This window comes from Lagenorhynchus albirostris, chromosome 4 (assembly GCF_949774975.1).
Source record: "Lagenorhynchus albirostris chromosome 4, mLagAlb1.1, whole genome shotgun sequence".
NCBI lineage: Eukaryota > Metazoa > Chordata > Mammalia > Artiodactyla > Delphinidae > Lagenorhynchus > Lagenorhynchus albirostris.
The window spans coordinates 89,351,531-89,423,619 of NC_083098.1; positions in this window are offsets into that span (position 1 = coordinate 89,351,531).

Genomic DNA, 72,089 nt, shown 5'->3' on the forward strand with positions numbered 1-72,089 from the left:
CCCATGTGGTGCTGAAATGATAACCTGAGGATTGCTTTCCTTTGATTTTGCTTTATTAGCTAGAAACACATTGGCCATGACTTCCCAGATTCTGGTTGCAAGTTGTTCGATAATTCCAAAGGTTAACACAAAAGCACAAACATGGAACACTGAAGAGAAAGGTCAGGAAAGTAAGAAAAGAGGCAATAGCAACACTTTCTGGGAAGAAGAGTGACTGGGGAGAGGAAAATGTCAACCTATTGGCTAGATGACTCTACCCAGGTGAAGCTGTCACCATGAAGCTCAATTCTGCCATGGATTTAATTGTCTAATTACCACTGAATTATTTTCATGTTATATTATGAAATTTTACAGGGATTAATGAATTAAATGGTTTTATTTTCAAAAAAAAATAAAGCCATAAACAATAGGTAAATACATGGGTGTAGGCCATGGTTTTGCCCACCCCTGCTATAGCAGAAAGAAATTATTCATTTATTTATTTATTTATTTATTTATTTTGTGGTACGCAGGCCTCTCACTGTTGTGGCCCCTCCCATTGCGGAGCACAGGCTCTTGGACGCGCAGGCTCAGCGGCCATGGCTCATGGGCCTAGCCACTCCGCGGCATGTGGGATCTTCCCAGACTGGGGCACAAACCCATGTGCCCTGCATCGGCAGGTGGACTCTCAACCACTGTGCCACCAGGGAAGCCCAGAAAGAAATTATTTTATAACTTAATAGGGTAAAATTTTTAAAATACCAAGGAAAATCTGTTCACTGAAAGCATTGTCCACAATTCTTCAAAACTCTGTCCTTATTCTTAATGCTACTTCAAGACCTAGAAAGCAAAATGCATCTTAAAAATCAAACTCATAGAAAGAGACAAAGAATCTTAAATTGTAAAATGTGAATGTGGGGGTGACTTTTAAAGTTCAGACATGTGGCCTTTCTGAGTGCCAGGCTTTGTGCAACTTCACAGATTGTATCTCCTTGAAGCTAACTCTGTCTGAAAGTATTTTTGATATTTCATACTCTCAGTACACTCAGTCTTACCAAATGAGATTTTTAAAAACTCACTAAAAATAACTCACAAATGAATTAAATGCATAATATATTACTGAAAGTGCCTAATACAGCATTTTGGACATTGAATGATGTCCCAATATTGAGAATTTTAGATGAATTTACTAGCATCCTTAATATTAACATTGAGTGGTGAGTGCTGCCAAATAAAGGTAATTTTAAATGCAATTTATTATATAATAAATATTAATAATAATATTCTTCTAGTTTTAGTATGATTGTAGTCAAATATCAATAAATAAGTTGTTACTGAGGTATATGATTTTTTTTTACATCTTTACTGGAGTATAATTGCTTTACAATGGTGTGTTAGTTTCTGCTTTATAACAAAGTGAATCAGCTATACATATACATATATTCCCATATCCTCTCCCTCTTGCGTCTCCCTCCCACCCTCCCTATCCCACCCCCCTAGGTGGACACAAAGCACTGAGCTGATTTCCCTGTGCTATGCGGCTGCTTCTCAGTAGCTATCTATTTTATATTTGATAGTGTATATATGCATGACTCTTTTTGAATTATGGTTTTCTCAGGGTATATGCCCAGTAGTGGGATTGCTGGATCATATGGTAGTTCTACTTTTAGTTTTTTAGGGAACATATGTACTGCTCTCCATAGTGGCTGTATCAGTTTACATTCCCAACAATAGTGCAAGAGGGTTTAATAAAGTTTTAGCTATGAATGCTGTAAAATCAACATTCAGTGAACATTTTGAATCACTGAAAAAAAATCAATATTGTAGAAATGTTGCAAATCTCATCCATTTAAGTTTGATTGACAAAAGTTAAATTCCAAATACCATAAATTTTTGCCATTTTTTTAACATGAGAACTTGCTCTAGGAATGAAATTAACATCATCCACTTATTTCAAATATTGGGTTGGCCAAAAAGTTCGTTCAGGTTTTTCCATAAGATGTTGCAGAAAAATACGAACAAACTTTTTGGCCAACCCAGTACATAGCTATCGCCACAAAGAAGGATATCCTGAAACTTGCACACAAAAAAACAGATTATACCAGAAGAGTCACAGATCCTTTGAGTCAGTACCTCATGGCCTGAACAAATTTTACCTGTGAATTATATTGGACTTCTTCCTCTGAACGGCATGCATCACCCTGTCACATCTATGAAGTCACCAAATCTCGTTGCATCTGTTCAACATTTTTTGTTAGATTGTTTTGACTCGAACCAGCTTCTCCATTCCTAACATGCTGCCTTAATTTGGGCTTCTAGATATTTCCTTCTAAAATAGTAAATATTTCTATTTCTCTTTCTTATATCAGTCTGTACCCTTTCCAAACTATTCTCTGCATTCTTCTCTAGGATACTTTTAAAAATGGAAATCTTATCACAAAACTCCCCACTTTAAGTCCTTCAAAGACTGTCTTTAGAATAAATTTCAAACTTTTCTGTAGACAGCTTTATTGAGGTATAATTGATGAGAAACTGCACATATTTAAACTACACAGTTTGTTGAGTTTTGACATATGCATACACCCATGAAACCATCACTACAATAAAGGTAATAAGCATATCCATCACCTCCAAAGGTTTCCTTTTTCCCTTTTGTGCTTTTGTTTGTTTGTTTTCATTTTTTGTGTCTTTTGTGATAAGAACACTTAACATGAGATTCCATCTAACAAATGCACAACACAGTACTGCTAACTAAGGGCACAATGTTGTACAATAGATTCTAGAACTTATTAATCTTGTATAACTGAAACTTTACATGTTTTGAATGACTCTTCATCTATGTGATATACCACATTAGCAGAATGAATGATAAAAATCACATAATTATCTCAACAGAGGCAGAAATAAAATAGCATTTGACAAAATTCAACACACTTTCCTTTTAAAAACCCTCAAGAAACTAGGTATAGAATTTACCTCAACATACTAAATATCATATATTGACAAGCCCACAGCTAACACCATACTCAAATTGTGAAAAACTGGAAAGTTTTCTTCTAAGATAGGGAACAAGGTAAAGATGCACACTCATACCACTTTTATTCAACATAGTACTGGAAGTCCTAGCCAGAGAAACCTGGTAAGAAAAAGAAATAAAAGGCATCCAAATTGGAAAGGAAGAAGTAAAATTACCTCTGTTTGCAGATGACATGATCTTATATATAGAAAATCCTAAAGACTCCTCAAACTTCCTACATTAACACAAAATGTTCTTTAAGAACTTGGTCATATATATAATATATATGAAGCCTCCTATGTGTGTGCATATATAGCCTCAGCCCCTACTATGGCCATGCTGTCCATTATACAAAGCATTCGCTTTACCTAAAATCATATTCCACCTTACCTTTTTTAATTTAGCTAGATTCTAACTGTCCCTTAGGAGCCCTCAGCTCAGCTTTAGCCCTATGAATCCATTCTTGATTCTCCCAATCTGATTTACATTATAATCTTCTTTGACTTTAACACAACCCATGTTTAATAGGTACACAGCATACACTCTATTGCAATTATAAATGATATGATTTTTATCATCCAATAGAAAAGAAAGCTTACTGAAAGCAAGCAATATGTAGTGTGTACAGAAGGTAGAAAGTTGAGAAATGTTGCAGAGGCAAGTTGAGGCCACATAATAAAGGTCCTGGCATACCAGGGATAGAAAATTTTCATTGTCTGTGTAAGTGCTGGAGTACAACTGATGTGTTTTTTTTTTTTAAAAAACAGAATTATGGATTAGGAAGATCAATCAGGCAATAATGACTAAAATGAAATGGAGAAGAGAAAAAATGTAAAAGAGAGCAGTCAGGAAATAGCAGCGTTAGTCTATTCTAGCTGAAACACACTAAACTGGAAAAATGGCAGTTGGGAAGGTGATCAGTTGAGGTGATTTGTTTGTTTTGCTTTGCTTTCCCTCGCACGGGTTAATTCTTCTTCTCACCAGCCCTTTATACCCTGGGACCTTTGAAAATTGTTCTAATAACCTCTACTTCTGAAGAGTTAAGAACTCTTTTCTCTATATAGTAAAATTGGTTTTTAGATCCTTCTCAAAAGATGTTTTCTATTTCCTTTTCCTGGTCCTAGTCCCTTACATATTTATCTGATGAACATATTTTCAGATTCTTGAGCCTAAATCTTTTCATTAATGTTGTAGGACTTCAACATTTAACTAGAATTTCCAAATTGCAGGCACTGGAAGATTTTATAACCCCAGAGTTTACTATACCAGTGATCTAATTATAATTTTTACTAATATTTATTTAAGGCTTACTATGAGCCAACTATTAAGCTAAGCACTTTAACTGTAGTATCTCTTTCATTTATCCTCACAGCACTGAATTATAAGTCTTATTTTCAAAAATAAGAAAATTGATGCTTCAATAAGTGATGCAAGTTGCCAAGGCCACATGAATAACAAATGCTTAAGGAGGAATTCAAACTTAAGTCAAACAATAAATCCTGTGGTCTTAATTACAAAAAAACTACCAACTTATAACTCCCCATATTCCAGAGCCAAGATATATATGTGTGTGTGTGTGTGTGTGTGTGTGTGTGTGTGTGTGTGTGTGTGTGTGTGTGTGTGTTATGTGTTCAAGTGAATTGTGAGAAGTAGAAGAGGGTTTGTAAAAGGAAGGCTGGAGTTTTACATATGTCATGGTAGAGATCATAACAATATGACTGATTTTAAAATCTGTACATTGAAGTGGATCTAATGAATTTTATATGGAGGCAGATAAATAGAGTATGGAAAACAACAACCACATTAGCATAATGGGAATATGGTTCTGCCTAAGTGGCTAGAGGAAATTATTTTTTAACCATTAATGCAAATATGTAGTGTTTCATTTTCTCTCTTCTGATCATTTTAAATAATGTGCCTGTGTAGTAAACAGAGGGCTTTTTTCTATAAAAGATCATTGTAATATTTGTTTTTTCCAAATTCAGCAAAACATCCCAAATGAGCTCATTTGTTGAGGTCTTATAGACAAAACAGACATTTAATTCTTCAGATTTTCACTGTTTGTGTAATTATTTTTGTATTTTGATATTTAAACAATGTAAAATATTATTATATAACAGTTAATTAGTAAATATTGATAAGATAATCCAGAATTCTGATAGACAACACAATAAAACTAGAACATTTTCTCTATATTTTAAATTTTAAAAATAGAAGGGCTATTTTTAAACTCAAAAATTGTACTCTCTGACATTACATAACTACAAAATACCATCATATTCCTCATAACAAGAAGAGCATAATTTTTTAGGATTAAAGAAATTCAAGATGAAGTTTATTAGTGAAATAATTTACAATAGCTCAGTGGGGATGCTGAATAAGAGGGTGTGTGAAGAAAGACAGTTCCCTTGGTTCAAACACATGGATACAAAGCTTTGTAAAAGTTACTTTGAAATATCTGGCTCCTAAAGTTTATTTTAATCCTTTATTCTGTGTATAATGAATTGATTATATTTTACAATTTTATTTTATAAATATTTTTCTAAGTGTATGTACGACCCTTCACATATTCTCTAGAAAATGTAGAAGTATACTTATAGATTAAATTTTTAGACTCATTTTTTGAAGCTATGGAAAATAGACTCTATCCCTAGCCCCTCTTTGCATTTTTTTTAGTCCAGGCCTATATTCTCTGTTCAAACCTATGAAAATATTAAGGAAATGGTATTAACTAATGTTAAGCGAGATTTCTCTTTCTTAGAGAAGCACTTAACTTCATTATGCTCATTTTTTTGACCATCTATTTTGCTATATATGAAATGGCTATTGGGTTACTTGATAAACTTCTGGTTTCTACAGATATAAATTTAATTGTTCTATATTTCCATACTTTATGTTCCTGAAATTATACTTCATATTCATATTTTACCTGCTCTATCCAAACAATTTTTTGAAAATAAATATACAGATACTGCAGAGTTATCCTATTATTTCAAAATAAATAATAATGTTAAGGCATGTTGAATATCTAAACAACAGTAATTGTTCACTTTGAAAAAAAAATTTCTTTTTTGTATCTTATTCACTAAGTAAACCATTCAACATTTTTAAAGCACTTATTATATTTCATGCAGTATAGTAAGTTGTGAAGGGATATAAAAATGATGCAAGTTTCTACCAGTAAAGACATGAGGAATATGGTCATTACTGATAACTCATGAATCAAAGAAGAATGAAAATATTCTCAGAGTGTAAGGGTGGAAAAGTAGTCAAAATGGTGGTGAGTGATATTTGAGTTAGGCCACAAAGATTAATAGAATTTTGTTAGGCATATATAAGGAGATCAAAGAGAAATCTGGGTAAAGAGAATAGTATGAAAATAAAGGCATAGAAGATAAAAGCATTACAAAGGTATGAGACTTTGAAATTTAGGAAGTCCTTAATAACCAGACTAGAAAACAACCTGAGATTCTTCCTTCTCCCTAAGTTCATATACTCAGTCATTAATCTCATTGCATCTTCCTCCAAGATGCTTTTATTACTTCTCCATTTTCACTGCTGTGGTCCTAATATAGATCTTTATCATCTTGATCAGTGGTTCTCAACTAAGGGTGGTTTTGCCCCCAAGGGGATATTTGGCAGTGTCTAGATATATTTATGATACAACTAGAAGCAGGGTACTAATGAGATCTGGTGGATAGAGGCCAAGGGACGATAGTAAATATCCTACAATCCCACAACAAAGAATTATCTGATCCAAAATGTCAGCAGTGCCAAGGTAGAGAAACCCTAATCTAGATTATGCGAAAATCTCCCTAACCTTATCCCTGCTTCAAGGATTGCCCAAGGAGTGCAAAGAAATCATCTAGTCATGTCATACCACTTACTGAGTTTGAGTTGTCTATGTATTATTCAAGAAAATATATTTATTAGATTTATGAGTTGAAACACCTAATTTTGGGGTCAATAGAGAAATAATATCTGGAGATACTAATTAGATATGAATGAAGTAAAACGGATATAGATCAAAATACAGAGAAGGCTAAATCTTCTTGAGAAAATCTTTAAAAGGAAAGGAGGAAGTAAAAACTTTTATATTTAAATGTGAATGAAGATAGGCCAGCCAATAAAAAACCATATAAACACAAAACCAAGACAAAACTATCAGGAAGGTGGAAGGAGAAGAAGAGCTCTTAATAAAGCACAGGTCTTTAGTCACTCTCCACCTTTGTGAACTTGGCCACCATCCCCAATATGCCCTTGCTTCCTATTAGGATGAGTAGCAATTCCATTTATCCCAAACATGCATTTGTTATTTATCTTCCTAATACTTTTAAGCTCTCTGTTCATTCTCATTCTTAGGAAAATCTTTAAAGCAATAGAACCAAAGGAAAAGCAACCAAGTTCTTTCAAAATGTGAAAATTAGGGGGTTACAGAATATAAGGAAGAAGAAATATCAGTGGACACAAAATCCCAGTTGACTACAAACCCTCTCTTAACTATCAGCTCTTTCAATCCATGTCTTGATGTACCAAGGATGATCAGGGAAGTGAAATGGCACTCTTTCATCAATCAATTCCAGGACATCTTTAAAGTGCTGTCTAGTTCAGGACAGAGGCCATCTTTTCTTACAGAAAAACAAAATTCCCTTGGCAGAAGTTGGGCTGAAACATTTTGCCCAACACAGTAATTTTGGCATTTTAAAATTACCAGGTGGTCACATTACACATGCTTATAATTAGTTGGATTTTAAAAAGTCTTGAAGTGGCTGTGTTGAGTGAACAACCTATTTCAATATTTGACCCAACTTTTCCCAAGTGTGAGGTAAAAGCCTTTATTTGTATTAGATTCTACCTGCATTAAAACACCACTTAAATATTTTGATTTCATTGATTTGTTAAAACTATCAAATGGTTTACTTAGTAAAATAAATATTCACTTCAGAAAATAAAATAAACCAATTACTGTACATAGTTTCATCCACATAATTAGAAGGCATTAGACCATTCACTTAACTGCTCAAACAGAAGTAAAGACTCTCTTTTTCACTCTTGTGATCACATCTTTTTTGTATTCCTGAGGCTGTGCACCATAAATATAGGCATTGAGAGGAAGGAAAAAAAAAAAGTGAGATGCTAGCAAATTTAAAAATTGTAAGAAACAAAAAACCTAAAAGTGAGAAAACATTACTCTTCTATTTGTTTGTTTCTCTTGTCTACATACCTCAATGCATTTATTTGAGGAATAATAAATTACACTATACAGGTTTATAGCAGAAAATGTGAAATGAGAATAAATTAAATATTATACTATATATTTATTTATTTTTCATATATTTATTGACCACCTACTATGTGCAAGGTGCTAACCTTACCACTGTTTACATAGCTGCATTTGTATAGATGCATTTACAGTTATAACAAGACAAGAAAGCACTTTTTTGAGCTTGAAGTTTAGAATAAGAGACAGAAATTGAAGAACCAATTACACAATTATTTTATTAAAATGCCAATAAATATTATATTTATTTTAATAACATAAGGACTTAAGTCATAATATAAGGACTTAAGTCTAGAGGTTTGAATAAAGTTTTCTCAATGAGATCATGAATGAATTGAACTTTGAAGATTTGTGGCAATAAGGTAGATGAGAAAGAGAGAAAAATTCATTCCGGGAAGAGGAAAAGTCATGGCAGAATGTTTTTAGGTAGAAGGGAGAATGAATCATTTGAGGAACAGTGAAATATGTCACGAAGAATACAGGGTGGAAAAGGAGCTGTGTTGGAGACTCTGTAAAGAATAAAATGAGCAAGGATCAAATCATGTATATTCTGCTAATTCATGTTAAGATGGCAGTTTTTATCCCACACCAATGGAAACTGTTAAAATTTTGAAACAGGGTCCTGGTGGGGGGAGTTAGTATTTCCATTGTGTACATGCTTTGGCTGCAGTATGAAAAGCAAATTAAAGGAGGGAAGAATGCACTCAGGGAAACAACTAAGAAAGAATACATTTCCTTAGGTAGAGACTAGGTAGAAAGGTCTAGGCTGGTATTGGTGGAGATACAGAAAAGCAAAGAGATTTGAATTATTTAAGGGTTAAAATAGGCAGAACTAGATAATTCATAACTTGTAGGCTGTGATGAAAGAAAGGTGGGGGAATTGGGACTTCAGGTTTATAGTTTGAAAAACTAGGTGTTTGGAAGTATCTTTCTATAAAATGGGGACAATATTTCACTTTAAAAATTAATGTTAGAGAAGGATCAATTTTGGTATAAATTTTGAAATGCCAATTAGATATCCAAAGAGGTGAGAAAGTATGCAGGACAACATGTGGCATTTAATATGCATTTAGTATGTAGTAGCTTAAAAATGAATTTGTGAATGAATGAATGAAGAAAACAGCATGATATTTGTTTGTTATAAAGTATAAATACTTAGCATAAAAAAGTGGAAAATTGAATTACTTGCGAAAGGTCATCTGGAAACATAAAGGAAATAATTAAAATAAAATGGAAAAGAAGTACAAGCTTATATTAAATTATGCTGAGACCAGTACCTATTTATTTTTTAAATTGAAACACTTTTCTCTGAACTTATGATACATTGAAATTCATTGAAAATATTATTCATACACATATCTAAGTCAAATACATAATCTACCAAATAGTTTCTGGCATATATTTTCATTTTAGTATTTCTTCAGAACATACTATGAAAATACATGAGATAAATGGGATTTATAAGGAGCGACTTAGCAATTTTTTGGATAAATAAATAAGAAATGAAAATCTAATTTAAAAACATATCACAAGACTAACTTACTTGTTATATACATAAATTACATTTTATTAGATCATATACAGAATGTTTCTTTTACATTTCAATTGCATTATGTAAGCAATGTTGTCCATCATCCAATATTATTTCTTAATAGTTGTGTCTTACCTTTGTTCAGTTTTTACTATTGAATTTGCTATAGGAGATTATGTTTGGTAATAAGATTTTAAGTATAACAACATTATATTGGGATATATATACATATATATATTTTTTAATTCAAACGAAATCTTTTTTCCAAGTTTACAATCAACCATTTCCCTCCATAACTTAATTTACTGGAAATAAGGAGCATACAGGTAATACATTTCAGTGATTCAAAATTCTTTAATAGAGGAAAAATTACGTCTTAGCTTTGAGAAAAGTTATTTTCATGAATAAAACGATTCTTATATTCACAGATCGTAAGGTAGTCATTCTGCGGTACATTTTTAGATTTGTAACTATTTTTGAGTGGAAGATCATGATTAAATCTAAATCCCCAATTTCAGTGATGGGGTGAACATCAGAATTGTTACTTTGATATCCTTTGATATTTAGGTTGAGTTGAGGAAATATAATTAAAAACAGAATCTTCCAACCTTAAAAGCCTCTCCACAAAGATAGAAGAGAAAGAAAACTATAAACCAGAATGTGATATATATCACAGGTAATCCAGCAAAGAGACTGCAGAAAGAAAGAAACAATATCTTTTTATACAGCTAATCAGATACTCCCCATTACATAAATGTTCTCAAGATAAACAATAACTAGTCCTCAGGTAAGAGACTTGACAACAGCATCTGTTCTACCAAGTTCATCCTAAACTCACTTGGCAATGGGGTGACCATGTGTGTTAGCTAACTGGCATTATCCAGTGGAAACATAAACATCTTGTATCCTTATGACAAGAGCTAGCTTCCCAACTTGGAGTGAGGCACCCACTGATGTTAGGTTCCTACCCTCCCACAAAACTCAGAGATACAGCTGCTGTCTTCCTTGATGATTACATGTCAAAGATGTTCCCCAGGTCTTGAGAAAGACACTCCTGGGTCTTAAAGCTGGCAAGAAGCTTAATTAGCTTTAAAACAACTTACATACATTTCAAAGTGACAAAGAAGAAGCTTATAATTACAAGTTTTCTCAAGCAAATGATCTAAGAAGAGAGAAGTCGTGGTCAGAGGAGTCTCTTAGCTATGTTCAACATGAAGAATTAAGTATCTTATTTTTAATTCTTATTTATATGCCTTTTCCAACTCCTGCCTGTGTTACTATTAAATAGTAACAATTTTATAATTATGTCCATTGTTATTTCTACCATTCTCTGGGAAAACTGCAGCTATCTAAATATCCAGTAAATACACAGTGAAATATAAAGCAAAGCAATTATCAAAATTGTGATGGAATAGCAGAATTACTGATTCTTTAAAAGCTCAGTACATTATTTGCCTTTGGGAAATAAACTTTGACTATATCATATCAATGGTAAAAGGTTAAATGAAATTCTTAGTTAGCAATGAATAACAATTTTTCCTAGTCATACATGAATTTTACAAATTGTTGTGATATCTTTGTTGCCTGGGTTTTCAATGAATAACTATCTAAATATTGTGTGGTGGATCCTTATGAAGTCTTTCCCCACCTTAGCATAAGGAGTAGCTTAACTCTGTATCCTAATAGTCTAAATTTTTAATTAAGTTTTTCTTGCAAGGCCTAATAAATTTCTCCTGCGTTTTAGAGAATTACATAAGTACCATCACATTTATATGATTCTAGGCCCTTTACTAATTGTTCTATCTTTACAAATAATTTCCCCAGATATGAAACATAATGATATCCATGGCCATCATCTAGTATAAAAGTCTTATTATGAGGCACCCATTGAAAGGTACAGATTGAAATTCTAGTGTGTAATGTATATGGCTCTAACTGTTTTAAGTCTTTAGGACAAACCCACCCTGTGGGTGTTTTTGTTTTGTTTTGCTTACTTTGGGTCTAAATCAATAGTTATACTATTATAACAGTTAACAAAATCTCCCTGAATAACAGGCATTAATATTTATTTATCGACCTATATTGGGACTAGAGAGAAATTGCACCCTGAAATTAACCAAGTAACATTAGCCCTGTCTTTTGCAGTCTCTATATTACAATTCCAAATTTCTGTTTTTCTATTAATTAGAATTTTTACATCATCTTTCCAATCAAACCAGTTAAAATATTCGTGTTTCACATTTCAGGATTGAGTAGCTGGAGGCATGTTAGTCACTTTTACTTTGTTATTATCAAAAATTACTAATGAAGATGATCTCTCTTTTACTCTCTCATTAATCAGATTGTTGGACTTATAAGTCCAGACCCTGCTTATACTGGCGGGACAGTTTAGAGCTGATGGGAAATGAAACTGTGGGAGCCATTACTGGGAGGACAGAAAGAAAACAAAAAATAACAAGTAATTTCTGTTTTCTAGTAAACTATGATTCTTAAAGTAATCAAAATAACCTCACTGTGATTATGACACCAAGACAGTCTACGAGAAAAGTAATATGTTTTCTAGAACACTTGTTTTCATTTGAGTTCAGTACTAGTATCAGTTAGTCTTGAAAAGTTAAGTTTCAAATCCTTTGTGGGAACCACAGTCCAGTCCTGTTGTGCTGGCATTACATGGGGAAGCATGAATTCTTGTGAGTTTTTGTTAACTCTGAGAGCTGAACGGATGATCAGTAATACTTGAAAGGCTCTTCTCAGCAGGGTAACAGTCTATCTTTCTTACAGAACACCTACGTGTAGATGAAATATCCCTGTCCATAGGGACAGGTCCTTCCAGATCCTTATGGCTTTAAGTCTCAGGGTTTTTACGGAAGAAAGAAGCCCTTTTAAGTATTGAAAATGATTGTGATTATGAGAAGATTCACTGAAGTCCAATAGAGGGCATGATCTCAGACTCTAATTCATACATTCAAGGCCTGCCAAACATATATTCAAAGGGAGAGATTCTGTGTTTGTGTGCAGGGGTCATTCTAGCAAGGCTAACGGTAGAACTCTGGGCCATTTCAACCAGTTAGATAGATGAATCTTAGCCAATGAGTTTTTTAAGAGTTTGATTCAATCATTCTACTTGATTGTAGTCTAACAGACGACCATACTGTTACCTCAACACCAACTGATCAGAGGAGGGTTACATACCCTTCAGCCCTCCTCTGAAATTCCAAATTTGAGGAAGGGTGTATGATAATGTATAGGAATCTGCAAACATTTGCATAATTCCTGGACAACAGTAGAGATAACACAACTTTCATTATTGTATTCAAATGCTCTGGTATTGAAACTATGCAGAACCCTGTTGGGCCCTCCCGGGCACAAAAGCCTTTCAGTGTCCCCTGTTCCCCCTGTTTCTTATTTGTATGAAAAAGGCTTTCAGCCTCCTAGACCTTCCAAAAGGCAGATTCAAACAGCTACTAATTAAGAGAGTGAGGGAATGCAGAAAGAAACAATAGTGCAGTGATGGGGAACCTGGTCCTGGTTCATCCTCAGGGGAGGTACATAACAATTTGATACATATCTCTGGGTTCTTCTATGGGAACTAAGCAGCCCCCCAACCCCACCCCAGATGGAGGATGATAACTTCAGGCTGAACACAAGCACCTGACTCCAGACTGGTTGGAACAAGAAGGTTGATGATTGACATTCCAGGAACACCATACTATTATCTCACCACCAACCAATCAGATGAGGGTTTCACACCTTGCAGCCCTGCCCCCAAATTTGGTCTATTAAAACTTCTTCCCTGAAACCCATTGGAGAGTTCGAGTCTTTTGAGCATAAGCCACCCGTTCTCCTTACAATAAACCTTTTTTAATCAGATGATTGTGTTTATGACACAACATCTAATCAAGCTGTGATATAGGAATTGTTTTTTTAGTTAATTCCCATGATCCAGTCAAATTTCTTCTAGCCCCTTTTATAATCCATTTGCCTATTTTTTCTATGAAGCATGTTTTTGGAAATGGAAAAAATCTTTCTTATTGTATTAAAAGTAAAACTTCTAAATTTGGAGTCTGTCATGTTTTAATAACAGCTTCCACAGCTCTCTATGCAAAATGAATTATTGATATTTTAGCATGCAATTGTAAAGCCCCCCCACAAATTTCTATGAGATTATTCAGTTCCCATTGAAGTAAAAATCTTTTTAAAAAATTTGCTTTATAGCATGACAGATATCAAACATATAGTTATTAGTTATATGCATATATATAGTTATATATATAACAAATTCATGAAAATTCATAACTATTCATGGAAAGTGAATATATATAAATATATAAATGAATATATTCACTTTAAATCTAGAACCAAGAATTATAGCTCTACTACCTGCTATTAACTTGTCTGTTTGTGCAGATTTAATTCCAGACAACACTTCAGCTTCCAGAATTTTGTAAGTTACCAGAGCATAGGAAGTTATAAGGGAGCCACTTTTATCCTGAGTACAAGACTCTTGAGTAAGCATTGTTAAATATGCAAAGTGAGTCAGAGCATCAGATAAATCAGGTCAAAATCTGGAATATCCAAATGTTAAAATTCCCCAAATTTGGAATCCCCAAACCTGGGAGAAAGGTGATAGCCAATTTCAGGTTTCAAAAGCCTCTTCATATTCTAGGGGCCAAAGCAGAAATTTGGAGAATTATCATGTAAATCAGCGGGTTTTCCTACTCCGCAAAAACTAGAATCCACTGTATAATATTGTACTTGTCCCCAAATTGTCTAAATTTTTTAACTGTTAGTAGTCGATTATATCTGCAAAGTGAGTTAACGTCTAGATTGTAACATTCTGTGGCCTGTAGCTGACAACAGATGCCCTCAGTTAAGCAATATTGCAATTTGCCTAATGGGCCTCTTTGCTACTGTGAAGCAAAGAAATGTCACAAAGCTAAAGTGTCAATTTTGCATTTTTCTCTAATTTCTGAGGCTACCAAAAAGTTTCTAAATTTGAATAATTATAGATCCCCCTGAGGAAAACATTTCTCTAGGTTTTTGTGTGTTTGTTTGTAAACGACTAGAGAAAATAAGAGTTCCTAAATCTTTGAGAGATCCTGTATCATAAATATTGGACTCTTCACAAGAAAAAGGAAACAAGATTCATATCCTAGAGGAAGAGAAAAAAAGAAGGAAGGAAAGAAGGAAGGGAAGGAGGGAGGGAGGAAGAAAAAAATGCAGAACATAGATCAATTACAGAGAAAAACTTTGTAGACAATAGTACTGAAGTCAGAAGAAAAGAATTGCAGAATTAGAAACTATATGAATTAATGGAACTACAAATTATTTACTTCTCTAAAATCTTGTACAAATCTATATAAGGGTCATCTTTATCAAATTTCTCTTTCTTCTTTATTGGAAGTATGGGAGTATTACAGAATGAGTGCCCTTTTAAAAAGTATCCTTTGTTTTTCTAAATTTTTTATTACTGATTTTATTATTTTTAATTGAACCCCTAACAAAGGATATTGTTTTACATATGGCCATGACTTATCCTTTTGGTAAATGGTTTTTACTGATTCTATATCTCAAATGAAATCAGTATCATTATTCCTTAGGGCCCAAGTGATACACATCAATTGGTTTCAGCTCAGGGTGCTCTTCCAGCATGGATGACTACCACTCTCTCCAGTTCCTTTTTCTTTCAGAAGGCATATGGTAACTACGTAAAATGCCTTTTCTTAAGATGCTCCACTGTTGGGCCTTCAAAATACAGAAAATGGTAGCCCTTCTAACAGCAGGTCTCTCCCCAGTAGATTTACAGGAGAATCAGATGCATGTTCCTCAGTCCAGGTATCAATCTGTATGGAAACCAAGGAGGACCCAGTAGATTTACAGGAGAATCAGAAGAAAGTAATGATGCATGTTCCTCAGTCTGGGTACCAATCTGTATGGGAACCAAGGAGGAAATGGAACAAGAATGAAAAGGAACATGACTAACAACGTGACAGCTTCATTGGTCCTTTCTTCACCAAATGGAAAGTGAGAAATTCCTGAGAAAATTTCATATTAAGTAGAACCAGTATCACCAGTTCCCACCTATGAGATACCTTAAATCTGTTTCCTTTTAGTAGTTTGCCAATTATTCCCTAGCCTTCTGGGCTTCCCTGATTCCCTTGCTCCTGCATCCTTCAGCGTCTCTTTCTACAATCCGTCTTCCAATATTCTGGTTTCTTGTAAAAATGGCATTCATTCTCCATTCTTCCTTTATTCCCTTCGTAGGTTGGCCAGAGCAGGGATTATTCTATTTGCTTTAGGAAAGAGTTCTGAGCAGCCAACCCAGCAATCTTTGATGTGTTCCTTGTCTTTCTCTAGATTATCCCAAAACTGAGTAGTTGCTGCTAAAATCTGAGTACCAGTCTGCCTTTGCCATCCTATCACATTTTCCTTAACTTGGTTTTGGAGAGTCTGCATGAAAGCCAAGATAAAGGTGGCTAGGGTTAGTGGGCTATTTTGATCTGATCTTGGATCCATGCCAATAAATTTTGTGAAAGCCTCAACAAACTACTAACGGAAATCAGCTGAGAATAGACCCATTTTCTGGGTATAATGCTACAACTTCTTCCAGTTCATAACAATAAGACTTCAAGTACTGCTTTTAGCCACCCCTTTCACTGGGTCTCTAACACCTTCAGATCTTCCATACTTGTGTGGGTGACAGATAATTGTCTTCCCCTGGTCACAATAACTCCTTGATTTGGTGATCTTTGGAACCCCAAAGTTCTTGCTCTATAAAAAGAGCAAAATTGGCTGATTGCAGACTTCCATAAGGTAGCCAGTATACATCTCCACATGTGGGGCAGTAAACTGAAAACAGGCTTTGAAGTAATTCAAACTTCTGGGGCACAAGGGAAAGAAGGCTTTAAGTGAGTAACATCAGCTGATAAGGAAGGCATGGGAATGACTCAGGAGTCCTTGGGTAGCTTTTCAACAGCATCATCTTTGTTGGTGGTCCAAATAGGAAGGGATTTTTGAGACAAGAAAAATGTAAATTATATGGCACTTTGGCTTCCATTCCTGTGTTGACATTCATCTGATTAACATCTGGTTTGTTTGTCTTTTTTTCAAGTGACTAGTGCTGCTATTCTTCATCCTGTTGCCTTTATAGGGGACAGTTGTTTATCCAAGTTCACAATTTCTTCCTGATCAGGTCTCCTTATCACATTTGCTCTCCTAGCTATTTGGTGTAGGTATGATAAGGAGGTGGAATCTGGGCTAAGCCAGTGGGTAATCACCTCTGTGTCCTCAAACAGAACAAATTATCAGCTAACAAAGTTGTGTCCTCATCACTCTTTTTAGGAAATGCCTTAATGAAGGGAACCATCTATCTAAAAGGTCATCACTTCCCCCTTCTCCAGAATCATTCTGAGGCCATAAGGGATAAAGACAAACGAAGAAGAGGGAGCTGATAGAGCAGAGAAAGGAGGAGAAGCCTTCTGTAAAAAGGAAGGTGTCTTTAATTCTTGCATTTCCTCTTCCATTCCTCTCGATATTTTCTTCTAGCTATCCAAATTATTTTTACTTTTATTTTCTTGGAATGATATTCTAAAATACCAGTAATTCACTTGTTTGAGATGAGGGCTGTATTAATTTTCTAGGGATGCCATAATGAAATATCACAGACTGTGTGGCTTAAACAACATCACTTCCCCATTGCCAGAATTGTTGGAGAAATTAATTTAAAACAAAATATCCCCCCAAGGCTGAAAATTTCTACACAAAGTGAAAGAGAAAATTTTAAAAATGTATGATTGGGTAAGCATTAACCCAGAATGTGATGCTATCACAGGCAATCTACTAAAAGGATTGCAAGTGGAAAGATACCTCACCCTTTTATATAGTCAACCAGTATAACCCATCACGTGCATCTTCTCAAGATAAACAATAACTAGTCCTCAACTAAGATGACGTGACAGCACCATTTATCACAGAATTAATTCTAAATTCATTTGGTAATTGGGGTGACAATCTGTGTTAGTTAACTGGCTTTATCCAAAGGAAAAATAAAATTCTCATGTCCTTATGGCAAGAGGTAGTTTTACAACTTAGAGTGAGGCACACCACCCAGGTTATGCTGTCCACAGGGAGTTTCGATAGCGGTGCTATCTTCCTTATGACTACCTTTCAGAGAGATGGTTCTGGGGTCTCTGAAAAAGATATTTCTGGGTTTTAGATCATATGCACCTAGTAATACTAGTAAATATTTACTTATACAATGAATAGTTCTTTACTACTACTTTACTAGACAATATAGTAGGCACTGATTCATCATTATCATCTTCATCATCATCATCTTATAATTTCTGAGCAGAAGGTACATTTTGTGGCTTTCCCTCATGCCTGGAATCTTTTGTGGCTTTGCATCTATGGGAATGATAATAAATACACTATTACTCTCATTATAAAGATGAAGAAACAGGAACACTCTTTAAATTATTTACCCAATATCACAGACCAGTTCTTGATAGGGTAGAGTTGATAATTTTTCTAGGTCTAAGACACAGACATCATTGGGATATACATATTTTGTTCACAGATTTTTTCTGTGTATAGATTTTCATGTGGTATTAAAACTCATTCATGCCTTGACATACTTAAAGTGATGAAAGGGAAGAACCTACAACCAACACTACTCTACCTGGCAAGGATCTCATTCAGATTTGATGGAGAAATCAAAAGCTTTACAGACAAGTAAAAGCTAAGAGAATTCAGCATCACCAAACCAGCTCTACAACGAATGCTAAAGGACCATCTCTAAGTGGGAAACACAACAGAAGAAAAGGACCTACGAAAACAAATCCAAAACAATTAAGAAAATGGTCATAGGAACATACATAGCGATAATTATCTTAAACGTGAATGGATTAACTACTCCAACCAAAACACACAGGCTTGCTGAGTGGATACAAAAACAAGACCCATATATATGCTGTCTACAAGAGACCAACTTCAGACCTAGGGACACATATAGACTGAAAGTGAGGGGATGGAAAAAGATATTCCATGCAAATGGAAATCAAAAGAAAACTGGAGTAGCAATACTCATATCAGATAAAATAGATTTTAAAATAAAGAATGTTACAAGAGACAAGGAAGGACACTACATAATGATCAAGGGATCAATCCAAGAAGAAGATATAACAATTATAAATATATATGCACCCAACATAGGAGCACCTCAATATATAAGGCAACTGCTAACAGATATAAAAGAGGAAATCGACAGTAGCACAATAATAGTGGGGACTTTAACACCTCACTTACACCAATGGACAGATCATCCAAAATAAAAATAAATAAGGAAAGAGAAGTTTACATGACACAATAGACCAGGTAGATTTAATTGATATTTATAGGACATTCCATCCAAAAACAACAGATTACACTTTCTTCTCAAGTACACATGGAACATTCTCCAGGATAGATCACATACTGGGTCACAAATCAAGCCTCAGTAAATTTAAGAAAATTGAAATCAAATCAAACCATCTTTTCTGACCCCAACCCTATGAGATTAGAAATGAATTACTGGGGAAAAAAATGTAAAAAACACAAACATATGGAGGCTAAACAATACATTACTAAATAACCAAGATATCACTGAAGAAATCAAAGAAGAAATCAAAAAATACCTAGAGACAAATGACAATGAAAACACGATGATCCAAAACCTATGAGATGCAGCAAAAGCAGTTCTAAGAGGGAAGTTTATAGCTATACAAGCCTACCTCAAGAAACAAGAAAAATCTCAAATAAACAATCTAACCTTACACCTAAAGGAACTAGAGAAAGAAGAACAAACAAAACCCAAAGTTAGCAGAAGGAAAGAAATCATAAAGATCAGATCAGAAATAAATGAAACAGAAACAAAGAAAACAAGAGCAAAGATCAATAAAACTAAAAGCTGGTTCTTTGAGAAGATAAAAAAGTTGATAAACCATTAGCCAGACTCATCCAGAAAGAGAGGGAGAGGACTCAAATCAATAAAATTAGAAATGAAAAAGGAGAAGTTACAACAGGTACCACAGAAATACAGAGTATCCTATGAGACTACTGCAAGCAACTCTATGCCAATAAAATGGACAACCTGGAAGAAATGGACAAATTCTTAGAAAGGTATAACCTTCCAAGACTGAACCAGGAAGAAATAGAAGATATGAACAGACCAATCACAAGTAATAAAATTGAAACTGTGATTTAAAATCTTCCAACAAACAAAAGTCCAGGACCAGATGGCTTCATGGATGAATTCTATCAAACATTTAGAGAAGAGTTAACACCCATCCTTCTCAAACTCTTCCAAAAAAATTGCAGAGGAAGGAACATGCCCAAACTCATTCTATGAGGCCACCATCACCCTGATACCAAAACCAGACAAAGATGTCACAAAAAAAGAAAATTACAGACCCATATCACTGATGAATATACATGCAAAAATCCTCAACAAAATACTAGCAAACAGAATCCAACAACACATTAAAAGGATCATACACCATGATCAAGTGGGATTTATCCCAGGGATGCAAGGATTCTTCAATATACACAAATCAATCAATGTGATACACCATACTAACAAACTGAAGAAGAAAAACCATATGATCATCTCAATAGATGAATAAAAAGCTTTTGACAAAATTCAACACCCATTTATGATAAAACTCTTCAGAAAGTGGGCATAGAGGGAACCTATCTCAAAATAATAAAGGCCATATATGACAAAACCACAGCCAACATCATCCTCAATGGTGAAAAACTGAAAGCATTTCCTCTAAGATCAGGAACGAAACAAGGATGTCCACTCTCACCACTATTATTCAACATAGTTTTGGAAGTCCTAACCACGACAATCAGAGAAGGAAAAGAAATAAAAGGAATACTAACTGGAAAAGAAGAAGTAAAACTGTCACTGTTTGCAGATGACATGACATTATACATAGAGAATCCTAAAAATGCCACCAGAAAATTACTAGAACTAATCAATGAATTTGGTAAAGTGGCAGGATACAAAATTAATGCACAGAAATCTCTGGCATTCCTACACACTAATGCTGAAAAATCTGAAAGAGAAATTAAGGAAACACTCCCATTTATTACTGCAACAAAAAGAATAAAATACCTAGGAATAAACCTACCTAGGGAGACAAAAGACCTGTATGCAGAAAACTATAAGACACTGATGAAAGAAATTAAAGATGATACCAACAGATGGAGAGATATACCATGTTCTTGGATTGGAAGAATCAATATTGTGAAAATGACTATACTACCCAAAGCAATCTACAGATTCAATGCAACCCCTATCAAATTACCAATGGCATTTTTTACAGAACTAGAACAAAACATCTTAAAATTTGTATGGAGACACAAAATACCCCGAATAGCCAAAACAGTCTTGAGGGAAAAAAACAGAGTGCGAGGAATCAGACTCCCTGACTTCATACTATACTACAAAGCTACAGTAATCAGGACAATATGGTTCTGACATAAAAACAGAAATATAGATCAATGAACAAGATAGAAATCCCAGAGATAAACCCACGCGCCTACGGTCAACTAACCTATGACAAAGGAGGCAAGGATATACAATGGAGAAAAGACAGTCTTTTCAATAAGTGGTGCTGGGAAAACTGGACAGCTACATGTAAAAGAATGAAATTAGAACACTCCTTAACACCATACACAAAAATGATCTCAAAATGGATTAGAGACCTAAATGTAAGACTGGATACTATAAAACTCTTACAGCAAAACATAGGAAGAATACTCTTTGACATAAATCACAGCAAGATCTTTTTTGATCCACCTCCTACAGTAATGGAAATAAAAACAAAAATAAACAAATGGGACCTAATGAAACTTCAAAGCTTTTGCACAGCAAAGGAAACCATAAACAAGATGAAAAGACAACCCTCAGGATGGGAGAAAATATTTGCAAAAGCATCATTGGATAAAGGATTAATCTCCAAAATATGCAAACAGCTCATGTAGCTCAATATAAAGAAACAAACAACCCAATCCAAAAATGGGCAGAAGACCTAAATAGACATTTCTCCAAAGAAGACATACAGATGGCCAAGAAACATATGAAACCTGCTTGACATCACTAATTATTAGAGAAATGCAAATCCAAACTACAATGAGGTATCACCTCACACCAGTTAGATAGAGCATCATCAGAAAATCTACAAACAACAAATGCTGGAGAGGGTGAGGAGAAAAGGGAACCCTCTTGCACTGTTGGCGGGAATGTAAATTGATACAGTCACTATGGAGAACAGTACGGAGGTTCCTTAAAAAACTAAAAATAGAATTACCATATGATTCAGCAATCCACTACTGGGCATATACCCAGAGAAAACCGTAATTCAAAAAGACACATGCACCCCAATGTTCATTGCAGTACTACTTACAATAGCCAGGTCATGGAAGCAACCTAAATGCCCATCGACAGTTGAATGGATAAAGAAGATGTGGTACATATATACAATGTAATATCACTCAGACATAAAAAGGAACAAAATTGGGTCATTTGTTGAGACGTGGATGGATCTAGAGACTGCTATACACAGTGAAGTAAGCCAGAAAGAGAAAAGCAAATATCATATATTAATGCATGTATGTGGAGCCCAGAAAAATTATACAGATAAACCGGTTTTCAGGGCAGAAATTGAGACACCGATGTAGAGAACAAACGTATGGACGCCAAGGGGAGAACGACACGGGGTGGTGAAGATGGTGGTGTGATGAATTGGGTGATTGGGATTGACATGTATACACTGATGTGTATAAAATTGATGCCTAATAAGAACCTACTTATAAAAAAGTAAATAAAGTTAAATTAAAAAATTAAAACTCATTCATGCCAAAAAATTAACTTTTCCAAGTATTTTATTTGAGCAACTCTCATTTCTTACTTTAACTTCAAGGATTTGATAGAACATTTTCTCTTACTAAAAAAATTTTAAAGGGAAAAACAACACACAAATTAGAAAATATTTTTCAATAATTGAAACTTCTTCCTTCTTATTGCCCTAAATTCTGAGATAGATGAGTCCCTCTCTGGGCTTGCTCTTTAGAAGTTTCCACAAGTTACAACCCTCAAATTATTTGAGTACATCAGCATCTTTTTATTTTTTTAACATCTTTATTGGAGTATAATTGTTTTACAATGGTGTGTTAGTTTCTGCTGTATAACAAAGTGAATCAGCTGTACATATACATATATCCCCATATCTCCTCCCTCTTGTGTCTCCCTCCCACCCTCCCTATCCCACCCCTCCAGGTGGTCACAACGCACCGACCTGATCTCCCTGTGCTATGCAGCTCCTTCCCACTAGCTAGCTATTTCACATTTGGTAGTGTATATATGTCCATGCCACTCTCTCACTTCATCCCAGCTTACCCTTCTCACTCCCCGTGTCCTCAAGTCCATTCTCTATGTCTGCGTCTTTTTTCCTGTGCTGCCCCTACGTTCTTCAGAACAATATTTTTTTTAATTCCATATATATGTGTGAGCATACGGTATGCGTTTTTCTCTTTCTGACTTACTTCATTCTGTATGACAGTTCTTTCTGACTTACCTCACTCTGTATGACAGTCTCTAAGTACATCCACCTCACTACAAATAACTCAATTTCGTTTCTTTTTATGGCTGAGTAACATTCCATTGTATATATGTGCCACATCTTCTCAGTACCTTTTCTTTCAGGATTTGGTGCTCAGTGCTGAAAAAGGACCTCTCTAGTGACTAAAATACTTTATGCTCCAGAGAAGCCCTTCCTCACAAGTTTCACCCTATGTTCCCAAAACAGGGACAATTGCATCTGAAGGTTATGAAGGTTGTGGATTGCACTCCTTCTAATGTGTGTCTAAGCAGTGTCAGAAAAGGACACTGCTTTTCAAAGAGTTCTACTTAAAAGGAAAATACAAATTTGAGATCTGATTTACAGCTTTGTAATTATAGTTAACCATACTGTATTATATAGTTGAAAGTTGCTAAGTGACTAGGTCGTAAATGTTCTTACAAGGGAGAAATGATAATTATGTGATCTGATGGAGGAGTTAGCTAATTCTGCAGTGGTAATCATGTGGCAATATATATATTCTACCAAATCAACACATTGTACACTTTCAATTTATGCAATGTTACATTTCAATTATATCCAAGGGGAAAAAAAAGAGAAAAATATCCCAAAGGATAAATAGACAAAAAAGGAAGAAAGAAAGAAAAAGATACCCATGATGTACTATAGGTTTTGGATTAGTTGCACCTGGTCACTATTAAATATTTTTAATATTAAATAATTTATACAACCACTATATTTATATATCTATAGGGCTTGTGTGCATAAATGATTACTTTTTTTTTTAACTTTGGCACATTGACCATTAGAATTGTGAATGGTTTTATTCTTATAATATGTAATGACATAATTTATGTTTTAAAAAATTAAATCAAATTTTCAACTCAATTATCATATTTAATTTTAATAATTTGTTATAATGTATACTTTGTTTTAACTTAGATAATCTTAGTGTTTTAGAGGAAAATAGTTATACATAAAAATACTTTCATTTTCATATTAATTTAATTTACATTGTTGAAAATGTTTTCAAATTTTGTTTGTTTGAATACAATTGCATTTCAGTGAGAAGAACACTTAGTATGAAATCTACCCTCTTAACAAATTGTGAAATGTGTAATATAGTATTACTAATAAGAAAAAATTGAAATTATAATGGAGTAATCATAGTTCAGGCATACAGAAATGAAGTCAGGTAGCCATTGAGGTTCTGGTCTCAGACACATCCCTGCAACACTGAGAACATGAATTTTCTCTTAACTATATCAAACTCAAGGACACCACCAGCTGTTTCAAAACAATATCTGCTGGCAGATGCTAGCTGCAACCTTGTAGTTTCAAAGTTTTCCCCCTCTTCACAACTACATAATCATTTCAAATCCCTACCAATTCTTGCTTAACAAGTGCCCTTACTTCTTGCCAGCTCCAATCGTAATTCTTGACAATTTATGTAACCTTGTGTTCTTTTGCCTTTACAAGCTTCCCCTATTACGTAGTCCAGTGGAACACAATTCAAGAGCTTCTTGAATCTGTGTCTCGTAAGCTGCAGTCCTAACAAACCTCAAATAAACGCCTTTTTATTTCAACCAGGTCTCTGTTCTTGGAATTCTTGGTTAACATTAACTATAAGCATTATGTACATCAGCCCTTTAGAAATTTTTCATCTAGCATACTGAAATTTTGTACCTTTTCAACCATCATTTCCCCATTTCTTTCACCCTGCAGCCTCTGACAATCACAATTCTACTTACTGTTTCTATCAGTTTGACTATTTTAGATACCTCATATTATTGCAATCACACAGAATTTGTCCTTCTCTGACTAGCTCACTTCATTTAGCACAAGTCTGCCAGGTTCCCCTTTAAATTCTATGGATAGTTGGGACCAAGTATGAGAGAAGTATGACATTTACATGTATCATATTTAAGTGTTCTATTTACATTCTAAAATTTGGAAACAATAAAAGTGAGTTGAATTGTATCAAATATAACCCTTAAAATACATAACCAGAAAATTACAAATTTTCATGATGTAATTAATAATGCAAGCCATACAAATGAGTTAAGAAAGTTATCTTTACCAAATCTCTAACTTCAAGGCATCAGAAAATTCCTGCAACTTCATATTTTTCTCAAAGAGATTATTTAAAGAATTATTGCAAAAGCAATTAAAGTGAGAAAGATAATCTTTCATATTATATTCATAACTCAGAACTAGTGATTGCAATTGTGGCCTATTAGTTAGAAGACACAGAATATCATATTCATTAAATTGACAAATTGGTTAAGAAAGATGGAAGCTGAAACTTTGCTATGTTCATTGTTCCTAATTACTCAGTGTTTATACAAAAGGGGATTAACATCTAAAAACCAAGGAAGCCTCCGCTGGTATTCTTTATATTAGTTTTGGAGTATTTCAATGGAAGGGTAAGTTTTGAGAAATGGGAAACAGCATGATTAACTAAGTCCCAGCTGAAGGGCATGGTTATTGGAAAACCTAATTTGCACGGCAGGAAAAAAACTGTAAAAATTACTCATATTACCATTCTCTGGTATAGTCTTGGGTCTCATTCAAGTCCTATGTTGCTTTTATTGTTGAGTCACTTTTGTCCAGAGCCTATGTGCTGTGGCAATTATTTTACCAATTGTTTTAATTCACACCCATTTTCTATTTTTGAGTTATGATCATGTGATCTTGGCTGCTCGGGAACTACTGCCTTCAGTGTATGAATAGATTTATAACTACAGAATTGTTAAAAAGAAAACACTTTTAAGTTGTGATATTCAGGAGAATTAACAAACAAATTTAATCACTGTGTGATCTGATGTGCATTTTTTTATGTTGTTTAAATATTTGAGTTACTAAATTCATCTCTGAGTTAACATATTTGTTCTTATAGGCTTAGTAAGATTCTGGCTTTTAAATGAGTAACTTTGCTTCTTAGGTGCTTAAGATTTATGATAAAAACGCTCCAGAAAGTGGGCATAGAGGGAACCTACCTCAACAAAGTAAAGACCATATATGACAAACCCACAGCAAACATCATTCTCAATGGTGAAAAACTGAAAGCATTTCCTCTAAGATCAGGAACAAGACAAGGGTGTCCACTCTCACCACTATTATTCAAAATAGTTTTGGAAGTCCTAGCCATGGCAATCAGAAAAGAAAAAGAAATAAAAGGAATACAAATTGGAAAAGAAGTAAAACTGTCACTGTTGGCAGATGACATGGTACTATACATAGAACATCCTAAAGATGCGACCAGAAAACTACTAGAGCTAGTCGATGAACTTGGTAAAGTGGCAGAATACAAAATTAATGCACAGAAATCTCTTGCATTGCTACACACTAAAAACAAAAGATCAGAAAGAGACATTAATGAAACACTCCCATTTACCACTGCAACAAAAAGAATAAAATACCTAGGAATAAATCTACCTAAGGAGGTGAAACTCCTGTACTCAGAAAACTATAAGACACTGATGAAAGAAATCAAAGATAACACAAACAGATGGAGAGATATACCATGTTCTTGAATTAGAAGAATCAATATTGTGAAAATGACCATACTACCCAAAGCAATCTACAGATTCAATGCAATCCCTGACAAATTACCAATGGCATTTTTCACAGAACTAGAACAAAAAATTTTACAATTTGTATGGAAACACAAAAGACCCAGAATAGCCAAAGCAATCTTGAGAAAGAAAAATGGAGCTGGAGGAATCAGCTGACTTCAGACTCTACTGTAATGCTACAGTAATCAAGACAGTATGGTAATGGCACAAAAACAGAAATATAGATTGATGGAACAGGATAGAAAGTCCAGAGATAAACCCATGCACCTATGATCACCTAATCTATGACAAAGGAGGCAAAAATATACAACAGAGACAAGATAGTCTCTTCAATAAGCAGTGCTGGGAAAACTGGACAGCTACATGTAAAAGAATGAAATTAAAACGCTCCCTAACACCATACACAAAAATAAACTCAAAATGGATTAAAGACCTAAATGTAAGACTGGACACTATAAAACTCTTAGAGGAAAACATAGGCAGAACACTTTTTGACCTAAATCACAGCAAGATCTTTTTTGACCCACCACCTAAAGTAATGAAAATAAAAACAAAAATAAACAAATGAGACCTAATTAAACTTAAAAGCTTTTGCACAGCAAAGAAAATCATAAAACCATAAATGAGATGAAAAGGCAACCTCAGAATGGGAGAAAATATTTGTAAACAAAACAACTGACAAGGGATTAATCTACAAAATATACAAACTCATGCAGCTCAATATCAAAAAACAAACAATCCAATCAAAAAATGGGCAGAAGACCTAAATAGACATTTCTCCAAAGAAGACATACAGATGGCAAAGAGGCACATGAAAGGATGCTCAACATCACTAATTTTTAGAGAAATGCAGATCAAAACTACAATGAGGTATCAGCTAACACCAGTCAGAATGGCCATCATCAAAAAATCTTACAAACAATAAATGCTGGAGAGGGTGTGGAGAAAAGGGAACCCTCTTGCACTCTTGGTGGGAATGTAAATTGATACAGACACCATGGAGAACAGCATGGAGGTTCCTTAAAAACCTAAAAACAAAACTACCATATGACCCAGCAATCTCACTACTGGGCATATACCCTGAGAAAACCATAATTGAAAAAGAGTCACGTACCACAATGTTCATTGCCACACTATTTACAATACCCAGGACATGGAAACAACCTAAATGTTCATCGACAGATGAATGGATAAAGAAGATGTGGTACATATATACAATGGAATATTACTCAGCCATAAAAAGGAACGAAATTGGATCTTTTGCAGAGATGTGGATGGACCTAGAGTCTGTCATACAGAATGAAGTAAGTCAGAAAGAGAAAAACAAGTATCATATGTTGACGCATATATGTGGAATCTAGAAAAATGGTACAGATGAACCTATTTGCAGGGCAGGAATACAGATGCAGATGTAGAGAATGGATGTGTGGACATGGCAGGGGAGTGGGATGAATTGGGAGGTTGAGCTTGATGTATGTGCACTGACATGTTTAAAACTGATAGCTAGTGGGAACCTGATGTATAGAGCAGGGAACTCAACTTGGTGCTCTGTGGTGACCTAGATGGGTGGAATGGGGGCAGGGAAGGAGGTCTAAGAGGGAGGGTATCTATGTATACATATAGCTGATTCACTTTAGTGTACAGCACAAATTAACACAACATTGTAAAGCAAAAATACCCCAATTAAAAAAAAAGATGTTTGAAAAAAGTTAGCTATATTAAATTGCAATTATAGATTGAAAGGCTAAACTAATTTAAGGAATTAGTATGTAAATGGGGTCAAATATTTAAGGGAATTTATCAATTAATTGAATATTAGTCAATACACATTTTAAAATGTGATTTCATTTTATATGCAAATCACTTAAATATATTATTGATATACAGAAGTTATAGGTTGAAATAAAGGGGACAAAGGAGTTTTCAAATTTGTAAACTTTTTGCATATAGAATTGATAAAATAAGAATAAAGATCTCTCTTTACATTAAAACTCCACTGCACATAGTTATTAATATATGTAATCATTATGTCAGGAAAGTTACTAACATATGAGTTGTACTAGACAATTTTTCCCTTCCATTAAAAAGCATTCTGCCTTTTCTTCAGCATAGGTTTTTTGTTATTTTCTCCTATGTTAGACAGGTTCTTTGTGTTTTGTGATGGATATTTGGGAGAATGGGTAGAGGGAGACAAAAATGGAGAGGTGAAATAAAATAGAAGATGAGAAAAACATTCAGGCCAGTGCTATGGGGTAAACTTTTGATGGATTATGAAAGAGCATTATACAGAAGCATCTGTGAGATATGACAAAAGTAGATTTTAAAGAAAGTAAAGTTTATTTTTAAATTTTGCTGCATTCTCTTTAGAATATTTGGCAACACATGTCTAAAAAGTTAAATTTATTTTTTATTTGTTGGATTTTTTTGATTACATAATTGCTGAGGGCTTGGACCATGTCAATCACCTAATAGACTACAATAAAATATTTTAGGATACATCAGAACATCAATCTGGTTTCATAGAGTTGGGGATCTGGATCTGAAGAAAGATTAAAATAGCATAAGGTAAAGTTTGTTACTTAAGGTATATGTTAACTCATGCAACTCTGGGTTATGTTAAAGAATTGGGGGTCCTTTCATCTTCTGTACCAAGACCCAGAATATTTCATTTTTTGTCTATATGTAAGAACATTGATCCTCCTATTGATATCCTAGGCCATACTCTTTTAGTTGCACAATATTTAATTGCCTTTTCTTCATTAACTTCTACATAAAAAGTAAAGTTGGACTGAATATTTATTTCAAACATATGCCTGTGGGAATGTGGTTATTACAGAAGTAAAGGTAGCTCATTAGACTACCCAAATGAAAAAGTAGTCAACTGCTAGTCTGTATAAGACTACATATTCTATTTGTTACATGAGAGGTACAACACGATGTGAAGAAGCTATATGGACATAGATCCAAACATCAAAGACAGCAACACACAAAGGCATCATTCACAAGCATGACACAGAAAACTTCTTGAGCATTTCAAACAATGAGACTAGAAGCATATTTATTGCTATTTTTTTGTGATTTCTACCAACATGTTGTCTTTGATATTAGCAATCATCCTGCATTCTATCAGATTTGTACTGATAATTTGGTAATAATTGTGAGCAGAGAGAGTTCCTTGCACGTGTTAAATCAATTCCAAAGGAGTAGGGCACTATGCAGCCAGTTACCAATCCCAGGGAAGGATTTGAATTACATGGGAGAATAGCAAAATCATCACAGTACCAGCCACCAGGAAACGAAGTCCAAGCGCTTCTGCCCACTGCATCGTGGTATCAGTCACCAAGAAAAACACAACATAGTCAAGCAATAGATGGAATAATGCTTTACTTACATAAAGAAGAGACAGATCAGGGTCAGCTCCAATAGTGCGCTTTGGTCCCCCAGGGACAACCAGTCTCTCCCAGTGGTTGATGCAGGACAGTTTGCCTACACACACCCTTCTTGTGCCTCAGTAGAAAGGACCCTGTCTCCTCTCTGCAAAAGACAGATATAACTGTGGGGTTGACCAGATGCCATATGACATACAAGCTTCTAGCTTCAAACGGCATTAACTGAGCCTGAAACAGGAACGATAACCCCATCCAAAGTGATAAGCCTGGCTCAGGGCATGTGGGCTCTTTATCTCTTGTAAAGTAAGTGTTCCAAGCCCAAGGCCCATTTTCGAGCAGCCAGTTGTGGTAAATAGACTGCATGCACAAGACTGCTTTTCCCAGTTATATTACTGTGTCTTTAAAAAGTCCACATTGATATAATTGACACATAAATTCTAAATAATTCAAATATGGCTTACTATTTCTTCCCCTGAAAAAAAAATAATGAAATATTGCCATTTGCAGCAACAATGGATGGACCTAGAGATTATCATATTAAATGAATTAATGAATAATTAAATATCATATGATATCACTTATATTTGGAATATAAAAAGATACAAGTGAATTTATTTACAAAATAGAAACAGACTCACAGACATAGAAAGCAAACTTATAGTTACCAAAGGGGTAAGAGAGGAGGAGGGATAAATTAGGAGTTTGGGATTAACAGATACACACTAATATATATAAAATAGATAAACAACAGGGACCTACTGTAGAGCACAGGGAACTATACTCAATATCTTATAATAACCTATAATTTAAAAGAATCTGAAAAAAATGTATATATATGACTGAATCACTTTACTGTACATCAGAAACTAACACAACATTGTAAATCAACTATATTTAAATTAAAAAAACAAACAAATAGGATCACTAAAAAAAAAAGAAAACAAAATGAGAAGTCCTTGCTCCCGTCATTATATCGCTACTCATCAGAAAAAATATATGTAGTTTTGGAAACGCCCACACAATATAAATATACATGAATGGCTAAAATTGAGAAATAGCTTAAGTCATTTGTTATTATTCAGTAGGATTAGTGTACATTTTCAATTTATGTTTGTTTTGTTTCTATGTAGTATTATAATATAAAAAAACAATTACCAGCAAAAACAGAACATAGAATATTTGTTTGCTGTAAATCTGAGAGACAAATGTTAAACAAGCTAGATTCAAAAACAAGTAATTCAAAAGTGAAAATATCAAGTAACGAAAAGCATTTAATCATTTGTAATCAGATAAAAATCCAGGTTGCCATAATGACAAATTAGAAAAAACATAATTGTAAACAAATCTACAAACATATAGTGTGTGTGTGCAACAATATAGGCTAGATCACCACAGCAAGAGAATGAAAAATAGAGTGATCAACAAGATACGCACACACACACACCTGGTAGCAGTTTGGTTTAGGGTTGTATGCCAAATTGAAGCTTTCAGGAACTCAAGAACTTTTCATCTGTTTGTTCTATCATCTCTAGGGTCTGCCTTTGTCCAGTGATTAAAGACGGCTCATCGTTACTTTAGCATTCCAACCTGCAGATTGGGGAAAGAAGAATTGTATGCTTCTTTCTTTTTAAAACTGGGCCCCCAAGTTTCAAACATCATTTGTGCTTATAACCCATTGGCCAGAACCTTGTCATATGGCCACACTTATTTCAAGAGAGGTTGGGGAATGAACAGTTTAGTCAGCCATGTGTCACTTAAATCTTTAGTTACTATTGAAGAAAGCAATAGAGGACTTTGGGAGGGCAATTAGCTGCCTGCGTATCTCTCTATATAATGGTCCCTCTTGCATGTTTTTACTTGGAGTGTTATATGGACACTATTTTTCTAAAGCATTAATCAATAAACCAAGAACCATTAAGAAGTTATACACTTGGACGAGGGGAAGATGGCGGAAGAGTAAGACGCGGAGATCACCTTCCTCCCCACAGATACACCAGAAATACATCTACACGTGGAACAACTCCTACAGAACACCTACTGAACGCTGGCAGAAGACCTCAGACCTCCCAAAAGGCAAGAAACTCCCCACGTACCTGGGTAGAGCAAAAGAAAAATGAATAAACAGAGACAAAAGGGAGGGACCTGCACCAGTGGGAGGGAGCTGTGAAGGAGGAAAGGTTTCCATAGGAAGCCCCTTCATGGGCAGAGACTATGGGAGGCAGAGGGGGAAAGCTTCGGAGCCGCGGAGGAGAGCACAGCAACAGGGGTGCGAAGGGCAAAGTGGAGAGATTCCCACATAGAGGATCAGGGCCGACCGGCACTCACCAGCCCGAGAGGCTTGTCTGCTCACCCGCCGGGCGGGGTGGGGCTGGGAGTTGAGACTCGGGCTTCGGTCGGAGTGCAGGGTGAGGACTGGGGTTGGCGGCGTGAACACAGCCTGAAGGGGTTAGTGCACCATGGCTGGCCGGGAGGGAGTCCGGGGAAAAGTGTGGACCTGCCGAAGAGGCAAGAGACTTTTTCTTACCTCTTTGTTACTGGTGTGCGAGGAGAGGGGATTAAGAACGCTGCTTAAAGGAGCCCCAGAGACGGGCGCGAGCCGCGGCTAAAAGCGCGGACCCCAGACACAGGCATGAGACGCTAAGGCTGCTGCTGCCGCCACCAAGAACCCTGTGTGTGAGCACAGGTCACTATCCATACCCCTCTTCTGGGGAGCCTGTGCAGCCCGCCACGGCCAGGGTCCCAGGATACAGGGACAACTTACCCGGAAGAACGCACGGCACGCCTCAGGCTGGTGCAACGTCACGCCGGCCTCTGCCGCCAGAGGCCCGCCCCGCACTCCATGCCCCTCCCTCCCCACGGCCTGAGTGAGCCAGAGCCCCCGAATCAGTGGCTCCTCTAACCCTGTCCTGTCTGAGCGAAGAACAGACGCCCTTCGGCGACCTACATGCAGAGGCGGGGCCAAATCCAAAACTGAGACCCTAGGAGCTGTGAGACCAAAGAAGAGAAAGGGAAATCTCTCCCAGCAGCCTCAGAAGCAGCGGATTAAAGCTCCACAATCAACTTGATATACCCTGCATCTGTGGAATACCTGAATAGACAACCAATCATCCCAAATTAAGGAAGTGGACTTTAGGAGCAAGATCTATGATTTTTCCGCTTTTCCTCTTTTTGTGAGTGTGTATGTGTATGCTTCTGTGTGAGATTTTGTCTGTATAGCTTTGCTTCTACCATTTGTCCTAGGGTTCTATCTGTCCGGTGTTTTTTTTAATTTTTTTTTCTTAATAATTATTTTTTATTTTAATAACTTTATTTTATTTTACTTTATCTTCTTTCTTTTTCTTTTTTCCTTCCTTCCCTCCCTCCTTCCGTCCTTCCTCACTCCCTCCCTCCTTTCTTTCTTTGTTCCTTTCTTTTTTCTACTTCTACTAATTCTTTCTTTCTACTTTTTCTCCCTTTATTCTGAGCCATGTGAATGAAAGGCTCTTGGTGCTGCAGCCAGGAGTAAGTGCTGTGCCTCTGAGGTGGGAGAGCCAACTTCAGGACACTGATCCACAAGAGACCTCCCAGCTCCACATATTATCAAATGGCAAAAATCTCCCAGAGATTTCCATCTCAACACCAGCACCCAGCTTGACTCAACGACCAACAAGCTACAGTGCTGGACACCCTATGTTAAACAACTAGCAAAACAGGAATACAACCCCACCCATTAGCAGAGAGGCTGCCTAAAATCATAATAAGTCCACAGACACCCCAAAACACACCACCGGACGTGGACCTGCCCACCAGAAAGACAGAATCCAGCCTCATCCACCAGAACACTGGCACTAGTCCCCTCCACCAGGAAGCCTACACAACCCACTGAACCAACCTTAGCCACTGGGGACAGACACCAAAAACAATGGGAACTACGAACCTGAAGCCTGCAAAAAGGAAACCCCAAACACAGTAAGATAAGGAAAATGAGAAGACAGAAAAATGCACAGCAGATGAAGGAGCAAGATAAAAACCCACCAGACCTAACAAATTAAGAGGAAATAGGCAGTCTACCTGAAAAAGAATTCAGAATAATGATAGTAAAGATGATCCAAAATGTTGGAAATAGAATAGACAAAATGCAAGAAACATTTAACAAGGATCTAGAAGAACTAAAGATGAAACAAGCAATGATGAACAACACAATAAATTAAATTAAAAATGCTCTAGATGGGATCAATAGCAGAATAACTGAGGCAGAAGAACAGATAAGTGTCCTGGAAGATAAAATAGTGGTAATAACTACTGCAGAACAGAATAAAGAAAAAAGAATGAAGAGAACTGAGGACAGTCTCAGAGACCTCTGGGACAATTTTAATGCACCAACATTCGAATTATAGGGGTTCCAGAAGAAGAAGAGAAAAAGAAAGGGACTGAGAAAATATTTGAAGAGATTATCATTGAAAACGTCCCTAATATGGGAAAGGAAATAGTTAATCAAGTCCCAGAAGCACAGAGAGTCCCATACTGGATAAATCCAAGGAGAAATATGCCAAGACATATATTAATCAAACTGTCAAAAATTAAATACAAAGAAAACATATTAAAAGCAGCAAGGGAAAAACAACAAATAACACACAAGGGAATCCCCATAAGGTTAACAGCTGATCTTTCAGCAGAAACTCTGCAAGCCAGAAGGGAGTGGCAGGACATATTGAAAGTGTTGAAGGAGAAAAACCTGCAACCAAGATTACTCTACCCAGCAAGGATCTCATTCAGATTTGATGGAGAAATTAAAACCTTTACAGAGAAGCAAAACCTGAGAGAGTTCAGCACCAGCAAACCAGCTTTACAAAAAATGCTAAAGGAACTTTTCTACGCAAGAAACACAAGAGAAGGAAAAGACCTACAATAACGAACCCAAAACAATTAAGAAAATGGGAATAGGAACATACATATCGATAATTACCTTAAATGTAAATGGACTAAATGCTCCCACCAAAAGATACAGATAGGCTGAATGGATACAAAAACAGGACCCATATATATGCTGTCTACAAGAGACCCACTTCAGACCTAGAGACACATACAGACTGAAAGTAAGGGGATGGAAAAAGATATTCCATGCAAATGGAAAACAAAAGAAAGCTGGAGTAGCAATTCTTATATCAAACAAAATAGACTTTAAAATAATGACTATTAGAAGAGACAAAGAAGGACACTACATAATGATCAAGGGATCGATCCAAGAGGAAGATATAACAATTGTAAATATTTATGCACCCAACATAGGAGCACCTCAATACATAAGGCAAATACTAACAGCCATAAAAGGGGAAATCGACAGTAACACATTCATAGTAGGAGACTTTAACACCCCACTTTCACCACTTTCACTAATGGATAGATCATCCAAAATGAAAATAAATAAGGAAACACAAGCTTTAAATGATACATTAAACAAGATAGACTTAATTGATATTTATAGGACATTCCATCCAAAAACAGCAGATTACACTTTCTTCTCAAGTGCTCATGGAACATTCTCCAGGATAGATCATGTCTTGAGTCACAAATCAAGCCTTGCTAAATTTAAGAAAATTGAAACTTAGCAAGTATCTTTTCCGACAACAACACGATGAGACTAGATATCAATTACAGGAAAAGATCTGTAAAAAATACAAACACATGGAGGCTAAACAATACACTTCTTAATAGCGAAGTGATCACTGAAGAAATCAAAGAGGAAATCAAAAAATACCTAGAAAAATATGACAATAGAGACATGACGACCCAAAACCTATGGGATGCAGCGAAAGCAGTTCTAAGAGGGAAGTTTATAGCAATACAGTCCTACCTTAAGAAACAGGAAACATCTTGAATAAACAACCTAACCTTGCACCTAAAGCAATTAGAGAAAAAAGAACAAAAAAACCCCAAAGTTAGCAGATGGAAGGAAATCATAAAGATCAGAAATAAATGAAAAAGAAATGAAGGAAATGATAGCAAAGATCAATAAAAATAAAAGCTGGTTCTTTGAGAAGATAAAGAAAATTGATAAACCCTTAGCCAGACTCATCAAGAAAAAAAGGGAGAAGACTCACATCAGTAGAATTAGAAATGAAAAAGAAGTAACAACTGACACTGCAGAAATACAAAATATCATGAGAGATTACTACAAGCAACCCTATGCCAATAAAATGGACAACCTGGAAGAGATGCACAAATTCTTAGAAATGCACAACCTGCCAGGACTGAATCAGGAAGAAAAAGAAAATATGAACAGACCAATCACAAGCACTGAAATTGAAACTGTCATTAAAAATCTTCCAACAAACAAAAGCCCAGGACCAGATGGCTTCACAGGCGAATTTTATCAAACATTTAGAGAAGAGCTAACACCTATCCTTCTCAAGCTCTTCCAAAATATAGCAGAGGGAGGAACACTCCCAAACTCATTCTACGAGGCCACCATCACCTTGATACCAAAACCAGACAATGATGTCACAAAGAAACAAAACTACAGGCCAATATCACTGATGAACATAGATGCAAAAATCCTCAACAAAATACTAGCAAACAGAATCTAACAGCACATTAAAAGGATCATACACCATGATCAAGTGGGGTTTACCCCAGGAATGCAAGGATTCTTCAATATATGCAAATTAATCAATGTGATAAACCATATTAACAAATTGAAGGAGAAAAACCATATGATCATCTCAATAGATGCAGAGAAATCTTTTGACAAAATTCAACACCCATTTATGATAAAAACCCTGCAGAAAGTATGCATAGAGGGAACTTTCCTCAACATAATAAAGGCCATATATGACAAAACCACAGCCAACATCATCCTCAATGGTGAAAAACTGAAAACATTTCCACTAAGATCAGGAACAAGACAAGGTTGCCCACTCTCACCACTCTTATTCAACATAGTTTTGGAAGTTTTAGCCACAGCAATCAGAAAAGAAAAGGAAATAAAAGGAATCCAAATCAGAAAAGAAGAAGTAAAGCTGTCACCGTTTGCAGATGACATGATACTATACATAGAGAATCCTAAAGATGCTACCAGAAAACTACTAGAGGTAATCAATGAATTTGGTAAAGTAGCAGGATACAAAATTAATGCACAGAAATCTCTGGCATTCCTATATACTAATGATGAAAAATCTGAAAGTGAAATCAAGAAAACACTCCCATTTACCACTGCAACAAAAAGAATAAAATATCTAGGAATAAACCTGCCTAAGGAGACAAAAGACCTGTATGCAGAAAATTATAAGACACTGATGAAAGAAATTAAAGATGATACAAATAGATGGAGAGATATACCATGTTCTTGGATTGGAAGAATCAACATTGTGAAAATGACTCTACTACCCAAAGCACTCTACAGATTCAATGCAATCCCTATCAAACTACCACTGGCATTTTTCACAGAACTAGAACAAAAAATTTCACAATTTGTACAGAAACACAAAAGACCCCAAATAGCCAAAGCAATCTTGAGAACAAAAAACGGAGCTAGAGGAATCAGGCTCTCTGACTTCAGACTATACTACAAAGCTACAGCAATCAAGACAGTATGGTAGTGGCACAAAAACAGAAAGATAGATCAATGGAACAGGATAGAAAGCCCAGAGATAAACCCACGCACATATGGTCACCTTATGTTTGATAAAGGAGGCAGGAATGTACAGTGCAGAAAGGACAGCATCTTCAAAAAGTGGTGCTGTGTAAACTGGACAGGTACATGTAAAAGTAAGAGATTAGATCACTCCCTAACACCATACACAAAAATAAGCTCAAAATGGATTAAAGACCTAAATGTAAGGCCAGAAACTATCAAACTCTTAGAGGAAAACATAGGCAGAACACTCTAGGACATAAATCACAGCAAGATCCTTTTTGACCCATCTCCTAGAGAAATGGAAATAAAAACAGAAATAAACAAATGGGACCTAATGAAACTTCAAAGCTTTTGCACAGCAAAGGAAACCATAAACAAGACCAAAAGACAACCCACAGAATGGGAGAAAATATTTGCAAATGAAGCAACTGACAAAGGATTAATCTCCAAAATTTATAAGCAGCTCATGCAGCTCAATAACAAAAAAACAAACAACCCAATCCAAAAATGGGCAGAAGACCTAAATAGACATTTCTCCAAAGAAGATATACAGTCTGCCAACAAACACATGAAAGAATGCTCAACATCATTAATCATTAGAGAAATGCAAATCAAAACTACAATGAGATATCATCTCACACAAGTCAGAATGGCCATCATCAAAAAATCTAGAAGCAATAAATGCTGGAGAGGGTGTGGAGAAAAGGGTATGCACTGCTGGTGGGAATGTGAATTGGTACAGCCACTATGGAGAACAGTATGGAGGTTCCTTAAAATCTACAAATAGAACTACCATATGACCCAGCAATCCCACTACTGGGCATATACCCTGAGAAAACCATAATTCAAAAAGAGTCATGTACCAAAATATTCATTGCAGCTCTATTTACAATAGCCCAGAGATGGAAACAGCCTAAGTGTCCAACAACAGATGAATGGATAAAGAAGATGTGGCATGTGTATACAATGGAATATTACTCAGCCATAAAAAGAAACGAAACTGAGCTATTTGTAATGAGGTGGAGAATCCTAGAGTCTGTCATACAGAGTGAAGTAAGTCAGAAAGCGAAAGACAAATACCGTATGCTAACATATATATATGGAATTTAAGGAAAAAAAAATGTCATGAAGAACCTAGGGGTAAGACAGGAATAAAGACACAGACCTACTAGAGAATGGACTTGAGGATATGGGGAGGGGGAAGGGTAAGCTGTGACAAAGCGAGCGAGAGGAATAGACATATATACACTACCAAACGTAAGGTAGATAGCTAGTGGGAAGCAGCCTCATAGCACAGGGAGATCAGCTCGGTGCTTTGTGACCGCCTGGAGGGGTGGGATAGGGAGGGTGGGAGGGAGGGAGACGCAAGAGGGAAGAGATATGGGAACATATGTATATGTATAACTGATTCACTTTGTTATAAAACAGAAACTAACACACCATTGTACTCCAATAAAAGCAATTGTACTCCAATAAAGATGTAAAATAAATAAATAAATAATAAATAAATGAAGCATTATTCTTTTCTAATCAAACTTTAATTTTAAGGGGCTTCCCTGGTGGTGCAGTTGTTGAGAATCTGCCTGCTAATGCAGGAGACACGGGTTCGAGCCCTGGTCTGGGAGGATCCCACATGCCGCGGAGCTACTAGGCCTGTGAGCCACAACTACTGAGCCTGCGCGTTTGGAGCCTGTGCTCCGCAACAAGAGAGGCCGCGATAGTGAGAGGTCCGTGCACCGTGATGAAGAGTGGCCCCCACTTGCCACAACTAGAGAAAGCCCTGGCACAGAAATGAAGACACAACAAAGCAAAAAAATTAATTAATTAATAAACTCCTACCCCCAGCATCTAAAAAAAAGTTCAAAATCCTGTTTAAAAAAAAAAAAAGTTTAATTTTAAAACAGTAAAAATATTTATGCTCTAATTAGGTATAAATACACTACTCAGAAAAATGCATTAAAAAAATAGAATGATTTTCCTAAAGTTGGGGCCGTTATTCAAAAGTCATCCTTTCACTCAATTATTGTAATCCTAAAGCTCTTTTGAGTCTTATTTGACTGAATTCTTAATATGTTGAAACCTGAAATTTCTAAGCAGCTGAAGCATGGTTGCTTCTGAGTTTTTCAATAATGCCAGTGTAAAGTGCTTCTCCTCAGAGCTCATAAGACTTTATCTGTACTAATCTACCCTTTTTTCCTGATGCTTCCAGACCACTGAAAGCTCCTAATTTGCAATAATTAACCTCCTGAGAATAGCATTTCTCATTTATACTAGGGAGCAGACATGTCTCTCTCTATGTTCAGTTTGCAACCTCACAGATAGGTTAATTTTGGTCTGTATTTCAGGAATCAGGTAAATTATGCAGTAAAATTATGCAGTTTTGTAGTAAAGGCCAAAATTATATGGATAGCACATGTCATGTGGAAAGGCAGTTTACTGTGGAGGTCAAGAGCAGATGCCTTGTTGTTGTACCCTATTCTACTTAATGGCTTATGTGATGTTAAGAAAGTTATATAATCTTTCTTGCCTCAGTTTCTCTATTAACAACCTCATAAGATTGTTATGAGAACTAAAGCAGTTAATATCTATAAGGTCCTTAGAACTGCATCTGGAACACAGGCATAGTAAGCTTTATATAATAGTTGCTATCATTACAACAAAAAAATTTTGTTTTGAAACTGCATATATGGAAAATTGGTATGCAGGAAAAAGAAGTAAGCAATTAACATAATAACTGAATAAATTATTTCTCAATATATGAAGCCTTCTTTGAAAGAGAGAAACAAAGTTGATGGAGAGGGTCAGGAACAAGGAGAGAAAAAAGTGTTTCTTACTCATTTCCTTAAAGAGAGCATAGAATACCTAGCATGCTTTAATATGAATGTGAAGGTGCTTCATGTTTTCATTAAAATTGTCCCTCCCTCTAGTTAGAACAAATTTTTGAATAGGTATAATTGGCATAAAAATATCAAATGATACATATATATTATGATATATGATATATATCATTGATTATATTTAATTTGTAGTAAAAATATATGTTATAATCAATGATATAATCACTATTTCTTTGAAGTGTAGATTTCACTAGGTTTAAAACAAAGATATGTCAACTAATATGATACATTTATAACTTTTTTCCAGCTTTATTGAGATATAATTGATATGACATTGTATAAGTTTAAAGTATACAACATGATAATTTATTTGATACACTTATCTATCACAAAATGATTACCACTGTAGGGTTAGTTAACAAATCCATTACCTGACATAATTACTATTTCTTTTTCGCTTAAGATTTACTCTATAGCAACTTTCAAGTATATAATACAGTATTGTTAACTATAGTCGCCATGCTGTGCACTAGATCCCCACAACTTATCTTAAAACTGGAAGTTTATACCCTTTGACTGACACTCTCCATTTCTCTCACCCCCCAGCTCCTGGCAAACACAATTCTACTGCTTCTATAAATTTGACTTTTTTTCTGCATATTAAGTACTCTTCTCAGAAGAATAGTCTTTAAAGAAGACCTGGAATGACTGAGTAGAATGTATAAGTATATAAAATACAGACTCAGATGAAGAATTTACAACAAAGGCATTGGAATGATGGTTGTAGATTCATCCTTTCATCGTATATATTTTAAGTGCCTATTATGTTCCATTTATATGCTCAGGATTTAGCAGTGAACAAGAGAAGATTGTGCTAGAGGAACCTATAACCTAGAAAAGGGAATCTAAATTTTCCAGGGAAATGGAAAGGGGAAGAGGTGTCCACTAAAGTAGGTAATTATGCATGTATGCTTAAATTTTGATTAATGTGTAAATAAATTAAACCAATAATTCAAGAAAAATTTTTATTGAGTGCCTATTATTTGCCAGGCACTGCTCTAGGTACTAGTAGGGAATACTGCAATGAATAAACCAAAGTTGCTCCCTTAATGGAATGATCATTAACTGAGGAACATAGACAATAAAACATATAAATGTGTAAGTACATAATGTGCTTGATAGTTTTAAGGACATTTACAGTAATGCAGCAGGATGAGAATAAAAGGCAGGGGTAGGGGTGGAAGAGAGTAGACTTTCTATGTCACATAGGATGACTGGGGAAAGCCTTTCTAAAATGGTGATAAATGTGCAGAGATATACAGGAACTGAAAGATGAAAGATAGATGGATGAAGAACATTGCAGTTAAAAAATAATACAAAGGCCCTAAGCATGGCCTTGGTAGACTGGCCCAACATAATTTTTTATCAATGTTCCATCATATCACACTGTGCAGTGTATATCCAGAAATACTGGATTTATATTTTTGTCCATGTTCTTGTCTTTGTATCCTTTTTCAGGTTCTTCTTCCTATTTGAAATAGTCTTCCTCCAGTCCCCAAACTATTTACTACAGGAATCCTTCTTAGAATTCAATCAAGATAATGATATACAAAATACATTGAGACATTTCCCTTACTAAATAAATTTCTTAAGATACAATTATGTTTTATTTATGTTTACATCCATGGTATACCCCAGTATCTTTGGTATACAAGGCACCTGGCACAAAGTAGATGCTTAATTTAGCACTGACCAAAACAGTATCCTAACATCATGCTATCAAAAACTATATATTTTTAATTATAAAATTAAAACACATTAATGTTCAATATAATTCTTTATAATAATAATATCTAAGAACTACTGAATGCTTGCTATATTCTAATTCAGTGTTTTATATTCTTTATATGCATTTGCTTTTTCAAAATAAAAATTTCAAAATAAAAGAAAAAATTGAAAAGAAAGAAGACACTTGTTCTATGGCACAGTAAGAAAGAAACAAGAAAAGAAGAGGGCTTCCCTGGTGGCGCAGTGGTTGAGAGTCCGCCTGACGATGCAGGGGACACGGGTTCGTGCCCCCATCCGGGAAGATCCCACATGCTGCGGAGCGGCTGGGCCCGTGAGCCATGGCCGCTGAGCCTGCGCGTCCGGAGCCTGTGCTCCGTCCGCAACGGGAGAGGCCACAACAGTGAGAGGCCCGCGTACCACAAAAAAAAAAAAAAAAAAAGAGAGAGAGAGAAATACTAAAGCTCAAACTTTAATCAACAAAACTTCTGTCTGTCAAACTTTAATCAACAAAACTTCTGTCTGTAACTGCACAAAATTTTCAATCAGGGACTTAGTACTTCATAAACATACTAAATTAGCAATGAGATGAATGTATGTCTGAAAACAAAATAATGCATCATTTTGCTGTGAGAGTTTACACAGCTTCAAAGAGCAGATGTTTTGGTTCTACCAAACTGTAGTTGACAAATTTGCTAGCAGTGGGAGTGGAAAATTAGTTTTCATTTTTAGAAATTATTTACAGACCTTTGCTATTTATCACATTGATTAAAAGCTGTCATTTGCAGCATTTATAGTCTTGAAGTACATGTCAAAATGGTTTCTAGCTAATTCAAATGCTCTTCTGAAAAGGCATATTAAACCAAACCAGGGTATATATTTTTCTTTTCTTAGGCAATACATCAAATCTATGCAGTAAGATACATTCTAATATAGTATTGAGAATTTCACTGATTAAATTTGGAACGATTCTTATCTGTCACTTACAAACTTGGAAAGATCTTTAGAACCAAAGATAAATATGAATAGGTAAGAAATGCTGCATTGAAGTGTCATGATAAAATGTCTGCAATTTCCATAAAAGCAACAATATCTCAAACCCATTTATCCCACGAGAACAAATTTTCATTTCAGAAAAAACAAGATCATTTATTGAAGCTTGTGAATTGGTAGCTGAATTTCCACGAGGATTTCTCATGATCAGGAGTTTCTTAAATGGATACTGGAAAAAAACAGGAAGGAAAGGCTCCACTCCCCTCAATCATTTAGTCTCAGGATTTGCAATGAGTTGACTCATGCCTGCACTCTTATTTTTGAAATTATCGAACACATTGTATATTTTCAAAGTCTAACTTTGATTAACTAAATAGCTCTTATTTTGAAGAAGGATTTTGTGTTTAGATACTTTTTGATAAATTCCTAAATAATAATAGCTTTTGACTAGTTGTTTAAGAATTTCAACATACTTAGTATGATCAGTTTGCGTTGTGTAGTAACAGTATTTTATGTAGTATATTATCATATAGCACATGTGTGCTATTATATACATATATATACAATATATATTATTGTATATAATATGTATTTTTTTCTCATGGTTTTATTTTTCACTCAGTGTAGATTGCATTGCTCCTGAGAACTAAGAAGGAATGATCAAGTTCAGTTTCTTACAATTGCAGGTATTCAATAAATGAGTGCTGATTGGCTTCGTTAATGAAGAGTGTGTCCTGAGTGAATAAATCTTTATATGTGTATTTTTTATGTGTTAGCTAAATCAAACTCAAATGTAAAAAGAATGACTGTAAATGATACAGAAACATTAACTGAAAGATCAAAGCTGTAAAATGAGGTGGAAGGGGAAATGATATGAGTATTGGACTGGTTTCCCAAGAAGTTAGACTTGTGATTGTGTTATTGGTTATTTTAAGTATGAATATATTGGATCAAACTTTCCTTTTATTTCTTCTCTTTTTCTTGCCTTAAAAAATAACTCTACATATCTCAAAAATTTGTTGGCATTTAATAGTTTATAAAGATGTTGAAATAAAGTTGAAACACATCTTCCTTAAACTTTGGTCAACAAGGCTAATAGGGTTCATCCCTGTTCTTCCTCTCTCATTGTCTTTCACTGTAGAACATGTGGCTTTCAAAATATGGAAAGGACAATGAATATATATTTGTGTAAAGTAGTATTAAAATTAGATATTACATAATATATGTAAACATTTAAAATATGTTTTAAATTTACATAGAAATATAATGGATGTTAATATTATAATGAAATCTTAATCTCAAATCAGGGAATATTATTAAGGACAACATTTTTATTGTGAAATGATGGATTACTATAGATTAGCCCTGATATATACAAATGTGTACATAGGTATAGTATATATGTGTGTGCGTATATATGGGTGTGTGTGCTGGTGTGTGTATAATCTTGTTAAAATATTCGGGCTTGTGATTTAGAGGAGGTTTCAAAGTAGTGGTTCTGCTTTGGATTGAAGACTGTCAGCAGGTGGACAGTATACGATTGGATATCCACTTTATTTGCATATAATATAATGAACAGTATATTATTTTTTGTCATTTTCCTTCAGAAAGATACATATACTTATTTTTTAATACTAACCTATTTAATACTAACTTATTTTTAATACTAACCTATTTTTTTTAATACTAATCTGCCTCATGATATTCGAAACAACATTCACTAAAAGACAATATTACATACTTGGTACAAGCTGATTGAAAACAGCTTGCTTGTTTAGTCAAATAATTAGTCTAAGAATTAGGCTAAGCAAATAAATGAATGCAAAGAGCCAAATCTAGCATATCAATTAAGCTCTGACTCTTAGGAAATTAATATCCGTGAGTAATGCTGAGTCCAGGGACACAGTCATGTCTATAGATATCTTTAAGATAGATGCACACATGTGAACTGCATAAACGTGCTCATGTGAGTTCTTGGCTTTTTCGCTATAATTTTTCTACTTATTTGTTCTCCCTGGGAGATAGGGAAAGCAATGCTCTATTCTTCCCTATGCTATTTTTCTAATGTCCTTATAAATAAACTTGTTTATTAATAGCCTCTTTACACCATTGGCCAGCAGAGTAGGAAGATGACAAGTAAATATACATTGCCATCAAGGGTACTTCTTCCTTTTAACTCTATATACTGGTGTCTTTCCTTTAGTCAGAGGCAACATTGTGACCACTATAAAGAAATACAGGGCTTCCCTGGTGGCGCAGTGGTTGAGAGTCCGCCTGCCGAAACAGGGGACACAGGTTCGTGCCCCGGTCCGGAAAGATCCCACATGCCGTGGAGTGGCTGGGCCTGTGAGCCATGGCCGCTGACCCTGCACGTCCGGAGCCTGTGCTCCACAATGGGAGAGGCCACAACAGTGAGAGGCCCACATACCGCAAAAAAAAAAAAAAAAAAAAAAAAAGAAATACACAGAGAAACCAGACCCTTTCAGCATATAATGGAGGAATTTGTTATGTAAAAGCAAGAAAGAGCCTGTTTATATGGATGATAATAAACTAAATCAGAAAGCCATCTTTATGATCGTGATTGATATAGCTACCCAGAGTGTAAGCCACTGCACAGACATATAAGATAAGCAAAATCAGAGTTATCCATCAAAACTGAATATTTTTCTTGAATATACTCCTACCCTACAGACCATCATCACTACCATAATGAAACCCAAATTATTTTACCTATATTTTCAAGATAGATAGATGCTAGATAGAGACATATACTTGCATTTTGTATTATGTAAGATTTACTGATTAATTCATTTAACAAATAATTAATTTACTTATTTTATGTAAGGCACTTTTCCAGGCACTGGGTGTTCAGCTGTAGATAAGATAAAATTCTTACTTTCATGGAGAAAATATTTTAGTGGGACAAATATCTACCTGATTATTGATATAACATGCTGGGGAGGGGAGACCAATTTAGTTACAATGTCCAAAGACTATCTCACAGCACAGGTGATATTTGCATATATACCTGAAAGAATATATGGAATAATCCTTGTGATTTAATAAGTGAGGAGTATGATAGCTATTCTCCTATATATGGCCATGAACTACATGAACATCTAGTGTGCATGTCCTTGAATTGACTCTAGGCTGGCCTATGACTCCATTAACCAACTGAACACAGTAACAATGATAATCCTCAACTAGCTTTTCAGAAACCTTGTAGCTTTCTCTTCCTCTCCCTTTGAATGCTTGTCACTGGAAGCGCTGAGCTGCCATGTGAGAAGTTCTTTGATCTTGCTGGAGAGACCACATGGAAAGTCAATGTGTATAGGCCACGTGGAGAAGAGAAGTCCTAGACTACGTGAGGAGGGAGTGAATGAGGTGCAACTATCCTAGCATCCCATCACCTTTAAGCCCAAAGATGGCTCAGGACTTTGCCAACATCCAGAGCTGGTAACATGTGCATTTGACCTGTGCAGTCCCACCAGGCCTGGTGCTCAGAAGGGCCTGCATTTAGATGGGTGCTACACTTGGTTAACTGCCCTGCTGCTGCTGTTATTAAATTCTTAACTTTTTAACCCTCATTTCACAGCTGACTTCTATTGCCTGAGACACCAAGTGAAACCAGCAGAAGGGCTGCAGAGCTGAATCCAGTCAACCCACAGAACTCTGAGACACAAGATGCTTTTTCTTTTAAACCACTAGGTTTAACACATCAGGGAAGTATAGCCAAAAATATGATGATCTTTGGAAAAAATAAACTTTTGACAATAGTTCCTTATTCTCAGTACTGTGTAGACCATGTTGCAAGCCTGCAGATTGGACATGATTTTACTGAACCAACCTTGGGTCTACTCACCTGTGCATGGTAAAGCCAATCTACTGACACCGGGTTGTGATGAAGGAAAGGACAGTGTTTATCACAAGGTGCCAAGCAAGGAGAATGGCAGCTTATGCTCAAAAGACCTGAACTCCCCAATGGCTTTCAGGGAAGGAGTTTTAAAGTCAGTGTGAGGGGATTGCAGAGTGTGTGATCAGCTCATGCACAGTTCTCAGACTGGTTGGTATCAAGGTGAAGTTTCAAGCATCATCAACCTTCTGGTTTCAACCAGTCTAGGGTCTATGTTCTTGTGATCAGCAGTTTTCATCTGGGGATATTCTGCTTCCTGTAGAAACAACTTAGGAATGTGTGTTAGGCCTTTATCTGTATCTTTAAAGGAACTGTGAGTTCAGTGATTCTGCTATGTGGCAGATTTATAGCCTAAATTGTTACCAATTTCCCAGCCCAACAGCTATTCTTTGTTTCTACATCTTCACATTTCCTTATCATTAACTCTTGAATCAAACTTTTGAGACTGAAGGGAGGACTGGGAGACTAAAACAAGAGCCTTTTTCTTCAAAGGACAAGGACACAGGAGTTTGTATGTGGTTTCAATCCCTCCATTTCTTTGATACTCCTCAGTCTTGAGGGGAACATGTTCAGGAAAAGAAAGGGAGTAAAGTTTTGGATACACAGGTTAATCATAAACTCAGCAGAAGAACTCAGTTTTAGGGAGACTTGGTTTCAGTGATAAGGAGTGAAGGGTTCTTACCAAATTGACCTTTTAGAATTAAAACATACAATACCTTTCAAAGTGTGGGAATGGAGCTATAAAGGTATTAAGGCCTTAGTTTTACAGTGTCAGAGTTAAGGCATCATAATCTAGGATGCCAGTAAAAGAATTTACTGTCCAAGGTCTATGCTAAGTTATAAATTTACTAAAACATCTGTGATTCTTTTTTCCTAATGCAAAAATTGGCATACAGTCAGAATTCACTAGTGCTGACAGAGGGACTGTATCATGTTAATTAATCTGGATTGTTTCAGATTCCCTCACGAAGCAGGAACAGGTGATCGTATTATTTATCAAAATTCAATCTAGCCCTAAATACCAAAATCTTTCATAAGAGGTAGAATGTTCCATGGTCACCTTCCCTTCCTAATTAATTTATTATTTGCTACATATATCTCAACCTCTTCTTTATTATCACATGAAGTTGGATTATTGAAAATATTCTTAGATTTGTTAAGTCTTTCAAAAGAATTTATGTTTCCTTTTACTCTACTGTCAAATGACTTGATCTTTGTCACCATTTTTGGAGGACACCTCATTTATATTTCTGCCAAATAAACCTGTCCACCTATAGAAATCATGAGAGAATCTTTTATGTCTTGTCAACAGCATTGTAGTACACAGTGAACTTTTTATATTCAATGCATTTTGATTAAACAAATGCTCAACTCATGAGTTGCAGCATTTCTATTCCGAGATACATCATCCTATATATTATTGTAAAAATTTCACCTCTCCTCCATCTGCTCTAGTAATAGCATTCTTTAAAGATGATTAAACATTTTTAATTATTTATTTTAAAACTTATTCTTTGGTATTTTCAACACCATCACACTATTAATTCAGAACAGACTGTGAGAACTCTCTAATAAAAAATTATGTTAACATATTTGAGCTTCATTTTACTCAAATGTAAAGTGAAGATAAACATATATCTTTTTATGTCTGGAGAAGGATATGCATCCCTAGAGTTCTCATAAAAATTTAAATTCGCCTTACTTTCAAAGTTCAAATGACTTTGTAGGGGAAGAAAACTTTTCCCTTCTTTCATTCTAGGTTTTTTGGATGGTCTAATAATTAAACTGACATAAGACAGTTTAATGGGAGAAAAACAAATTTCATTTCATATGTATGAGAGTCCCATTAAAAATATAAGACTCAAAGAAGTAACCAAAGCAAGCAGCTTTTATACCTTTTAGACAAAGAAACAATTATTTGTGAAGAATTCACAAGACAAAGAAATTTGGGCTTGTAGTAAATTAATGTGGAAGTAAGAAGGTGTATTTATATAGCCTTTTTGGCCCTAAATTCCCTATCTCTGGTGATAAGGATGTCTCTTCCTCCTGGTACAAGGAGGGACCTTTCACATGGGAGATTTATTTACTGCTTTCAGGGAGACAGTACAAAGACAGAAGGGTCTTTGTACTGGCTGTTTCTCAAGTAAATTTAATTCAAAATAATCAGTATGCTGGGACTTCCTTGGCAGTCCAGAGGTTAAGATTCCACGCTTCCACTGCAGGAGACACAGGTTTAATCCCAGGTCAGGGAAGTAAGATCCTGCAAGCTGAGCAGGGCAGCAAAAAAAAAAAAAAAAAAAAAAATTCAGTATGCCATAGTAGCATAATTTGAGGTGAAATATTTGTTCCCCTTCAACTTCTCAGCACACTCTAAATAAATCTGTACTCCTCCAGGGCTCTAGAGTCCCAGTTATGTGACCTCACTAGCTCTCTTGTCTCCCCTCCTCCAACTGCCTTCCTCACTTGCTGCATTACAGGCAGACTGACTTGCTAAGGTTGGAAAATACTCTCATTCTTGTTCTAGCCCCAGATGCCTCCCACATGTTCTTCCATCTGTCTGGAAGACACTTTCCCCAAAGCTTTGCATTGCCTTACTCTGATTCTTTACTTCAGTCTTTCTTTATATTTCACTCCCCCAGAAATCTTGTCCTGAACACCTACTTGATCCACCCATATGTGTCTACTTACCCAGGTTTATCACTCATATCACACCTTAAAATTTGAATTTATATGTATTTTACTCATTTACTGTCTCTGTCTTTCACTAGGAAGTAAGGACCGAGATTTTATTTTATTATTATTATTTTAAATAAATTTATTTATGTATTTTTGGCTGCATTGGGTCTTTGTTGCTATGTGCAGGCTTTCTCTAGTTGTGGCGAGTGGGGCCTTCTGTTCATTGCAGAGCACGGGCTCCAGGTGTGCGGGCTTCTATAGTTGTGGCTCGCGGGCTCTAGAGCACAGGCTCAGTAGTTGTGGTGCACGGGCTTAGTTGCTCTGCACCATGTGGGATCTTCCCGAACCAGGGCCCGAACCCATGTCCCATGCATTGGTAGGCAGATTCTTAACCACTGTGCCACCAGGGAAGTCCCTGGGATTTTATTTTAACCATTGCTGAACTCATAGCATCTAAAACTAAGGATGAATGCATACTTGTCAGATGGAGAAATAAAATAGAGGAGTGCATGGTTACTTAGTTCCATGGTTCTTCCAAGTTGATTGCCTGCATGCCTTCAATTCGTCTCCTCTCCATGTATCCATTTCCTTTGCCATGTAACTTGGCAACACTGTTTGGCATGTTCTGCTGCATTCCTAGACTCTGGGCTCAGCTTTGTGACTTTAGTGACCAGCAGGATGTTAGCAAATGCAGAGGCAAGAGGAGGCACTTGCCTATTTCTGCTTGCAGTCTTATTCCTCAGACTTTATTATGAGAACAGACTCATTTGGACTAACCTGTGGGATGTATGAGATAAGCCCTCTGTCATCTCAGCTGAAATCACTCTAAATGAGTAGATCTGTGGCTAATGCCAAATGTGTGCATGAGCCCAGCCATGACAAGAATTGGCTGCACTAGCTTGTTTGCTGGACTGCAGACTCATGAGTTCAATAAAAAATTATTGTTACAGTAAGTCCCCTACATATGAATGAGTTCCATTCTGAGAGTGTGTTTATAAGTCCAATTTGTTCATAAATCCAACAAAGTTAGCCTAGTTACCCAACTAACACAATCGGCTATATAGTACTGTACTGTAATAGGTTTATAGTACTTTCCATACAAATATAATACATAAAACCCAACAAACACAAAAAAAGAGAAAACATTTTTAATCTTACAGTACAGTACCTTAAAAAGTACAGTAGTACAGTACAACAGCTGGCATACAGGGGCTGGCATCGAGTGAACAGGCAAGAAGGGTTACTGACTTGAGGAGGGAGAGGAGGTTGGAGATGGTAGAGCTGAAGGATCTCAGCAACAGGAGATGGAGGGCAAGCTGCAGTTTTACTCATGCCTGACATTGATGGCACCGGTTCTGGTTCCTTGCTGGAACCAGATGCATGTGCACATCTTTGACAGTTTGCAACTTGAAGGTTCATATGTAGGGGACTTACTGTATATTTTACTGAAGATTGGTGATTGTTTGCAGCATTATTGTGACAATAGATAACTAATAGAATAGAAAACAAGCCCCTAAAGTTTCTTTTAATTCTTTTATAATTTCATTTTCAAAGTCATGCATTCCCTTTGTAACAAATGAAACAATTCAAAACAACAGTAATTATCTTGGCCTACTTTCACCTCTTTCATTTAATTCCATGTGAAGAAACTTATGTTAACAGCCTGATGTGCATACTTCAATATTTTGCCAATAATAAATGTTTCTAAAAATTAAAAAGAATGAGAAATGTGCAGTATAATCTGTGTACATTGGGGATCTATAGAAAATATTTTGTAGGAAAGGAAGGTGGTCCAATATCTTCTTTAGAAAGCTTGCTCTGAGGACAAGAATATGATGATGGGACCCTATATATAGAGAGAAGATAAGAAGTGATTATAACAGACCATGAAAAGGTAATGAGGGTTGATATTAAGGTAGAAGAACTAGAAGTAACAAGTGTGGAAGATGAATAAAGCTAGGACTTCATTTTTCAGATTTAAACATGAGTGGGTGAGATGAAGCACAGAGAGAAAGATATGACTTGCCAATATATGGGTAACGCTATAGAAGTTGAAGAGTAATTTGCATCTTAATGTCTTCATTACTAGCCCCTTCATTTGATATCTATTCTGTATTTGTGATGCCAGTTAATTCATCCAGCCAAACATAGTAAGCCGAAAACACTGAAGGCATCCTTAATGATTCCTCCTCCCTCATTTTCCCAAATCCACTCTTCTAGTCCTCCACAACTTAATTTTTAAATTTTTCTTCCCAAATATATCTTAAACTCAAAATGTTTTACCTGTTCCTACCACCATCCCCTGATACCTTACCATCAGATATTTTTGCCTCTTGACTTCTTTGATTCTGCATTGTCCACATCACAATGAAACCTATTGTTCTAAAGTGTAAACCTAATTGCAGTTACAAAACTAAAGCTTCACTTCAGAGATTCCTGTCCACAAAGCAAGAAATTCAAAATCCTCACCTGGGCATATAAGGCTCATACTGATGTGGCTCCTGCTTACTGCCGTGGTCTCCTGGGTAACAGTGCTGCCCAGCTGCCATGATTATAAAAGGTCTCCTGGCACACAATAATATTTATTCTCTTGATGTCTTTAAAGATTCTATGTCCCTGTTTGGATGTCATCTATGATATTGACTTTGAAAACTCTTACTCTGCCTTTGATCCCACTGCTTAATAGATAGTTGCTTTAGAAAAGTGAAGCTCTGCCAAGACAGAATGCTCTTGTATCTCTCAGGTCCTCCATCTCATAACTAACACCCTCTGGATATAACACAACAAACTAGCAAAGAAAAACTTCAAAGATGGGAAGAATTCAGATTGCCTATGGACCATGGAACCTGAGGAACAAGACAGTGGTGAGACTCTGAATTTCCTTATTTTATCACATATCTTCTGAACAGGATGATGCAGAAACATCTAATCCAAAACCACCAACAGGCAGAGATAAACAAAAGCTTAAGTAGAGTTTATTTCCTCAGCCAAATGATAGGGAATGATCTGACCAAATGAAAAAAAACCTTTTGTCAATACTCACCTGTCTTACTCCAGGCTACTATAACAAATTATCATAGGCTGGGTAGCTTAAACAACAGAAATATATTTCTTGACAGTTCTGGAAGTTGTGAAGTTCAAGATCAGAGTGCCAGCATGTTTCAGTTCTGGTGAGGACCCACTTCTGAGTCTGCAGGTGGCCATATTCTTGCTATGTCCTCACATGACAGAGAGCAGAGAGAGAAGCAGCTCTCTGGTGTCTCTTCTTATAAGGGCACTAATCCAATCACGAGAGCTCCACCCTCATGAATAATTATGTCCCAAATGCCCCACCTCCAAATAACATCACATTGCAGGTTAGGGTTTCTACAAACTTTGAGGGGAACACAAATATTCAGCCTATATCACCACCCATTATTCAGCCAAACAAAAACAGAAAAAAGACTCCTCACCTTTACGCACACTTACACAGTTTTTGTGGGTCAGAAAAGAGAGTTATCTTCCACCCTACCTTTCAAGACGTATGTAAGTAGGCAATAGTGCTCCGATTCCCCTATCTGGGAATGTCAGCCAGGCTGAGCAAAGAGCAACCTTCCTTCCCATGCCCTTTGGAAGTAGGTGGCAGTGATGCAATTTTCCTTCCAATATAGTAATGGTGGGCCAGGAATTGAGCTGCTCTTCTTCTCCACCTGGCAGAAGCAGGAAGTACTCTGATACCCTCAGCAAGGGTAGTTTCAAAGGATCCAGTGGCAGACTGAGCATCTATCCCACTCAGCTCAGTCTCAGTAATATTGAGCAATACAGTTAAATTAGAGCTTGCTAGCTCTCTATTTCCCCCCACAATTCTTGGTATCAATGAGGCCTATTGGGGAGCTGAGCCTCTGTATCCATCTGACAGCAACAAGAATGAATGATACAGTGCAAATCAGAGCCAGTCAACACTCCAATACTCCCTGTTGCTTGGAGTCAGCAAGACCCAATGAAGAGCAGAGTCTCTACTCCCACCAGGTGTCAGGGAGGTAGACAAGGTGGTGGAAAGTGAAGTGGGTGACATTCTACTTTCTTCTCCTGGTGTCAGAGGCGCATAGCAGGGAACTGAGCTTATATCCCTAATCAGAGGCAATAAAGCAGTGATCATCAATGATCTGTTTTTACCAAGGAAGTGTCAGCAAGGCCTGGGGGAGCTGTACTTTTATCCTACCCACCTGAAACGAAGAGGTGTGCATAAGTGCTCCATTTTTGCCAAGATAGCATTGGTGGGGTGTAAAGGCAGGCTGGACATACAACCTACCGGGCTCTAGAGGTCCACCTCAACAGGGGGACTACCTGCTAGGATCCAGAGACTCATAATATAAAATCCAAAATGTCCAGTATATCATCTGTCATACAAAGAACGAGGAAAATCCCAACATGAATGGGAAAGGACAATCAGCAGACACCAACACTGAGATAAATCAGCTGTTGGAATAATCCGACAAGTATTTTTCAGCAGTCATCATGAAAATGCTTTAACAATCCATTGGGAATTCTTTTAAAACAAAACCAAAAAATGGAAAATCTCAGTAAAGAAATAGAATTTTTAAGAAGAACCAAGTGGAAATTACAGAACTGGAAAAGAATAGCATTCCAGGGGCCTGTGTGACAGTAACAAAAGAGCTTACATTCATCTCACTGGAGTTACAGGAGGAAAAGAAAGAGAATAGGGTCAAAAAAGTATTCAAAGAAAGAATTGCTGAAAACTTCCCAAATTGGTAAAAAGCCATAAACCTACAAAAGAAATCCATACCAAGACACCTCATAATTAAACTTATGAAATCTAAAGAGAAAGAAAAGTCTGGAAGCATCCAGAGAGAAACGATGCATTACTTACAGAGAAACACCAATTTAAATGACAACAGATTTCTCATCAGAAACCATAAAGTCCAGGAGGAAATTGCTCAATAGCTTTCAAGTAAAAGAAAAGAATTGTCAACCGGAAATCCTATATCCGGTGAAAATATTCTTCAGGAATGAAGGGAAAATAGAACCATTGTCAGATGAAGTAAAACTAAGAGAATTTATTTTAGCAAAACTAACCTAAAGAATGGCTAGGAGAAGTTCTCTTAAAAGAAAGGAAATAATAACAGAAGAAAGATTGAAATTTCGGAAAGGAAAAATAAAATATATGTAAAAGTAAAGGTACATATAATAGACAATTCTAATTTTCATGAGTTTTATAAAGTCACATTTGAAAGTGGAAGCAACAATTATAATACCATCTGATGTGGTGCTCAATGAATATAGACAAATATTTAAGACAATTAAAATTTGAAAAAGGGAAGGGTAAAGGGGCCTAATAGAAGTAAGGTTTCTACATTTCACTTGAACTGCCAAAACTTCAATACGAGCAGATAGTGATAAATTTCATATAGGATTTTTAATACCTAGAGTAACTACTAAGAGATTTATACAAAGTGAGATACTAGGAAACACTATAAACAAATCAGGATGAAATCCTAAAAAATGTTCAAATATCTGCAGGAAATTAAGTGAAGTGAAATAGAAGAATGAGCGACAGAGAAAAAGCCGAAGAGGAATATTAAAAATAAAGGCTTCCCTTATATTCCAGGACCATTTGGTTTGAAGCTATCGTACATTTTGCATTTTTACAATTGAGAAATTTTCATGTTATTTTTAAATTCTCTATTTCACTCAGTTACTAAACTTCTAGAAAATAGAAACCATTTTTTTCCATCTCCTTATTATAAATGCATGCCACATAATGCCATTTGATTTGTGTGTCTAGCAAAGTGGCACTGCCAAAGAGTGGCTCTGGCGGGTGGCAGGGATATGATAGTGATGATCACATCCCTATCATCCATCCACTCCCAAGCCAATTCAACTAATCTAAGTAAAAATGTTCATGATATTCAAATGCACCTTCAAGAGAATTCTCCTAGCTTCTCTCTTAGAACAAAGTGTTAGTTTCTCAGCTCTTCACACATAGAAATTTACATGTAGGAACTTTCCACGAGTCAATAAGAACATGGTTTCTTTCTGTTTACCAGATTGTATGCTTTGGGGTGCTTTTGTCTTACTATTAAATAAAAATATATATGTATATATTTTATCCAGTTAAAGATTTTTATGAGATTTACAATTCAAATGATAAATTTTATATTATCTACTGAAAATCAGAGGGACATACATATAATGCATGAAGATTCTTAAGAATATTGCCTAGTTGGGTTTTTTCCCTACATTGTTAATCTATCATAAATTTTAAAATTTGTTCCCATGGATTTAATGAAGTAAATTTGATTTCTTTATGGTGTTTTTTCTGAGTTTTTCATATAGGTGACTAGGTGAAATAAAAGTGGACATTTTTTAGAGGAGAAAAAATGGCAAATAAAGCAAATGTTTCCATAGATTTAAGTTTACTGCTATTCATTTGTGCATGCATGTGTGTGTGCAGGTTTGTGTGTGTGTGTGAGGTGGTGGTTCTTTCTAAGGGAATGAAAAATGCTTTTTTATATCCTCTATCAAATATTATTTAACATGAATTGCATGATGTGTTGTTCTTTGTCATTATGTTCAGGATATTTCTCTCTTTGTTGTTTCATAGCATTAATGCTTGTTTGGTTTGTCTTTTCTTGGCCCAAATTTCTACATTTTGTTGTCTGTAGACTACTGATACATGGCTTGAGTCTGTATTAGATTCCTCTTAAGCTAACTTTCCTATCATAATTCAGGGTTTAAATATTTCAGATTAAAGTTTTTCTATCTTCTTAAAACACCTGCAAGTTACCTGTCCTCAAAGTCCATAAATCTATCTGAAGTCTAAGTCTATTCAGTTTTCATCATCATGTTTAACAGTTCCTTCTGTAGATGTTCATATTTTCAAACTTTTCAAAATTCAATTAAAAAATCAAAAGAGGGCTTCCCTGGTGGTGCAGTGGTTGAGAGTCCTCCTGCCGATGCAGGGGACACAGGTTCGTGCCCCGGTCCGGGAAGATCCCACAAGCCGCGGAGCAGCTGGGCCAGTGAGACATGGCCGCTGAGCCTGTGCGTCTGGAGCCTGTGCTCCGCAACGGGAGAGGCCACAACAGTGAGAGGCCCACATACCACAAAAAAAAAAAAAAAAAAAAAAAAAAAGTCAAAAGGGTTTTATTATATACCACCAGAATTGACAGTAGCAAAAACAAAGTTTGATGTTCAAATAATTTTGCAAAATAAATGTTAAAAGTAGAGACATTAAGTATTTTATGGCATTATAAATAAACATGTCATGTTTTATACAGTGTGGTTCCTTGTGGTATGTAATTGTTATTAAAAAGTATCCAAAATTTGAATATAAGGCCATTTCAATGTCATACTGGGGCATGGTTTAATGCTACGCGTAAGAGAATGTACTTGTATTTGCCTTTGCTATTTACTAATTTATGAGAGCCCAGGCATTGTAACAAAAGACACAGCAAATCCAGCTGTCACGAGACTCTATCCACACTGCCTCTTCTTTCTCATTCCTTCAATATACTCAACATGCTCTCTAGCAGGGCCTTTGTGCTTACTGTTCTCTCTTTCCCCAGATATCCAAATTGCTCCTTCCCTTGCTTCTGTCAGTTATCTGGTCAAATGTCACCTCTTCATAGGTGCCTTCAATGATTACCTTATTAAAAACATAAATAAACTATCAATCTCTCTTTCTACTTGCTTTATTTCATTTCATGCTACATATTACATACACATAAAACATCTGTATGATGTTTCCCCCAGTGAAATATAAGATCCTTGAGGTCAGAGACTCTGTTTGATTCACCCTAGAACATAACATGAGTGCCTGATTGGTTTTTGATAAATAAATTGGCCTATTGGCACTATGCCTTTTTTTCCTTTCAGTTTTATTGAGATATAATTGACATACAACACTGTATAAGTTGAAGGTGCACAGCATAATGATTTGACTTACATACATCATGAAGCGATTGTCACAGTAAGTTTAGTGAACATCCATCATCTCATATGGAGAAAAAATTAAAGTAATAGAGAAAATTTGTGTGTGTGTGTGTGTGTGTGTGTGTGATGAGAACTCTTAGGATTTACTCTCTTAACAACTTACTTTTATATGTAATATGCATCAGTGTTAATTACATTTATCATGTTGCACATTACACCCCTGATACTTATTTATCTTACAACTAGAAGTTTGTACCATTTGACAGCTTTCAACACATTTCTGCTCCCTCGATTTCCCACCTCTGGTAACTACAAATCTGATCTCTTTTTCTATGAGTTTGTTTCTGTTTTTGTTTTTGAAGTATAATTGACCTACAACACTATGTTAGTTCCTGTTACACAACATAGTGATTTGGTATTTCTATACATTTTTAAATGATTACCGCAATAAGTTTAATTACAATATAGCACCATACAAAGATATACTTAATTATTGACTATACTCCCCACATTGTATATTTCATACCTGTGATTAATTTCTTTTGCAACTGGAAGTTTGTACCTATTTCTTTCCTTTAACCACCTTCCTCCCCTCTGGCAATCCTCTGTTTATTCTCTGTATCTTTAACTCTGTTTCTGTTTTGTTACATTTGTTTGTTTTGTGTTTCAGATTCCATATATAAGTGAAATTATACAGTATTTGTCTTTCTCTGTATGACTAATTTCACTTAGCATAATACCCTCTAGGTCCATCCATGTTGTGACAAATGGCAGATTTCATTCTTTTTATGGCTGAGTAATATTTCATTGTATACATATTCCACACCTTCTTTATTCATTCATCTACTGATGGGCACTTGGGTTGCTTCCATATGTTGACTATTGAAAATAATGTCGCAATGAACATAGGGATGCATATATTCTTTCTAATTACTGTTTTTGTTTTCTTTGGGTAAATATCCAGGAGTGGAATTGCTGGATCATAGGGTAGTTCTATTTTTAATTTTTTGAAGAACCTCTAAAGTGTTTTCCACAGTGGCTACACCAGTTTACATTCCCACCAACAGTGCCAGATGGTTCCCTTTTCTCCACATCCTTGCCAACACTTGTTATTGTTGTCTTTTTGATAATAGCCATTATGACAGGTGTGAGGTGATATCTCATTGTGGTTTTGATTTGCATTTCCCTATGACGTTGAGCATCTTTTCATTTGCCTGTTGCCCATCTTTATGTCTTCTTTGGAAAAATGTCTATTCAGATCTTATGCCCATTTTTTAATTGGGTTGTTTGTTTGTTGATGTTGAGTTGTATGAGTTTTTTTTTTTTTTTTTGGATATTAACCCCTTATCAGACATATCATTTGCAAATATCTTCTCCCATTCTTTATGCTTCCTTTTTATGTTTTGATGATTTCCTTCATTGCACGAAAGCTTTTTAGTTTGTTGTAGTCCCATTTATTTACCTTTGTTTTTGTTTCCCTCTCCTGAAGAGACATATCCCCCCTCTCCACAAAAAATTACTAAGTCTAGTGTCAAAGAGAGTATGTTTTCTTCTAGAAAGTTTATGGTTCCAGGTATTACATTTAAGTCTTTAATCCATTTTGAATTTATTTTCATGCATAGTGTAAGAGACTAGCCCAGTTTGATTCTTTTGCATGTAGATGTCCAGTTTTCCCATACCATTTATTGAAGAGGTTGTCTTTTCCTCATTGTATATTCTTGCCTCCTTTGTCATAGATTAATCGCACATATAAGTGTGAGTTCATTTCTGGCCTCTCTATTCTGTTCCATTGGTCTACATGTCTTTTTTGTGCAAATACCATGCTATTTTGATTACTGTAGCTGTGTAGTGTAGTCTGAAGTCAGAGACCATGATTCCTTCAGTTCTGCTCTTCATTCTGATGATTCCACAGGATATTTAGAGTCATTTGTGTTTCTATACAAATTTTAGAATTATTTGTTCTAGTTCTGTGAAAAATGTCATTGGTATTTTGATAGGGAATGCATTTAAGTTGTAGATTGTGTTGGGTAGTCTGGCCATTTTAACAATATTAATTCTTCCAATCCATGAACAAGGTATATCTTTCCATCTGTTTCTGTTGTCTTCAACTTCTTTCATCAATGTCTTACAGTTTTCTGAGTACAGGTCTTTTACCTCCTTAGTTAGAATTTTTCCAAGGTATTTTATTCTTTTTGATGTGATTTTAAATGGGATTGTTTTCTAAATTTCTCTTTCTAATAGTTCACTGTTGGCATATAACAGATTTCTGTATATTCATTTTGTACCCTGCAAATTTACTGAATTCAGATACTGATCTCTAGTAGCTTTTCAGTAGTGTCTGAGGATTTTCTGTATATAGTATCATGTCATCTACAAAGAGTGACAGTTTTACTTCTTCCTTTCCAATTTGGATTCCTTTCATTTCCTTTCCTTGTCTGATTGCTGTGGCTAGGACTTCCAGTACTATGTTGAATAAAGGTGATGAAGGTGGACACCCTTGTCTTGTTCCTGATCTTAAAGGAAATGATTTCAGCTTTTCACCATTGAGTATGATGTTAACTGTGAGCTTATCATACATGGCCTTTAATATATTGAGGCATGTTCCCTTCAACCCTCCTTTTTAAGAGTTTTTTTTTTTATCATAAATGGAAGTTGAATTTTGTCAAAAGATTTTATGCATCTATTGAGGTAGTCAACTAATTTTTATGCTTCGATTTGTTAATGTGGTGTATCACACTGATTAATTTGCTGATATTGAACCATCCTTGTATCCTTGAGACAAATCCCACTTGATCATGGTGCATGATTCTTTTACTATATTGTTGAATTTGGTTTGCTAATATATTTTTGAGTATTTTTGCATCTATGTTCATCAGTGATATTGGCCGGTAATTTTATTTTTGTGATATCTTTAGCAGGTTTTGGTATTAGGATGATGCTGGCCTGTGGAATGAGTTCAGAAGCATTCCTTTCTCTGCAATTTTTTGGAATAATTTGAGAAGGATAGGTGTTAACTCTTGGCAATATTCCTTTTGTAGTTGCAAGAATGCAAATCATTTCCCAGTTCTCTCTGTTTTATCTTTTTCTTTTCACAAGATTTGGTTAATCACTATAACTAATGAGCCTTTCTAAAAATGTCTTCTGGCTAAATTTGCTGCCACTTCTGCATTTCTAAATTTCTCCTTCAATGTAATCTTAATGTTGCTCTAGTCATACAATCAAATTATTGCAATTCATGAATGTGCCTGCTTAATGTTGAATAAATGTTGTGATAATACATTTATTACTTTATGCATACATGCATTCCTCAACTATACATGGAATGCATACCATGTGACAGGATTCATACACGTGTAATTGATAAAAGTTTTTTTCCACTACTTCTCTGGGCTAGTGACTATGAATAAAGACATAGTTCATGTTGTATCATCTTCTAGATAGAGGCTTTTAGTATAGCTTTCCTGGATGTACTCTGCATAACTGAAGGGGGTATTTTTCATCTACCTACAATGTGAACAAACATACGTAATGGCTGTGCTGATGAAACTTCCTTGGTTTCTCCAAAATTATTTTGATACCTCTCCTTTTAATCCCATGGCTCTTAATCTAGACTTCATCATAAAATTTACCCCAACAGTATAGAACTATCTATCCATTTTCACCAATATAATATGAATATTACATGGGTATGAATTTGGTTTTTCATATATGATCCCACTGTCTAACACAGTATGTAGTAGGTAGTTTAAATTTACTTGTGAGATGAATGAATGGTGTGTACGAATTATCTTTGACAAGAAAATATTTATTTTGAATTTATTTAAAAATAAAGGATATTCCTAGAAACAGAATATAATTCTGTTATGTCTATAGTTGGTTTGAATGTAAGCATAAGTAAAAAGGATATCTCATTTTTGTACTTGAAACATATTAACAATTTAAATCCAATTTCATTCTGAGTCTCCTAGCTTCTAAAAGTTATTATTCACATAACCACTCTGGCAGTGATTACTATTCCCTCCTCCTTTGTAGATACTCCAGGAAAGCAGTATATTTCTCAGTAGTCTTATATCTACATATAGTCAAGGGACTAGTTCTAGCTATTGCAATATGAATGAAAGTGATACATGTGGCTTCTAGGCTAGGGCGTTTTAAGAAACAAGGGTGTGCCTTCTACACTTTCTCTCTCTTCTCTTGTAATCTGTTTCCATAGGAGACAGACATGTTTGAATACAGGTGGTTTATTTTGGAGAATACTCAAGAACAATACCTGTAGGGAAATGAAGGAAGCAGTACTGAAAAGAGAGAGAGTAGCTAAACACTTCTCTCGGCAACAGAAGAATACATCTGCAGTAGAGGCCTCAGCCAACGTCACAGTGAGTTCAAGGCTAGAATGGCCTTTAAGAGATAGCAACACTTGAGGCAATGGGACAGATCTTTGTAACTCTGTATTGACTGGTTACTTGTTGTGGACAGCCTCTGAGGAGAAGAGTAACCTTGGGAAAGATAGCTTCTTCAGCCAAGGATAATTGAAGAGGCACTCAGCTTTCTGCCCTCAAGAGTGAAGGAATGAGTACTTGAGTCCAAGAAGTGGGGCACACCACAACATTCACTATATTTCCTCCAAAAAGATGCAGATTGCAATGGGAAGCAAATGAATAATGGAGTCATGACACAGATGGAGCTAGAGTACCTAAATTACTTTGTGAAGGGAAGCTACCCAGGAGCATTCACTTATGAGAAGGAAATAAAGTCTAATGTGTTTTAGCTACGGAAATGTCCAGAGTCTAATGTCAACTGTTAATCTGATATATATATATACATATATATATATGACAGATAAATTTTGTCAATTGCTTTCAGAGTAATCCATTTCTAATATTGCCCTTCCCCCCAACACTGTCTTTTAAGTTAAAGGAATGAAAGTACACAGAGCAATTACACAGATGGCATACTGTTTACCAGTGTTGCCAAGAAACTCCTGTGAGAGGCTATATTTCAGAAGCACAATATCTGAAGTCATTGATTTAAAATTATTCACACCTGAGGGATCTTAAACTACACAGCATTCTCTGCCACAACTGTTTTCATGTGAGGTATTAAAATCGAGTGATTCCACATATGTATTCATTATTTGAGTAGTATCCACTCGCAGAAATAAATATTTATTACTATACACAACTTTTGAAGTTTGAAAAGGTATAATTTAGTCTAAAATTGCTCTAGGCCTCAAAGGGAGACAATATAGACAGGTATATATAAATGGTCCTTCTCAAGAAATGTAATCCTCAATTCTTATATTTTTTTAGTTGGAGCTCTAGAATAAAAATCTGTGACTAAAGGAGCAAGCAATATTGACTATGTAAGTACAATTCAGCATTCAAGGCCAAGTTTATCAAATGATTCAGGACTAAATCCTTATCCAATACATTGAAATGTTGGGAGTGGGGGGTTAATAATATTTATGCCCAAACAGATTTTCTTTCTGACATAAACTATATGGTGTGAAGACCTAAAATATACCAACACACTAGGAAATTTAGAGAAATTCAGAGGTTTAACTTAATCTGCCAAACCTAACTGAACCCCCAACTATAAAGCATTGGACTTAAATATGTGACTTTTGAAATAAATGTCGTTCTGAACTGGAATCCTTAATACAACCCTTATTAGTTGTGTGTGACTGGATTAGTCACTGAGACTTAATTTTCTTATTAATGAAATGGAGTAAATTACGTCTATGTTTTGTTGGATTTGTAAAGATTAAATGATACACATGCAATGCTTTTATTATAGTAGATCATAGTGTGCAAATGTTCAAAATGTAATTGGCATCTTTACTGTTATTATAATACTTTAAGCATATATAAAAGCAAAGCTTCATTTGAGATAGTTGTTCATAAATAGCATGTGTTTCTTTGACTTTACTGGTTTCCACAGTTTCATTATAGTGTAAGACACATTATCAAACATGCAGTAGCTAAATGATTCAATCATCTGGTACAAAGGAAGAGACAATTGTTGACACTGAAAAAAATTACAAGTGATTAGAAAATGTTGCCTCATTTGCATAATTCAAAAATAGCATTTAATTTCAAATGAATCTTAGTAATATTGTAGAAGCCAAGTGATTAAAAGTATCTGGTATTCATGAGAGGACAGACTAAAAGCTTAGTTCCTTAAGACACAAATATTCTGAGACCTAGATCTAAGTATAAAAATAGTTGTATATAATTAAGGTAGGGAATGGACAGATTATTTAGTTATTCATTCTGGAAAAATTATTTACTATTTGGAAGAAGAATGATTTTAAATTTCTACCTTACTTCTTAAATAATTGGAATTCCTTCAGTTCCTTGAATGCTAAGTGTTCCTTTTTGATGTTAACTCTTTGAATAAATAGTTTTCCCTGTTTGAATGTGCCTTTAAACCCCTACACTGACTTACATACATACATCCTTCAAATTTTAGCTTCTTTGTGTCATAGAAATAACTTTCCTAACCTCTCTTGAGGAGCTTAATCTATCCATTTTATTATATCCTGGCCTAGAGACTGATTCCTCTCCATTGTAACATATGGCTGTTGGAATTTACCATGCATTTTAGTGATTATGTGATAACTATTTCTACTTATTATAGCATAAATTCACAAGGAATGACACCATTTTTATTTTCACATATGATATTTTCCCTGGTCCCTAGCACAGTGCCTGGTATTTGTTTGATTATCAATAAGTATTAATATTGATAGAATAGTAGATGAATGAATAGAAATTTAAGGATTAAGAAGACATCACCGAGAAATTAGAGGAAAATAGTTATCAAAAAGATAAATGTGGAATTACCTTGAGTAAGTATATCTTTAAAGTATTTGTTCTTTGAATGGAGTTCTTTGGTACTGTAAAAACAAAGTAAGAATCTATTACAGGTAAATTCAATTGATTTTCCAAACAGTAAGTAAAACATTTTTATAACAAAAGAGGAATAAAAAATCTAAATGTAAATAAAAACCTGGAAAAATATTTACAACATACCATAAAGGCTAAATATATTTTGTATACAAAAATATTGATCAGTTTTTGAGATAAGTAGAAACAAAATGACATAAATATGCAATTCACTAAAACAGAAATATAAAAGACTAATACATAGGTGAAAAACATAATATCATTGAATTTCTTCCTATAAAAATGTCAGTAGAAAAATGCAATAGACAATATTGGTGAGTGTTTAGGAAAATGATATTCTGATACACTGCTGGTTGTATATTAGTGCTTATTTTCTCACAAACAAGTTGCTTATGGAAAAATTTAATAATGTAATGATGTAATAATGATGAAAAATAATTATCCCCCCATATTTAGCTTGTTAAACTAATTAAACAAGGATCCCATTTGACTGAGGGGGCTGTGAGGCCAAGGTGGCCCACATAAGCAAACCAAAAGCCAAGCCAGTAAATGCTTCCAGGTTACCAAATCAAATCAAAATCAAGGACAGCCAATCACAAACAGCCAACTAGGCTTTAAGCTATAGCCAATCAATAAGTTCCTCACTTTTCTTCCGCCTTTTCTCTAGACAAGTCTCTCCCGAGCTTCTGTCAGTGGAGCGCTCCTAACCACTTCTGATTTGGCACTGCCTGATTGGAATGGATAGTTGCTCAAATAGTCTTAAAATTTTTAATATACCTCAGTTTATCTTTTAACAAGCTCTGATTATGAGGTATTTGTTTAAAAGAAACATACTACCTACTATATTAATAGGTTTTAAAATGTAAAATGTGCATATCTGAAATTCAATCATTCAAGTTATAAGTAATTACCCTTAATAAATTATTAAAGATGGGTAAGAAGATTTATGAAAAAGGATCGCCACCCAAGAAATATTTCAAACTGCTAAAATTGCATCATTTTTGTTCTCTCTCTCTTTCTCTCATCAATCACCAAAGTCGTGAACAATGCCTACTAGCTCCATTTTAAGTTATGTCCCAATTCTGCTATTCTGTTCCTCCAGTATTGCCCCAGTGCAGGTCATTCTCATGTTTGTGGGACAATTGCAGTAACATCCTAACTTGTTCCCCACAACTACTCTAGTCTCCTTCTCATGTTCTTTGCACATAGCAAGCAGAGTGGTCTATTTACAATATAATTGTATCATTTCATCCCCTCCAGTAGCTTCCCATCCCACTTAAAGTCCAATCTCCCAACCTCAGCCTTCACACTCTCATCTGACCAAGCCCCTGGTTACTTTCTTGTGCTCCAGTCACTCTGGTCTACTTATCTTTCTTTGATAACACTAAGCATGGTCTCATCTCAGGGCTTTTGAATTTGATGTTTTTTTGGCAGCTAAGAGTAAATCGTTCTCACTTGAGAGAGATGCTTTCATGCAGGCCTCTCTCCAAATGTTACCTCCTCAAAGACTCTCTCCCTGCTCATTCTGGGAAAGCAGCCATTCACCCTTGATTATAATTTTATGTCCACATAATCCTTCTTCATTTTATTCAGCATTTATCACTTCTTGACACACACATATACACACCTGCCTTCTGCAATAACATATAGGTTCAAAATATAAGGGTAGGAAATTTGTTTTGTTTGCCTCCTAACCCATCTCCAGTGAATTCCTGGTAGATAGTAAAAGTTCAAATATTTGTCAAGTGAATGAATATATTAATAAGGGAATGGTTATTTATATTAAGGTAAATTCATGTGATGGAATGCAATGCAATCTTTATTAAAATGTTTGTTGGAAATGATGAGGGAAGAGAATAATTTTATAAAATATTATGATCACAATTATGGAAATTTTTTATTTTCAACTTTTGTGCTTTTTGTATTTTCCACTCTCCTAGTAAACATCTATTACTTTTGTAATAATATGTGTGTACTTTAGATTACTAAATTACTCATAAAATATTTGTCTCAAAATTCATAACCAGAATCTTGTAGTATCAGGCAACTCAATACCTTGTTATTAGTCTACTGCAAATATAGGATACTATCTTATTCTTTAGGTAAAATAAAGCAAAAATATATCTTTTTCTTCTTCATACAGTATATCTAGTTTTATTATATGTATTTTAATTGTGTTATTTTCTAATAGTTCTTAATTTTGGAAGTCTGTTCTAACCAATTTTAGATTTGGATGAGAATATGTAGTTTAGTATATGGCCATTAGTATCTTGATTCTATTTAAGTGACAGTGATCAAGCTAGACTACAGTCAGAGTTATAGTAAACCAAAAAAGATTCAATGCAATTTGAGAATAAACAGCTATACAACTGGAATTTTGTCATTGATTTTTTTTTAAATTTACATAAGTTTCTCTCTTAATTTTTAAAAAAATTGTTTCCATTTTCTTGTTTTCTTCATTCTATATTATAAAATTGAATAAATTCAGCTTTCAAAATCCATACTTTAAGTGAAACGGATGGTGGGGTAATATTTTATCTAAGTCAGGGTTTCTCAGGCTCAGCACTAGTGATGGTTTGAACTAGATAGCTCTTTGTTGCTGAGGAGGCTTTCCTGGGCATTGTGTGGCAGCATCCTAGGCCTCTACCCAGTCAATGACAGTAGCAACACCCTCCCCCTGCCCCTGCCCAGTCGTGACAAAAAAAAATGTCTCCAGACATCACCAAATGTTCCCTGGTGGGCAAAATCGCTCCCAGTTGTGAATGACTGATTTAAGGGGAGGGCAAACACAGTAAATCTGGTCAAATTTATATTTCAGGACAACTGAAATAAATGCTTGTTTATAAATTGTATTTATCCTAATAGAAAATATTAGCATGGAAGCATTTTACTGACCTTCCAACGTTTATGATTTATTCATTTATAATTCATATGTACACAGACATGCTCATTCCACTTAAGATGGATTTAGTCATAGTACAGTGTATTTTGGTTCTATTATTTGGCTTTTCTTCAATTAAAAAAGATGCCTGAATCTTACTAGTTTCTTTTAGTGTCAATATACCCCATAAAATAGACACTTTTTTCTTTTCTTTCAAAATAAATTTCCAAAAAATTTAGAAGGTTAATTATGCAGCACTCTGATATCTGTGCAATTTATCTTTTTTTTTTTTGCTTGCATTTTATTTAATTTAGTTTTATGGCAACAGACTGCAATCTATACTTTGGCAAGAAATGAGTTCCAGTTTCTCAGAGGCACTATTTCCCCCTTATTGTAAGCCTGTCACATTCATTTGTATACCAAATGCTTATTTACGATAGAGGATTTTGCTTCTTACATTTTGGGCTAAGCTGATAAGGAATGAATATATTTTTTGCCTGCTAGCTTGCTTTCAAGAAAGATTAAGAACACAGAATACATGTTTAATGTATTTTAGCTGAACTCAGGGATCGAGTCAGCTGGATATATCTCCAATATATCCTGTGTCTAAAGATCGCCTGGCTCCATAACAAGTAGTGATTCAGTCAGAGCAAGACCTCCCTCTGACCAGTTTTGAAACATTTAAGATGAGGAAAATAATTGGAGAATTTTATTTCTGGAAGAGAATCCGATGGTTTTATAGAATTCCACCTCACATTTCCAATTTTAATGTGAGGCTGAGAGAGATTATAGGCACACCTCATTTTATTGCACTTCACAGGTATTGCATTTTTATAAATTGAAGGTTTGTGGCACCTTGCATACAGCAAGTTTATTGGTGCCACTTTTCCAACAGCATTTGCTCACTTTGTGGTCTCTGTGTCACGTTTTGTTGAATGATGAAATATTTCAAAATTTTCCACTATTATTATGTTTGTTATAGTGATCTGTGATCGGTGATCTTTGATGTTACTGTTGGAAGAGGTCTTTTGTTTTGCATTTTTTAATTAAAGTATGTACATTTTTTAGACATAATGTTATTGCAAACTTAATAGATTGCAGTATAGTGTCAACATAACTTTTATATGCACTGGGAAACCAAAAAATTCCTGGGACTTGCTTTATTGCAATATTCCCTTTATTGCGGTGGTCTGGAACTGAACCTGAAATATCTCTAAGGTATGCCTGTAAATGCCAAAAGTAATGATCCACACAGCTAATTAACCATAAATTTGAACCAAAATCATAAGTTATCACCAATTCTCCCTGACCTCAAAGGGAGGCTGGAGTAAAATTTCAGTTTTAATTTCAATGCTTAGATGCTACGGCAAATACTCAGAAAAAATTCCCAGATCAATCTGAGCAACCCTAAGAGATCAAGTTACTTAGTAGCTGCTTATATGACTTAGTAAAATTACAGTTATACCACAGATCTAATATTGCCTGACACTGTGACAGACCTAATAAACCAAGCATAAGGAAGATACGTGTTTATGCGTGTGTATATAACTACATACATATACATATACACATACATATACATATCTATAGCTATGTCTACGTCTAATCTATATCTACATCTATGTCTATATCTATCTCTTTATTCTTTTATGAATATGGCAAGACATTGATTCCACCATGCATGAGCTTGCTCCACATAGCAGAATTAGCTAGGAGGAAACAAGCAAATACATCCTAAAACTAATAAATCAAAGGCAAATTTTCAATCTGAAATCGAAAGAAAACATGAATCATGTGTCAAAGTAATATTTCATTTTTGTTATGTTATATTTTGTCTGTCATTATATGACATAATAAAATAATATATATAGTATATCATATCATATTACAATGAATGAAGTAAACAATTGATGTAGAGTATTGGAGATTAGATATCTTTTTGTGTCCTTCAAGTTGTGTATATCTATACCTGCTTTTGTAATCAACTTTGTTTATAAAATTTTCCACAGAATTGCAGATTCAATATACAAAAATTTAAACATTTTATCAACTTTTCAGAAGTCATGTACTGGCTGGCAAGTCTGTTTAATAAAACCTGGCTGGAAAGTCATTAAAAACCTAGGAGCCTTAAACCAAATATACCTTTCATCCCACATATAGACTCAATGATCACTGCTAAACCTTTTGTAACACACCATACTTCTGCTTTATAGCCATCATCATAACTTAATTTATTTTGTGATTTTTATCTATGTCTTGTTTCTTTCACTAGGCTATAAGCTCTCTAAGTACAGACTTCAGGTCTGCATTGAATCTATGGTACCTGAATCAGTAGACCTATAATAATAAAGAATAAATGAGTAAATAAATTGATCCATTTATAAGAGAAAATAAACTAAACTTTGAATTATTAGAAAATATACTTGGAAGACTGATGAAATTATCATTCCATTTATTTCCACTGACAGATTTAAACTAAAACAAAAATGTGTTAGAAATCTTTGGCTTATAAGTACAAATAAAAGAGTATCATTACATACAATCTATCCTACAAAATAATTAGATGGCTTTTTCACAAGAGCAGTCATAAGTAGATTTACTTAGGGTTTTATTTTTGATTTTAATGGTTTTTTCAAATTTGCTTGTTTTTGGCAGTTACAGTGACTGTATAGTGCAGGGATGTCAAGTGCTGATATACTTTCTGATTTTTCAATTGAAAACTCTAGAGATCATTTCTTGACGATTCTTACCCTGGAAAATGTTGCTTCCCTTGATTCTTCAGACTCTATTGTTCTGCTTTTTACATTTCGAATTACCTTTCATATCTTGCCTACCATTATTCTTTTGTGTAAATACATTTGTCTCCCAAAATTCAAATATATATCAGCAACAACTCTAACTGTATGGCTCCCCAAATCTCTCCACACTAATACCTCGATGCACAATTGATTCTTTTCAGAGACTGCATCTGCTTCCCTGTAACAGTGCTTACCTGAATACTTATTACAGATACAATTGAATCATAATAATCAATGGGATAAGAAAGGGAAAAAGTTAAACTGTAGTGTAAACCCATAAGTGGAAGGCACATGTATTCTTCAATTATCATAAAAATCTCTTCTCCGTAACATTGAGGATTTAAACATGCATTTAAGCTCTTTTAAACTATTTATTTATTTATTTATTTATTTGTTTATTTATTTATTTTGCGGTACGCGGGGCTCTCACTGTTGTGGCCTCTCCCATTGCGGAGCACAGGCTCCAGACGCGCAGGCCCAGCGGCCATGGCTCACGGGCCCAGCCGCTCGGCGGCATGTGGGATCTTCCCGGACCGGGACACGAACACGTGTCCCCTGCATTGGCAGGCGGACTCTCAACCACTGCGCCATCAGGGAAGCCCCGAAACTAATTAAATTTGATATGCAAGTTTACATAATTTAATTTAGGTAAAGCTATCATCTGGAATTTTTAAAAATACAAAGGAAAACATACATTTAACTCCTTCAGACTTCAGTTTCTTCATTTATAGATGAATTAAATTATGTTATATGGTTTCTTCCAGTTCTGTACTACTATGAATATCTGTATCTAAAAGTGATTACTTTCTACACTAAAACTCTACAGTTATTGCTGTTCAAGTTTTATTCTAATGAATTTAATCTAATCCGGAAAATATTTTATTGTCTTGCTTTATAGTAACAGGAAACTTTGAAACTTTTAGAACATCTAAATATGGTCTGTTTCCTCTTAGCCTCTAATTGCTATAACTTTGTCATTTACTATAATAAAATTGGATTCCCATTGGATTTGGAACAAAACTTAAAATCCTCATCTTCACCTTTGTGATTAATTTGTTGGCCAATTTTCAAAGCCCACGACTCTTCATTTCTATCTCATTCGGTGTCCTTTATTTGAAATGGCTTCCTTTCTATTCTTCTGTGCCAAGCCCTTTTCTATTTCCAATATGCCCTTGCTCCTTATCTCATTATCATCCTTCAGGTCTTAATGTAAATGTCACCTACTCAGGGAGCATTTCCTATATCAACAGAAAATAATTAGTGAGAAAATGAGAAGTTTATTTTGGTTTGCAAACTACAAATTTCATGATTACTCCTTGAATGACTTTGTTTCTTGAACTGAATATCAA